The sequence below is a fragment of the Nuphar pumila genome, chromosome 14, assembly GCF_984573655.1.
Source record: "Nuphar pumila chromosome 14, dmNupPumi1.hap1.1, whole genome shotgun sequence".
Classification (NCBI taxonomy): Eukaryota; Viridiplantae; Streptophyta; class Magnoliopsida; order Nymphaeales; family Nymphaeaceae; genus Nuphar; species Nuphar pumila.
In genome coordinates, this window is record NC_143262.1 from 13,778,772 (window position 1) to 13,850,860 (window position 72,089).

The following is a 72,089-nucleotide window of genomic DNA, read 5'->3' on the forward strand; positions in this document are numbered from 1 at the left end:
AGAGATTTGGAAAATAAAATGAGAAGGAATCCAAGGCATGAGGTGGAGGGCCACACAAGATTGCAAGGCAAGTTGGCAAGAACTCTTCAAATGCTAATAAAAGAAAAAGGCAAGATGACAATGATCCATCGTAGAGCTTGGCAAGATCCTCATAACGTATACCCTGACAAGGGTCTTCCTCCATGTATAAATAAGGTAGATGGTATGTAGCTGGTTCATTAAGGAAAAGTAGTGTTCCAACTTGGATGTAAGCTGAGCTTAGCCGAAACCATGTTAAGCCTTAGTGATATTAGCTAACTAAGAATTAAGACTACACAAATATCTAAATTTGTGTTTAGTGTTCTATAATCTAAATGAATTACAGTGCGCTTCTGCATAACCAACCAGCAGCCAACCATCTTTACAACAATTTGGTTTCAATTCTTAGAATTTTCACCAAGAAAACACACCAAGCACCGGCGTGAAACCGAATGTGAAAGTTCCTCCTGATTTTTAACATTTGAAAATGCCTGAGGACTTCAGCTTGCAGTAGAACTCTGTGGCCTGTATAGAGAAAATAAACACTTTTAATCATCAGCGGCAATTCATCAGTTGAACCCTCAAAAATGGCTCTGTCACAGTCAGCTAGCAGTAAAACCCATGACAGTAGTTTTCATCCAATCTCTTGCAACAATTTCTCAAGAGCTTCAGTTGGAAGCGTAATACACAAGCAATCCACGCCATCAGAATTTTTTTTGCTTCTGACCAACTCATGATCTTTGAATTCTGTCAAATGAGAATTCAGTGTGACTTGACTGCTAACTAGAAATTTCTCCCGAGATTTGGCATACAGAAGATTGAGAGGTAATCCTGAAAACAATGTAAATGCATTTAAAAAAAATTAAATAAAAACATGAAGAAAATAATTTTCAATGTCAATAAAGCATAAGGTACTTTTACCTTCTTCTGGATGAGCCAGTTGATGTTCTACAAGGATCCTGAAAACACTTTGAGCATTTGGTGTCAAGCTCTGGAGGACTATTGCAGCTGTCCTCATATTTTGAACACTGCCACTATTTGCAAGAATCATGGGCATAAAGGTACTCTCCGCCTTGTAAGGTGCAAAAGTAGGGACATGGTACCAACACCAGTTGAATTGTGTGCCAACCATCTTCTTGTCCCACACTAATAAATGAAACAGTATGTTAGCACATGGCAGCAGACAACCAAGCATCCAAGAAGTTCTGTTCCACGGATTTCAAAGCCATTCTTAATGCACATCAAGGATGCAAAAATTGAAGAAGAACAATGTTTAGTGTGAAGAGAAAAAATTTGACAATGGCTATGTGAAAAAGGTGTTTTAGGTGTTCGGGTCCAAACCTGACCCACAGCCATCTCTTGTATGTAAGTTTTGTTACTTTTGTTTCGGGTCTGGATATTATAATAGATCCAGACCCATGCTGTACATCCAAATATAAATATAAAGTTAGGTCACGATTTCTTTAACACAGAAATCGTGACAGCCGCAGACCCCTCTTGCATTCTCTTCTTCGTTTCTCTCTCTCTCCTTTCTCAATACAGGTACAGGTGAAAATTCTAACATGGTATCGGAGCGGAGATCCATCTAAAGGCCGAAGAGGATTCCGACAGGTGCGACGATCAGAAATTTGAGTTTTTTCGTTCCTTCCCTTTCTACTCTTCTATTCTTCTTCATTTCCTTTCTTCCTCTCCCATTCTTCCCCTCTTTCTGAAATTTCCTGTGTACCCACATCTCGCGTGGGTTTTATATTCTAGTGGATCTGAGATTCACGTGAATCCTATTCACGTGAACCCAGACCGTGAAAAAGGGGTGACAATATTTCACGTGAATCGCTGAAATCGATTCACGTGAAACACCAAACCAATCACGATTGTTAATTCAAATCTGTTTTCGTTTAATATTATCTGCTTGATCTCCTTTGTTGGTACTATTTGTTTGATCTTCCTTTTGCCGAATCTCCTCCACGAATCTACCTTTGCATATTCGAATATTACAGCTTTTCTGGTGATTCTTTATTGTTTTGCTGTGCAATTTACTTCTTGATTATCCATTTCTATACTTGTCTGAAAATATATCTAACATGTGAAAGTATTCTTCATCACGTCAATCTCAGTTTTTGGAGTGTATAGAAAAAGGTTCAGTCTCTCTATTCTCTGAATCTGACAGCCTGCAATCCTCTGTTCATCGAAAAAAGGGGGGGGGGGGCTGAGCATTTCGTGAACACTCTTGTTGATTTTCATTCTCAATGGATCCTTATTCCTCTCAATCAAATCTTTCTTCAAGTTTTCTCAACCAACTTGTTTCTGAAAAGTTGAATACCTCAAACTTCTTGATTTGGAATAGACAAATTATTCCTTTTATAAGGAGCCAAGGTCTCTTAGGTCACCTGGATGGAACCACTCCAGTCCCACCAGAATTTGTGCCGAGAGAAGAGAGAGATGATAAAGGGGCGAGTTCGATCGTGTATGTCAAAAATGTAGAATTTATCAACTGGGAAAAGAAAGATCAATGAGTTGTTGCATACATCACTTCAACCCTGTCTCAAGAGGTTCTTGTTGCCATCCCTAACAATTGTACAACACTACAACTCTGGGAGCAACTGGTTCAGACGCATTCGCAGGTTTCACAAGCGATGATGGTTTTTCTCAAAAGAAAATTTCAGTTGCTAAGAAAAGATTTCATGACCATCATGGAATATTTGAACAAGATAAAGATTATCACAAATCAACTTGCAGTTATAGGATGTGCAGTAAGTGACAGTGACATGGTGCAACAAACACTGAGTGGATTGAAATCTGACTACAATATGAGTCACTTCTGTGAAATTGTCTATGACAAGACAATACGCATACGAGCACAAATACTTTAGAAAAGGTGTGCCCGAAGGCACTCTCACAACACTTGAACAAAGTACGCAAAAAGCGTAAAAATAGCAAACATGCAATAATGCATGTATTTCATAAAAAGAACAAATGCTTGAGACTCTCAAGCTTATCAAATACAAGGAGGGAACACCCCTATTTATACAAATGCAAGAGAGTGCAAAGGGGGGGCTCCCAAAGGAGTCGTTGGGAGCCCCCAACTGTCACATTTGTGACCGTTGAGGGCCCCCAACGACTCTATTGGGGGACCCCCAATGCACATTAAAAAATGTCAAAAATAAAAAGAAAAAAAAAGAATTACAAAAAATAAAAAAGAAAGTTACAACATATTCCAAAAGAGAATATGCGCGAAACAGGAAATGACAAAAATACCCTTTCGGGTAAATATATATAAATATATATATTTATATATATAGAGATATATGTACATATAATATATTATATGTAAATATATCTCTATGTATATAAATATATATATTTATATTTACAATAATGATTTTTAGGAGATACATTTTAACAACTTCACTATTGTGCCTCCCTGTCCTTCCTACCTTTGATGAGCTACGAGCTCAATTGATTCAGTATGAAATGATTCTGAAGGGTTTCTCTGAAGAAACTCACATTCATATAAATTCCCAAGAAGTTTTTGCTACAGGAGTGACTTATGGTAGAGGACAATGACTAGGAGGACAAGGGCGAAGTGGACACGGAGGACGTGGTCTGCTTCCCACTCCCAATATGTTAGCTCATGCGCAGGGACAAAGATACAACCTCACTTGCTTCCTTTGTAACAAAAGGGGGCATATCAAGGTGAATTGTTGGCATAATCCAGAGAATAAAGGAAAGGGTCCACAGACAGAAACCAAAAGAAAGTTCACAAATATCAGAGACAATGGAGAAATTAAAGATTTGCTGATATCTGCCTTGTCAGAGTTCAAATTGAAGCAGAGTGATGAAGGCACTTGGTTTGTCAACTCAGGGGCAGCGACTCATGTGACAGGCGATGCAGGTAAACTTTCTAACCCTATTCCTTATTTTGGAAAAAGTAAAATTGTCACTAGAGATGAATCCCACCATCCTGTTTCCCATGTTGGAAAAACTGTCATTCCCATGTCATATTCCACTCTTACACTTTCTGATATTCTTCGTGCTCCCGACATCAAGAAAAATATTGTCTTTGTTTCCAAACTTATTGATTATAATAATGCTTCAGTTGAATTCACTCTCTTCTCTGTGCAGGTCAAGGACCTACGCACGAGAGAAACATTCGCTGAAAGAAAGAGATGAGGCAATATGTATGTCTTTGAAGAAGCTCCATGTTATTTTGTCGGCCCTGTTCATCTGGATTCGAAGTCTTCATTAGAGTCGTATTCATCCTCTTATGCTAATGTTTTTAGTATTTCTGAATGTAATAAGTCATTCTTATGGTATAGTCGATTAGAACATTGTGGGAGTCATTTTATTGAGAAACTTGTCTCTAATAATCTCATTCCAAAAGAAAGTCTCAATGGGGATGAGAGAAGTCAGAAGTGTCACAGTTGTCTTTCATGCAGAAGTCATGTATTGCCTTTTCATTCCATTAATAAGAGAGCTTCAAAACCTTTTGAGATAATTTGTTCCGATGTATGGGGACCTGCCACAATTGTTTCTGGATCCAGGAGCAAATACTATCTGATCTTTGTTGATAACTATTCTCGATACACTTGGATATATTTCATAAAAAATAAGTCGGAAGTCTTTCCTTTGTTTCAAAATTTTCTTTCTTTGGATAAAAATCAATTTTCTGAGTTCATTCAATTTTTCCAATATGATTGAGGTGGGGAGTTCTCATCTCGTGATTTTATTTATTTTCTTCAAAATAACGGAATAGGAAGAAGGGTGTCCTGTCAACACACCCCACAACAAAATTGGATTGTTGAGCGAAAACATAGGCATATCGTTGAAAGTGCCATGAGTATGCTTCATGACAGTAACTTCCCATCACCTATGGACAAAAGCTTTTCATTCTGCCGTTCATGTGATAAATAGATTGCATATGGTTGTTCTGGAAAATAAGTCTCCTTATTATTGTCTTTTTGGAGCTCACCCTAGTTATCACGATCTGCGTGTCTTTGGATGTGTTTGTTATGTGCATATTGATCAGTCCCTGAGAAACAAGTTTCAGGACAAGGCTCAGAAGTGTAGGTTTGTGGGATACGCAGATGACTACAAAGGATATAGGTGTTATAATCTAACCAACAGGTGCATCAGAATCTCAAGAAATGTTGTCTTTGATGAGAAAAATTTTGATCATGGTACCAACACAATGGATATGTCCCCTAACACAACTGAAGTTTACTATCCTTGGCTGAGTTCAGAACTTTTTGCTAGTTCCAATGAAGCTTGTTCTCTAGATTGTGTACAACGAGAAGAAGAGATGATTGAGAACACTGGGACATCGAGATCGCAGAATGAGAATGAAGCACCATCATTCGTATCGGGCAGATACAAAGGCATTTCCTATTCTAGACAGAAACCGAAAGCATCAAATCATCCAGATCATGTCTCAGTCACCGATCCTACTCCCTCTCATACTCTTGAGGTCAGAAAATCAAATCGCATACGACATCCTATTGACAGGTGGGTCAGCTATAACAACTTCACCTTGGATTTTCAACTTTTTTTAACTACACTCAATAAGAAAGAGCCCACTATGTACTATCAGGCAGTCACTTCTACCAAATGGGTAGAAGCCATGAATGATGAAATGCAGGCATTGCATGAATGTAAAACCTGGGAAGTTGTTCCCAGACCACCTGACAAAAATGTTGTCGGATGCAAATGGGTCTACAAAATAAAGTATAAGTCAGATGGGACCATTGAACGATACAAGGCAAGACTTGTGGCAAAAGGGTTCACTCAAGAAGATGGGCAAGACTATGATGAGACCTTCAGTCCGATGATGAGAATGGAAACAATTTGAATTATTCTTTCCCTAGTTGTTGAACATGGATGGAAGTTGAGTTAGCTTGATGTGAAAAATGCATTCTTGCACGGGGATTTGAAGGAGGAAGTCTATATGGAACAACCCCCTGGATATCAAGAACACAATTGCAAAACACATGTGTGCATGCTAAAGAGAGCTATTTATGGGCTAAAACAAGCATCTCGCTCTTGGTTTGATAGTTTCTCGCTTGAGATTCAAAAACATGGATTTGCTTGTTCTGTGTTGGACCACTCACTATTTATTTTTAGAAGTCAGAATGTGACTACTCTACTATTAATTTATGTTGATGATATCGTCATCACAGGGAACTCTGAAGCACACATCCAAGAAGTAAAAAACTTACTAGGTCAGAGGTTCAAGATGAAAGACCTTGGTGTCCTGCGCTATTTTCTTGGTGTAGAAGTTGATAACCAAGCTCATGGCTTGACGCTCACTCAACACAAGTATACCGTGAATGTTCTCAGCCAGGCAAGCATGAAAGACTACAAACCTCTAGGAACTCCAAGTGTGCTTCAACAAAAACTCAATGCTCATGATGGAGATCTGTGTGACGATCCCACCAGGTATCGCAGTCTAATAGGAATGTTGCAGTTGAAAAAGGTGCAAAAGGATCTAACCCGGGATCCGACCCGATCCATGTAAAAATAAATGTGTACAATATACGTTATTTTTTAATCGGGTCTGGATACACCAGACCCGGATCCAAACCTCTGTAAAAAATTAAGTTATAAATGAATAGTTTAGGTCACGATTTCACACTGAAATCGTGACAGCCACTCACCTCTTGCTTTCATCTCTTTGTTTCTCTCTCTCTCTCTTTCTCAACGCAGGTACGAGTGGATTTCTAACATGGTATCAGAGCGAAGATCTGTCTAAGAGCAAAAAAAAAGGGAAGGAGGTTTCCGGCAGGTGCGACCATCGGAGTTTTGAGGTTTTTCCCTTTTTTCTACTCTTCTTCGTTTCCTTCTTCTCTCGTTCTTTCCTCCTCGTTCTTTTCCCTTTTCTGAAATTTTTTTGTGTACCCACATCGCACGTGGGCTTGCTTCTCTCTTGGATCTGAGATTCAGTTTTTTTCCCCTTTTCCTACTTGTTTCCTTCTTCTCTTGTTCTTTCCTCCTCGTTCTTTTCCCTTTTCTGTTTTTTTTTTTTGTACCCACATCACACGTGGGCTTGCTTCTCTCTTGGATCTGAGATTTACGTGAATCCTGTTCACGTGAACCCAGATCGTAAAACAAACAAAAACAAAAATGAGTGGCTGAAACCCAGACCTATCGAGTGCCCCATTTCATTTTTTGTTGGATATTGCCTGCGTGACTCCTTTTATTGCTATCGTTTGTCCAATCCCCTCCACGCATATATTTCTACATATTCAAATATATTTGTTGTGAAGTTCCCTTTCCTGTTTCTCTTTGCTACTTGTTTGAAAATATATTTAACGTGGGAAAGTTTCAATATCAATTTTCTCGAGTGCAAACAAAGGGGTTCAGTCTCTCTATTCTCTGAATCTAACAACCTCTCTATTCTCTGAATCTGACAGCCGTAAAAAAAAAGGTGGAGAATTTCGTGAGCACTCTTGCTGAATTTCATTCTCTATGGATCCTTATTCCTCCCAATCACATATTTCTTCAAGTTTTCTCAATCAACTCGTTTCTGAAAAGTTGAATACCTCAAACTTCTTGATTTGGAAGAGGCAAATCATTCATTTTATAAGGAGCCAAGGTCTCTTAGGTCACCTGAATAGAACCACCCCAATCCCACCAGAATTTGCTCCGAGAGAAGAGAAAGGTGATCAAGGGGAGAGTTCGATCGTGTATGTCGAAATTTTAGAATTTCTCAATTGGGAAAAGAAAGATCAATCAGTTGTTGCATACATCACCTCAACCCTGTCTCAAGAGGTCCTTGTTGCCATTCTCGACAATTGTACAACACTACAACTCTGGGAACGACTGGTTCAAACGTATTCGCAGGTTTCTCAAGCAAGGATGGTTTTTCTGAAAAAAGAATTTCAGCTGTTAAGAAAAGACTCCATGACCATCATGGAATATTTGAACAAGCTAAAGATCATTACAGATCAGCTTGCAGTTATAGGATGTGTTGTTAGTGACAATGACATGGTGCAACAAACTCTGAGTGGATTGGGATCTGACTACAATATGAGTCACTTCACTATTGTGCCTTCCTGTTTTTCCTAACTTTGACAAGCTACTAGCCAAATTGATCCAGTATGAAATGACTCTGAAGGGATTCTCTGAAGAAACACACATTCACCCAAATTCTCAAGAAGTTTTTGCCACAGGCGTGATTTATGGTAAAGGACGGGGACGAGGAAGACAAGGGCGAAGTGGATACGGAGGGCGTGGTCTGCTTTCCACTCCAAACATGTTCGCTCATGCGCAAGGACCAAGATCCATCCCTACTTGCTTCCTTTGTAACAAAAAGGGGCATATCAAGGCGAACTGCTGGCATAATCTAGAAAATAAAGAAAAGGCTCCACGGACAGAAACCAAAAGAAGATTCGCAAATACCAGAGACAGTGGAGAGATTATAGATCTGTTGATATCTGCCTTGTCAGAGTTGAAATTGAAGCAGAATGACGAAGGCACTTGGTTTATCGACTCAGGGGTAGCGACTCATGTGACAGGCGATGCAGGTAAAATTTCTAACCCTATTCCTTATTTTGGAAAAAGTAAGATTGTCACTGGAGATGGATCCCACCATCATGTTTCTCATGTTGGAAAAATTGTCATTCCCATGTCATATTCTACTCTTACTCTTTCTGACGTTCTTCATGCTCCTGATATCAAGAAAAATATTGTCGTTGTTTCCAAACTTATTGATGATAATAATGCTTCAGTTAAATTTACCCCCTCTTTTGTGCAGGTCAAAGACCTACGCACGAGGGAAACATTCGTTGAAGGAAAGAGACGAGGCAATATATATGTCTTTGAAGAAGCTCCATCTCATGTTGTCCGCCCTGTTCATCTGAATTTAAAGCCTTCATTAGAGTCATGTTCACCCTTTTATGCTAATGTTTTTAGTATTTCTGAATGTAATAAGCCATTCTTATGGCATAGTCGATTAGGACATTGTAGGGGTCATTTTATTGAAAAACTTATCTCTAATAATCTCATTCCAAAAGAAAGTCTCAATGGGGATGAGAGCAGTCATAAGTGTTCCAGTTGTCTTTCATGCAAGAGTCATGTATTGCCTTTTCATTCAATTAATAAGAGAGCTTCAAAACCTTTTGAGATTATTTGTTTTGATGTATGGGGACCCGCCCCAATTGTCTCTGGATCTGGAAGCAGATACTACCTAATCTTTGTTGATAGTTATTCTCGATACACTTGGATATATTTCATAAAAAATAAGTCAGAAGTCTTCTCTTTGTTTCAAAAGTTTCTTTCCTTGGTCAAAAATCAATTCTCTGAGTCCATTCAATTTTTCCAATGTAATGGAGGTGGGGAATTCTCATCCTGTGATTTTATTTCTTTTCTTCGAAATAACGGAATAGGAAGAAGGGTGTCATGCCCTCACACTCCTCAACAAAATGGAATTGTTGAACGAAAACATAGACATATCGTTGAAAGTGTCATGAGTATGCTTCATGACAGTAATCTTTTCATCAACCTCTGGACAGAAGCTTTTCATTCTGCCGTGCATGTGATAAATAGACGGCCCATGGTTGTTCTGGAAAATAAGTCTTCTTATCACAGTCTTTTTGGAGCTCATCCTAGTTATCATGATCTGCGTGTTTTTGGATGTGTTTGCTATGTGCATATTGATCAGTCTCTGAGAAACAAGTTTCATGATAAGGCCTAGAAGTGTAGGTTTGTGGGATATGCAGATGACTACAAAGGATATAGGTGTTATGATCTCACCTACAAACGTATCAGAATCTCAAGAAATGTTGTCTTTGATGAACAAAACTTTGATGACAGAGCTGACGCAACGAACATGCCAACTGAAGTTTACTATCCTTGGCTGAGTTCAGAACTTTTTGCTGGCTCAAATGAAGCATGTTCCTCAGATTGCGTGCAACAAGAAGAAGAGATGTTTGAGAACATTGGGACGTCGGGATCACAGAATGCAGAGGAAGTACCGGGCAGATACATAGGTATTGTCTATTCTAGACAGAGACCGACAGCATCAAGTCATTCAGATCATGTCTCAGTCGCCAATCCAACTTCTCATACTCTTGAGGTCAGAAAATCAAACCGCATACGACATCCCATTGACAGGTGGGTTAGCTATAACAACTTCTCCTTAGATCTTCAACTCTTTTTAACTGCACTCAATAAGGAAGATGAACCCATTATGTACTATCAGGCAACCACTTCTACCAAATGGGTAGAAGCCATGAATGATGAAATGCAAGCCTTACATGAATGTGGAACCTGGGAAGTTGTTCCCAGACCACCTGACAAAAATGTTGTCGGATGTAAATGGGTCTACAAAATAAAGTACAAGCCAGATGGAACCATTGAACGATATAAGGCCAGGCTTGTGGCAAAAGGATTCACTCAAGAAGCAGGGCAAGACTATGATGAGACCTTTAGTCCAGATTCAGAAACATGAATTTTCACGTTCCATGTTGGACCACTCATTATTTATTTTTAAAAGTCAGACTGTGACCACTCTATTATTAATTTATGTCGATGATATTATCATCACAGGAAACTCTACCGCTCACAATCCAAAAGTAAAAGGCTTGCTAGGTCAAAGGTTCAAAATGAAAGATCTTGGAGTTCTACGTTATTTTCTTGGTGTAGAAGTTGATAACCAAACTCATGGTTTGACACTCACTCAGCATAAGTACATCGTAGACGTTCTCAGCAAGGCAGGTATGAAAGACTGCAAACCTCTAGTAACTCTGAGTGTGCTTCATCAAAAACTTAGCGTTGATGATGAAGATCTGTGTGATAACCCCACCAGGTATCGAAGCATAATAGGAATGTTACAATACCTCACATTCACCAGACCTGACATCGTTTATTCAGTCAATCAAGTATCTCAATTTATGCATGCGCCACGTACTGGACATATGGAAGCGGTCAAGAGAATCCTTAGATATCTGAAAGGGACTATTGGGGATGGATTGATATATTCACCACACTCATATGGCAAAGATGAGCACGAACTTACTGTATATTGTGATGCAGACTGGGCAGGAGATCCTGACGAACGAAGATCTACATCAGGATATTGTGTCTACATTGGAAGAAATTTAGTCTCTTAGAGCAGTAGAAAACAAAAGGGTATCGCTAGATCAAGCACTGAGGCTAAGTATAGATCCATGGTTGCTGCTACTGCCGAAGTCACATGGATCAGGCATCTACTAACTGAAGTAGGAGAAAAGATCTCTCACACTACCTTGCTATGTGACAACCAAAGTGCTATCAACATGTCATTTAATCCAGTACATCACATTCGTGCTAAGCACATTGAGATTGACCAACACTTTGTGAGACAAAAGGTTGAAGAAAAAGAGATTGAACCTGAATTCATCAGTACTGAAAGACAAGTTGAAGACATATTTACCAAAGGGTTAACAAAGGATCGTTTTTGGATGCTTAAAGGCAAGTTGTTCATGGTCCAAAACCATGATCAACTTGAGGGGGGTGAAAAAGGTGCAAAAGGATCCAACCCGGAATCCGACTCGATCCATGTAAAAATAAATGTGTACAATATACGTTATTTTTTAATCGGGTCTGGATACACCAGACCCGGATCCAAACCTCTGTAAAAAATTAAGTTATAAATGAATAGTTTAGGTCACGATTTCACACTGAAATCGTGACAGCCGCTCACCTCTTGCTTTCATCTCTTCGTCTCTCTCTCTTTCTCAACGCAGGTACGGGTGGATTTCCAACAACAGTATCTCACATTCACTCGACCTGATATTGTTTATTCAGTCAATCAAGTGTCTCAGTTTATGCATGCACCACGTACTGGACATATGGAAGCGGTTAAGAGGATACTTAGATATCTGAAAGGGACCGTTGAGGACGGATTGATATATTCACCGCAGTGGTTGGGCAAGAATAAGCGCGAACTTACTGTATATTGTGATGCAGACTGGGCAGGGGATCCCGATGAACGAATATCTACATCGGGATATTATATCTTTATTGGAAAGAATTTGGTCTCTTAGAGCAACAGAAAACAAAAGGTTGTTGCTAGATCAAGCACTGAGGCAAAGTATAGATCTATGATTGCAGTTACTGCCGAAGCCACGTGGGTCAGACATCTCCTAACTGAAGTAGGAGAAACGATTGCTCGCTCCATCTTGCTGTGTGATAATCAAAGTGCTCTCAACATGTCATTCAATCCAGTTCACCACAGTCGTGCTAAGCATATTGAGATTGACCAACATTTTGTAAGACAAAAAGTTGAAGAAAAAGAGATTGAGCCTGAGTTTGTCAACATTGAAAGACAAGTTGCAGACATATTTACAAAGGGCTTGACAAAAGATCATTTTTGGATGCTTAAAGACAAGTTGTTCATGATTCAAAACCATGATCAACTTGAGGGGGGTGAAAAAGGTGTTTTAGGTGTTCGGGTCCAAACCCGACCCACATCTATCCAAACCCGACCCACAACTATCTCTTGTATGTATGTTTTGTTACTTTTGTTTCGGGTCTGGATATCCCGTGTTGTACATCCAAATATAAATATAAAGTTAGGTCACAATTTCTTTAACACAGAAATCATGACAGCCGCAGACCCCTCTTGCATTCTCTTCTTCGTTTCTCTCTCTCTCCTTTCTCAATACAGGTACATGTGGAAATTCTAACACTATGTGCATTTGATAAGTTCGATCATACTTCGCAACAAGTACTGCAGCCAGCACATGTAACTCATAGGCTACTTGAATTGTAATATCCCAAAATTTTAAGTGAAATATGATAAAATTTTGAGGCCTATTTTATGATTTTCGAACACGTGGTTGCGTTTGTATCGATATTTCGAGAAGAATGATTTATTTTGCTAAAAACGGAGTTGAAACAGGTTCAGAGCGCGCCCGACAAGTTTTGGGGGTAAAATGATTATTTCGGAAAAGTTATGAGGACAAGTATGACCTGAGGGTCACAGTTGTCCAAAACTGTGTTGATAGACTCAAAGACATGCATGTCATTAACTTTTGACTTAATGGCACATAGGTAAAATTTCTTTTTAGGGATTTATGTGGAAATTCCATAATTATAAGAGGGTATTTTGGACCTAGTCACTTTAACTAGATGAGAATCTAGTCAGTGAAATTAAAACCCCAACCAAACTGAAATCTAGTTGGACCTAGATTGGATCCAATTAGGATCCAAAACCCAAAACACAAACCCCATACACGTATTAGCATTCTCCCTCCACGTTTTGCTTTTTTTTCTCACCACTTGTCACTCACTTCTCACCATATGTCACTCCCCACGCCTTACTCCCTACCAATAAATACCCATGTACGAGCCCTTCTTTTCCCATTTCTCAATCTCTCTCTCTCTCTCTCTCTCTCTCTCTCTCTCTCTCTCTCTCTCTCTCTCTCTCTCTCTCTCTCTCTTCACCACCAGTCACTCCCTTACACTTCCCCTTTGCACCTCCACCATCTTTGCCACCACCCTTCTCCTTTGACACCACTGCAGCCACCACCTTGCTGACACCATCACCGTTGCACCTTCACACCACCGTTAGCCACCATTTTTGCCAAATTTTTGGAGCAGCCACCACTTTCACCAACCGTGCACCATCGTAGGAAAATACAACTTTTCGAGGTAGCTAATTCTTACGCATATTGCTTGGGATTATGTGAGATTAAAATATAGATATATATGTTTGTAATACATACCTTTATCATGTGTAATTATTTTGACGAAAATTGGTAAAAACCCTCGGTTTTGAAGAAGAAAATCATGTTGTGAAGCACAGGAGTCAACTCCTGCAGGCCAGGGTCGACCTCTCCTTGTTTCACAGAGTGGTTAGACAACCCAAGGGTCGACCCTTACGTTTGAAGAGTCGACTCTCGGGATGGCCTTATTAATCTGAATTAGCAAAGGTCGACCCTTGCATCTGAAGAGTCGACCCCTGCTGAGAGTGTCAACTCTTTTTCTGAAAAGAGTCGACCCTTCTGAAGAAAGACTCGACCCTTGTATTTTGTGAAATCAACTCTTATGCATATGAATCGACCCCTGGGTTAATTATTGCTGAATATTGCTGGATATTGACCCTTGAGTTGTTGGGTGTCAACTCTTTTGAAAAAGAGTCTACAACTATATGCTTGTGAGTCCACTCTTTTTAAAAAGAGTCAACCTTTTTGAAAAAGTGTCGATCCCTTATGCCTGTGAGTCAACTCTTTTGAAAAGGAGTGAACCCTTTTGAAAAAGAGTTGACCCATGTATGCCCATGAGTCAACTATTTTGAAAAAAAGTCGACCTTTCCGAAGAAAGAGTCGACCCCTGTACCTTGAACTGACCATTGACTCTTTGTGAGTCGACTCCTCTAAGGAGAGTTGACCCTTGTATCTTGTAAATCAACTCTTTTGAAGAAGAGTCAACCCCAAAACTTTGTGGGTTGACTCCTATGTTGAAATTATCCCTCTGACCCTGGTTGCGGGTTTAAGATGATTTGAACCCAGAAACAAGTTGTTTAACCGGATAGGGGTATGATGAATCATGATATCTTGTTGGTTTTCAAACACTAATGTATTGACTATTGGAACATCTGAACTAGTATGCATAATGAAATGAGAGGTTACCTTTGACAATATACATAAACTATTGTGGCTCATGTAGGAGCTTGAGGTTTGGGGAAACCAACTGATATTTGAGGTATGGCATGCACTTATTTTCATAATGTAAGGCATGAAAGGCATGTGTGTACGAGTGTTAGCTTTGTAACAGGCTTGGAGGTATGAAGGACCCTATGAGTGCAAAGGATGTACACTATAAATGATTAACATGCACACCTAAATAAATGTTGTCCCATCGTCACTTGCGAGATGCTCGAATGATTCAAGGCACCAGAGCAATCAGATGAGTTATGAGATAGACAAACCTCATAACCCATTACAACCATTAGCTACCTTTGAAAGGGTAGACAACATCCTAGTTGATCTCTAGTCCCTCGTAAGTTAGGAGACCGGGGATATCGATGTGTCATAGGTCCCCAACTACTGCAGTTAATACATGATGCATCCTAATTCTTGTTTGCGTCAAGCGGGAGCTATCTCCTGGCCATAGGCCGTCCGCTTGAGCTCCCGAGCAGATAAACCTTCGGGCAATAAAATATAATAGCATAATAAACACTCAAAGTGTTCTGTTCTGTTATGATGTCTAAAAGTTCCCGACGTACCCAAGGGAGCTATCAATTCAAGAGAAACAAAGACCTTGTTAATCACACAATTTTGTATTGAAAACATGCCTAAATATATTAGATAGATAAGTATACATGTTGCATGGTTTTTCATTTTATATCTTCCAAGCTGATAATTCCCATGAATACTTGAAATGTGATATATGTTTTAATGTTATATAGTTCCTTGCAATTGTGGTGTATATACCTGTTAGACTTTCACGAGTCGAACCCCTTAAAGAGAATGCAGGTGAGGAATGACTTGTTGAGCAACACGGGCCGGAATGCGAGACAAGGATGATGGACGAGGACTTCTATGCACTAATTTTGATAAGCTTGTTTTGTATAAACCTTTTACCCCTTTTATTTTGGAATGACATCAGTTTTTGCTCGAATTGTCCCTGTTTTATTTACGAGCACTTAAAATTACTCTGATTTGTTTGGAAAGATTCAGAATAGAATTCTCATTATTAAATCAGGTTTCAAGCCCTACGGGAGAAGTTGGATCCTGACCTACGCGGTTTACACCACACCTGTAACCTGCTTGAGGTTTTCTAACTTAGGCCAATCAAACAATTCCCGTTGTGCTCTAAACCTCGTTTTAAACCGACAAAGAAAAAAATTCAAATTTTCCTTAAATTTTTCAAGTTAGAAATTTGAGGGAGTTACATGAACTCCACTAGCTCAGTTGTCCAATAATGCAATTCTAGATGCACTTCTAGACTAATGCAGTAAGCTGATAAAATTCAAAGTTTAGCAAGCACTAGGTAACCACAATATTTTAGTATCTTGACATCATAGGTGATGAGGAGTGTTAACTATAATATAAACGCTAATAGGATCTGGGTCTAGTAATCCTAATCCTGTGTGGGGACAGATTTACAAGTCTTGTTTCTCATCATGCACATCTAGATAAAACTTGTGACCCACAATCATTGTTGTACTTCATCACAGTCCCCCTGAAGGTCATTATAATTCGCCTCTTCTCCTGGTTAAACAAAAATCATGCTATCTCATATGAAGTTTTATTCCTTCATCTATCTTGTGTAGTGTGAAATATTATTTTTTAATGCATATTTTCCTCTTTCATGTGAGACCAATATTTTTTTTTCTAATTTTGATAGACAAGCTGGGGGATAACCCCTGAGGAAATTGAACCCGTTATGATAGCTCAATCTAACCATCCTGCTATCTAATGATAATCTGCCACTTTTACTTGATGCTTTTGGTGATTTAACAATTTCATTGAAAAGGAAGAACACAAGGTGATAGTCAATCTAGAGCTAGCACTAAACAATGATCCCTGACCAAGATAATAGCTGAGGTGGTTTGGTCCTGACTTTTAACTGTTTGGAGTCTACTTCTTTGCCCTTGCTCTTTTTTTCTGTAGCACTGTAACTTATAACAAGTAGAATACTAACATAGGATGGTGACTGAAGAATAATGAGGTGGATTTTCATTATAGCAATGTTTAGAGCAGGTACAGTTACTTTGCATACATACTCTTGCATCAACTATTAACTGCTACATGAAGACCAAGATAACAAGATTTCAGATGCTCAGATAGATAATCTTCAATGTTTTCTCCTGTGATGTTTAGGATCTGAAGGAGAATGCTATTATGCTAGTGCATAAGTCATTTCCTGCTTGGTCATTGCACTTTGTATCTACCAATAGGGGCCTTCAGACATTTCCAGATGCATTTTATGCACATTAGAGCAACAAACTAATACTGATCAATGAAACAACTTGTTATACAACTTTCTGTACTGCACATAGCTGTTAAGCATGAGTTGGAGTAACAGCTCTTCTTTTCAACTATGCAATCCAATTTATTGTGCCTTTCACAATTTGGCAAGGTCATGATGGCATGAGAGGAATGATAAAAGGTGCAGCTCTTCTGATTAGTACATTTTTTCCCTCTTCTGGTTCAGGGAAAATGAAGGTAATATGAATACAAGTAAAACAATAAAATGGTGGCAACTTGATTTAAGCGATTATGTTCTGCATTTTCATATGATGACATTATTTATTTTTAAGAATACGAAAAAAACACTATCTAAACAAGTGCATAATCACAATAAAGCCATACTCAAGTGGGTGGATGGGTAAAACAAATCCATGTAGTTGGTGATATATAAGGCCCAAAAGACAGACATTTTGGTAAAGATCTAAGTAGTCAAAAGCACTAGTCAGCACCTAGGCACAAACACTCTAAAACAATTGAAACAAACACATAATTGATGAATAAAGCTAAACAATTAAAGCATAATTACATTCCTAACATTCAAACCCATCTAAACAAATATTTGTTCAGTTGTGTTTGCCTGGAGACCACAAAATAATATAATTATCAGTAATAAAAATAGAAAATTTCTAAAGCATTGCGAAACTTGCATGTTTCTAAATATACAGCCAATTCATGATTATAATGTTTTAGACATTATTAAAAAAAACATAAAATATCAACCATGGTGTCTCCCTCACCTAGGTATTTGCCTAGGCACCTAGGGGCTCCTAGGCAGTAGGCTTGCGCCTAGGTAACCTAGGCTGGATTTTAACTACATAGGTAAAGATTATTGTAACTATTTTGAAAGCTTAAGTTGAATTTTATGTATAATATTTTCTTACATGAAGGGAAATAGCAGATAAATATAAACCAAAACAATATTTATTAGAAAAAGCAGCATGAGGTCCAGTGATACTAACATGTAACTAATTAAGCTTGATCAGGAAGTTAATCTGAGAAAGAATCATCCAGAAATAACACTCGAGGTAGATATGATACTCACAAAGAAGTGCATTAACATGGTCAATAGATGCTATGAGACAAACTTGAGAGCAGCAAGCCAAGCGGGCAAGGTACTGCTGTGATTCACAATCCCGCAAGCCAGGCCCATCTATATTGTGAATGACTAAATAAACAATGCAATCATTGTCTTTTGATTGTGACCCATCCAAGAACTGAAGAAGCTCCTCCATGGACAGTGACCCAAAGGGCTGAGTAACTTTTGACTTGTTCCCTGAGGAAATCCTCTTTTTGCTTTTCATCTCATCCCATAAAACCTCAGCCATAGATGCTACAGCCTACATGTAGACAACTAAGTCTCAATACGTGGAAAAGAAAAAAGAAAACCGCAAATTGTTTCCACCTACTTGGTAATTAAAGAGTGATAACGTGAAAATTAAAAGAGAAGTTAAAGACTGTTCCTATTTATTTATAGTCATGAGAAATTTGCACATTTGCATCAGCAAGGAGTTTTTGTTTATCTAAGCACACGCTAAACCACTTGTTTGTGTATATTCTCACAGACAATTTGTGACCACCTATGCATTCTATATACCTTCTTAATTTTAATGTATTCGACTATCCTTTTTCCAGGAAAAATGAGACCAAAAGTTCAAATATTTTGATGCATGTTTGCATATTTGTAAAACCTGTAAATTTTGATGTTATGAATAAGAAATCAATTTCATCTACAAGTTAGAAGCGTGTTTTTATCTTTTAAATGTCAATTACGGATATTTTACATGTTCAATTACTCTTTTCTGATCAATAAGGATAAAATCGTCATTTCAAGTATTATTTCAAACAAAATATTGATTAAAACATTTAAATTATTATTAAAATTTATTATTTTAGTGAGCCACAACTCATCTAGGTGTTTTCGAGGTGTTTTGAACTTAACAAGACACATTTTAATGGTTTTCGGAAAAAAATCTTAAAAGGAGTATTTTGGTCATAAAATAATTTATGAGAAATACTCTAATCAATAAATTACTATTTTAGAAAATACCAAAACCCTTCAACTATTTAAAATTAGATGAGTATTTAATTCGAATAAAATGTGAGAAACTAAATTGGAAAAAAAAGTTGAGAATTTTATAAGGGACCCGAACTCTATACGGGTTGGACCCAAATGGATCGACCTAAACATAAAATTTTAAAGATTTTACACAATAAAATGAGTACTGTATACTATTTTTTATCATGGCTTTGTTTTAAAACAAATTTTTGTCTAAAAATAACTATTATTAGTTAATTAAGTTTGAGTTTTAATTGTGTTTTAGAAATAAGTGTAGTTGGATCCAAACTGGATCCAAATAGGACCTGGTTCGCTCTATGCGCCTATGAGGGGATGCGTGGAACCCACTAGGGCACCCGACCCCCCTTCTCTTCATTTTCTTTTTCTCACCTAGCTGAAACCCCATCTAGCAACTGCACGACACCCTCTTCCCATTTCTCCATTGTCGGAGGTACAGCGGGGGTTGTCTCCTCTTCTTCATCTTCTTCTTCGTTGGACGGCCACTCTCCCCTGGTTTCCCTCTTTCAGCCGAATACCAGGGCCACAGCCGGACCCTGCGCCACTTCACTTGGAGTGGCGGGTTCAACTTCCAAAACCCTTCTTCAGTGAGTCCCTTCTCAGTCCCTCTTTATTTTTTCCCTTTGTTTCCCTTTTATATTTGTTTTAATTGTGTTTTTTTCGATGGATAACTGGTAGAATGATGTTCCTTTGGAGAAGGCTCAGGCGATCATGTTTTTGGCTAGAAATGGGACTTCTACGCCTGGGAATCCTCAGAATCCTAAGGTCCAAGTGTCGTCTGTGGCTAATGCCATTCACGATGGGTTTCGTGGAAACACAGTGGCATCAACTTGTTTCGGGTTTCCTAGCCCTGTTTCGGGAACTTTGCAGTTACAACCATCAGGTGCTCAATCTGCTAGTGAATCTACAAGTGTTGATGAATTGGTGGGAGTTAAAACCATGAGACCTTTAGCTCACAACACCCAATAGGAGCCTTCAAATATAACTTGTCGGGCAACTGCTGCAACTTTGGTTTCAAGAGAAAACAGGCTTCATTCAAATGAGGTGACTTCACAGATCAGGTTGTAATGGAATCTCATGTTCTTAAGAAGCAAGTTTTCTGACTTTAGAACCTGGGACCTGAGCAGAATGCACTGGAGAACTTGTTATGTTGTTGCCTGTTCGCCGAGTTAATCTATGTTTTGCAGTAACCAAATTTGGTGAGGTGGAGATATTGGTGTATGCAGCATTTTCTTCTCGGTACAACAACTACGCCTTCATCCCGAAACAATTGGGGTCGGCGATATGAACCAAAAAAGAAAATCATTATGGGTCTTCCAGATGAATCCTTCTCCTCCAATCATTTCTATCCAATGCCATGTCCTCGGTGAGGTTCAAAGCATTCATATCCTTTCCTATCATCTCCATCCAAGTCTTCTTAGGCTTACCCCGACCTCTTTTAACTAATATATTTTCCCATTTCTCCATCCTTCTAACTGGAGCATCATTAGGCCTTCGCCGAATATGTTCAAACCACCGTAAACGATTCTCTCTCATCTTATTTTCAATGGATGCAACACCTACCTTCTTACGTATCTCCTCGTTTCGAATCTTATCTTTTATTGTATTTCCACACATCCATCTAAGCATACGCATTTCAGCTACACTCATTTTTTGAATATGATGTCTCTTGGCAGCCCAATATTCTGTACCATATAGTAAAGCAGGCCTAATTGTCGTCCTATAAAACTTTTCCTTCAACCGCAATGGCATTCTACGATCGCACAACACTCGTGTTGCACTTTTCCATTTCATCCACCCAACCTTTATCATATGATTTACATCTCCATCAATTTCTCCATACTTTTGAATGATAGATCCCAAATATTTGAAACAGTCATCCACCGGTATTTCTTGTTCACCAAGCTTCACTACACTCCCATCACTACTTCGTTGCTTACTAAACTGACATTCCATATATTCTGTCTTACTCTTACTCAACTTAAAACCTCTTGCTTCCAATGTTTGTCTCCATAATTCTAACTTAGCATTAACCCGAACTCTAGACTCATCAATCAAAACAATATCATCAGCAAACAACATACACCACGGCACATTTTCTTGAATTGATCTCGTAAGTTCATTCATCACTATAGCAAATAGGAAAGGGATTAATGCAGATCCTTGATGTAACCCAACCGTTATAGGAAAATTGGTTGTCACCCCTCCACAAGTGCGGACATTGGTTATTACTCCTTTGTACATATCTTTAATTATACTAATGTACTTGAGAGAAACACCTTTCTTCATCATTGTCCACCAGAGAACATCCCTAGGTACTCTATCACATGCCTTCTCCAAATCAATAAAAAACATATGCAAATCTTTGTTTCTCTCTCTATATCTCTCAATAAGTTGTCTAAGAAGATGTATAGCTTCTATAGTTAATCTTCCAGGCATAAAACCAAATTGATTCTCCGATATCATGACAACCTTCCTCAACCTATACTCAATCACCCTCTCCCAAAGTTTTATAGTATGACTCATGAGTTTTATACCACGATAGTTTGTGCAATCTTGTATATCACCCTTATTGCAGATCCTTGATGTAACCCAACCGTTATAGGAAAATTGGTTGTCACCCCTCCACAAGTGCGGACATTGGTTATTACTCCTTTGTACATATCTTTAATTATACTAATGTACTTGAGAGAAACACCTTTCTTCATCATTGTCCACCAGAGAACATCCCTAGGTACTCTATCACATGCCTTCTCCAAATCAATAAAAAACATATGCAAATCTTTGTTTCTCTCTCTATATCTCTCAATAAGTTGTCTAAGAAGATGTATAGCTTCTATAGTTAATCTTCCAGGCATAAAACCAAATTGATTCTCCGATATCATGACAACCTTCCTCAACCTATACTCAATCACCCTCTCCCAAAGTTTTATAGTATGACTCATGAGTTTTATACCACGATAGTTTGTGCAATCTTGTATATCACCCTTATTCTTATATAGAGGCACCAAAGTACTCTTCCTCCACTCATTAGGCATCTTATTTGTCTTAAGATCATATCATAGGACAAACCAAAATCTAAAATCCTTTCTCCACTTTTGTTTCTTTCTCCTATACCATAGCCTCCATGGATACTCTCAAATCCATCCCTACTAATGCCTACATGTCCATTAAGGTCACCGCTGATGAAAAGTTTTTCTCTATAAGATATCCCTTGTACTACTCCATCTAAATCTTCCCAAAATTGACGCTTAATGGAATCATCTAAACCTACTTGAGGTGCATAAACACTAATAATATTAATAATATCCATACCTAATACTAATTTAATAAGTAAAATCCTATCACCCTTCCTACGGACCTCAACTACATTATCTATAAACTCACGACTAATAACAATCTCTACTCCATTCCTATTCCTATTTATTCTTGTATACCAAATCTTATATCCGCAAGGTTTTTATCACTTTTGCTTTCTCACCTACCCATTTGGTCTCTTGTAGACATAAAATATCAATCTTTCTCTTACACATAACATCTACTAACTCTACCAACTTACCAGTTAAAGACCCTATGTTCCAAGTGGCTAACCTAATTTTATGGTCTTAAATTATCTTCTTTACCCTCACCTGTCCAACAAAGTGAGGGAACCCTTGCCTATTTGACACCACACCCAGGCGCCAGTGTGACGCCTCGCTTCTGGGTGACGACCTAGCAACCCTTGCCCATTTATCACTGCCTCTGAGCCTATAAAGTACAGCGCGTCGTTCAGTAGGGAACGCCCCAACGAAATTCTCATATTGGTTCATATTCATAAGGTGTGACTAAGTTTTTATGTTGGTTGTCACTGGCCTACCGCAACCCTCCTCCTTTATCCGGGCTTGGGACCGGCAGTGTACACAGGTGTGACTAAGTTTTTCTTCTCAGTAGTTAATATTTATTGGTGGTTTACCCTATCTTTCTGAATTTTTTAGAATTTCATATTTTTAGAGCTTTTGGCATTTTCAACCGCGCACCAAGTATTCAGTGCATCGTTGCTTGAGCGGTATTTGCGGATTTCGAAACCCCTCGGTCTTTTGGGTTTCGATTTATTGTTTTTCACATTATTAAAGTAAGATACCTTAATTGAACTTGTAGAGAGCATGTTTATGCATTTATCTTGTAAGCATGATGTGTGACTTTAAATTCTTTACTAAATTGCAAATATAAATTATGCGCACACACCGCACGTAGTTGTGAATATCTAGGGATGCTATGGTTGCTTATATATTTAACTGATTTGAGTGCAGGATATACCAAAAATGTGATACTTATGCTAAGTATCAAAATGGCTATAAGCCAGTAGGCATTTAACGCAATGCAATGCGAAATACAAATCGGGTAAATGCCCGTGGTAAGTAGATGTTGCAAATGCATCCTACAATAATTTATTTTATTGTACGCAACACCTTCATGCTCACACACTTCACTTAGTTGTGGATATCTAGGACTATGTGATTGTAATTCAGAGATCATGTTCATCATGATTGTAGTTAGTTGAATATAGAGTGTGATTGCCGCAGATATACCTGTGTATGAGTTTGAATGTTCGTACACTTATGAATGTGTAATATGTAATGCAATGTGTGCCATCATACATTGGTTTGCGCATATTACGTTGTTTTGTGTGTTTTCATGAATCTGACACATGGGGCACATACAACTTCTATGGATGCATGTAAGTCGTGTTCGATGCATACTGTGAATGTTATATATATTGTCTGGTCATATAATGAACTCATTTATTCTTATAGGAGAATGCATGCGAATGTTATAAATTGTTTTGGACTCGTATGTCTTGTTTGCTTGAGAAACATGTGTGTATGATGTACACTGAGATGGTCAATAAGATTTTGACGTACCCTTTCTTATGCAATTATATCTAAGGTGATATATTAATTCATATGGTGAAATAATGTATATATAATTTTCATCCTGTGTGCATAACTCGAATTATGTAAGAGTTTAGTGTTGAGGTTTAGTTGATTCGTATTATGAATTGTGCATGTTCACGTATGCATGCATAGAAAATGTTTTGTTTATGCATGCTTCGATGTTCAATTTACGAAATATAATGTTCTTTGTGGCGATGATATGATATGTAAGATAATATTCTTCCATATGATATGACTTAAATGTCACGTGAAGTGAATTTATGAATGCATGCGATAAATATTTAAGTTCAATAGGGAATTATGCTTCATGGAACCATGTTTAATTAAATGTATGATTTTATGACTTTAATGCCATACAAAGTGATGTATGATGTGATGCATATTGATTGTATACATGCTTATGCTCGTGTTGGTGGCTATAGACCCTGAGAGAGGTCAATTGTATTGATGCATGTATGTCAATAATTTTCATTGGATATGATACCTGTTGAGGAATCGTTCCCCAAAGGATTCTCTCTGAGTGTATGCATGACTAGATCAGGTAATCCAGTTAGAGCGGTAAATCTCTGTGAAGAAGTGCAGTATCAAAGAACGGGTAGCCCACGAAGACGGTATATTTTTGTGAGGAAGTGCATTGTCCAAGACTAGACAGACCATCCATCTAGGACGGTAACTCCTTGTGAGGTTGTACATTTCCTAGACCAGATGATCTGGCATGGATCTTGTAAATCTTTATTATGATTAAATGAAATATTATGATGAAATGTGATGATCTTCTAAGTTGATTGAGATAGCTAATTATAAATTTATAGATTAAGATTTTATGTTATAGTATGATTCTATGCCGAACTCAGACGTGAGAATCAGATCATTATTGATTTTAGATCTTGACATGAAGTTACAATTGTGATGCTCATGACATCGTATAGGTGAATGACACATCACACCTACAAATGACTAGGTTGACTACTTAGGTGAATGACACATCACACCTACATAGTTTTGTGGCAAATGATTGTATTCTGATTGTCTGATTTGAATATATCCCACCTATATATCATGATTGATGTGTAACATGAATATCTAACTGATTTACTTAGAAAGCATGTGTGCATGTTTCACGTTGGGCATGGTCAAATAGGATTTGACCCATTGTCTATAAGAATTATGAATGCATATAAAAATGATGCAATGACCTGAATGCCTTAGATGCATGTATATATTCAAGCGATGACTTGTATGTCTTGAATGCATATGAATTATGCTTTATGATGTGGCTTCATGTTTAATGATATATTAAGTGATAAAATGTTTTTAAATGCCTTATGTTTAAATGCTTGAATGAATGACTTAAGGGATGTTGTTCTCTTGTCTATTACTTAATGATTAATGAATAATCTATCATGTTTTCACCTTTAAATGCTTCATATGTTTTCTTTAAGTTTGAGTTTGGGTTGCTCTATCAGACTTTAGCGAGTCTGACCCCGTTTTATGGGGGACAGGTAATGCAGGTAAAATATGATGGGTAGTTGAAACAAATGAATGATCAAGCTGCATCCTCGAGAATCCACTCTTACCTTACGATCTTGGTAGACATGATTTTTTTGTTTTAAGTACTTGATCATGTAAGGACTAAATTATTGTTTTTATACTCTGATTTGAAATAGAATTAAAACTCTTCATATTTCAGTCTTGTATTGTATATGATTTAAAATTTGTATATCCTGTACATTTTGATTCGATTGTTATCTTAAGTGTAACCTCACCCAAAGTCTTAATCGCTTTTTAAAATCGTTTTCGCATTATAAGATTTGATTTACTTATAAAAAAAATGGTCTCAAAATTTTAATATTTAAACAATAATTAAGGTTAAAATTTTGGGGGCATTACAATAATAAATAAAAATGTCAGAAAATTCCAAGTAGAATATGCATAGTTTTTCTGTTGTTTAGATCTATCTTTGTACCTGATGCAGGTTGCAGTGTATCGAAGTATTGAGATGGGTCAGAAAAGATGAAGCAAAGACAATGTCATCTATGGATATGTAAGTTTTCCTCTTAAAGTGAAAAAATACATCCAAACAGTGCACAATAAGCAGGACATGGAACGCTCAACTTAAATATAAAATCAATCAGCCAATAAAACATACATGCTTGATGTTGATGGATTGAAGATAGCCATTGATGACAATAACTCCATGATCAGCCAAGGTCGTTGAAGCAAAATCTTCAAGTAAGGCCTTTTTAGAACCAAAACCATGCATTAGAAGTCCAAAGCCACACCTGCTAAACAAAAACAAAGTTAAAGACTATAATCAACATGTTTTGGAGTGTAACTGACCATGACAGCTGAATCTTTGCTTTTAGCTCGCACTATGTTCACCCAGCACAAAACAATCCAAGAAAACTCACCATAAATAAGTAGGTGGTCGCATGAGAATGAATGAAAACTACAACTTTATCATCATTAAACAAGACTAAGGCTCTGTTTGGGAGCCTTGCGTTGAGATGGAAGCACCATTTCCATGTGTTGCCAAAATATGGTTTTGCCAAAATGTGGTGTCAATACCAACGGGGGCTCCCGCTTGTCTTGTAGGAGCAGCTAGTGCACGTCACCTAGTGTTGGGAAGTTGCAGGTTCAAAACCCAATGGTATAGTTGTATAATTGGTAGGGATCTGCCTAACCTCAGCTTGCCTTTGAAAAAAAATGTGGTGTCAACAATGGAGTTGCCAAAAACATCCTCCTGTGAATGGTGTTGAAATGTGATGTTGGGGCTGCCAACTCCATTCCCAATGCAGTGTTTTGGCAACACCACTGCTCCCAAACAGTAGACAGCATGAGAGCACTGGGGGAAGCTGCAACAGACCTCCTAGTCAAGGCTCCCAAACAGAGCCTAAGTCACATTATTGAAGGCTATTAGAAATTGCGACCAAAGGTTGGATCATTGCATAGATAATGAAGTAAGAAACTCGAGTGACTTTCTCTAAAACTGTCTACAGTTATAAGTTCTGTAAACAGCAGAACAATAACCGCATCCAGAATTAATCTTGCATTTGATACAAACTAAGTACACCATATCCAAAATGTTGAAAAGCTAACAGGTGGTTAGGCAACTAAGAAGCCAAACTTTAACAGAATCGAGATGCCGATTGCCAAGGACATAATGTGCGCAAACCTGAGCTCAAAACTCCATCTTGGATATAAGCTTCTATAGCTTCTCACCAGAGATGCTGTCTCTTTTTCATGTTTGGGTACTAGACCAGATGCTGCCTGTCTCAACTCCTGATACCATGGAAGATAAAAATTCGAAGCGGATTAAACTCTATCCAGAAAAAAAGAAAGGAAAAAAGAAAAAAGCCAGAACTCCATGGATTTTGACTTCCCCCGCTGAATGAGAGCAACTTTATTTGCATGAATGAGATTTAGCATGCAAGACATTGCAATCACTGTTGGCTGAACAATGAAATTTATGGTCAGAATTTTGCGTTCTCAATAATAAATCACTTCTGTCAATAAGTAAGCAACTGGGCAGGGGCAACACAGAGCACCCCAATAGTATAGCTGCTATCGTTTAGCATACAAACGACTAGAACCAAATACTTGCCTTGCAATGATCATATCAATCCTAAATCAATCATCTCCCCACAATCACTTAGCACCGTTGAAAAAGCTTAAATGGTTCCCGAGAGAGAGAGAGAGAGAGAGAGAGGACCTGTTCGTCGATAGGGTCGATGTCGGAGAGCTTCTTGCGGAGTTTCTTGCCTTTGGGTGACCCCAATTCCTTCGCCAGGAAATAGTTGCGGCAGAAACCGAACTCCTCCAGCTCCTCCTCCGCTCCGTCCTCCACCTCCATTGTGTGTGTGTGTGAGAGAGAGAGAGAGATGGGATGGTGGGTGGCTCTACGCGTGGCGCTGGGACATGACTGTATGTTGCGACTTTGGGAGAAGATTAGGGATTTTGCTTGGCGGGAGAGAGACGAATCGGTTTTGATTTCCTCGTTTTTTCACTATTTTCTCATGGGCGAGGGGGAAAAGATTTGTCGGTCAGGATCTACGGATATCTCTCTCTCAATGTTGTCAGTATCGGTATCGGTCCTGTGTCGTTTGGCCAACGATTCAGGTGAATGACCTATACCGATTTTCTGAATCGATCAAAAATTATTAAAAAATATTACGTGTCAAATACAATGTGACACATATTAAAGCCATTAAAATAATACTAAAAAATAATTTCAAGTATTTTTTATTTATTAAAAAATAGCCGATTCAAGAGTGAAGATTATTGATTTTCTATCGATACGTTCCATATGCACATGACAACATTGTTATCTCTCTCTATATATATAATCACTAAAATAAGAGAACCGACGTGTGAATGGTTATTTTCATGGTCTTTTATTCTTTTCTCTTAAATCTAATCACATAAATATAATATGCATGAATGTTTTATAAAAACTTGCCCTTGAATAGTCTAATTTTGATGCATAATTGGGATTTTTTTAAGGCTTTAAAATCAATGACTCATAATCTTCATAAATATTCAAGCATTCAAAAATCACATTTTTTTCATAAAAAATACAAGATCCAATGGTTGATTCTTAGCAAATTCACCAAGCACATCCACATGGTTGGATTTGCAAAAAAGGTGTTAGAAAAGTCTATATTTCTAATTCTTATATTCTAGTGACTATATATATAACTGAAATATGTAAACCAACCAAATATCTAAACTAGTACACATCGAGATTTTCATAGACTTTTTAAATTTTTTTCTAAAATTTTATTGTACAGATGCATTCTAGATGCTTGGTTTTATAGCAACAAACTCTTAAATGATCCAATTATGATGCATAAGAAGAATTTTTTAAGGCTTGAAAATCAATGACTCAAAATTATTATAAATATTCAAGCATACAAAACGATTACGATGATTAAATAGTTAATTCCATGCAAATTGACCACACCCAATGCATTTGCAAGGTTAGATTTAGAAAAAATCTTACAAAAATCTCAGTTTATATTAGTTTACATATTTTGCTAGTTTAAATATTTCAGTTTTCATATATATATATATATATATATATATATATATATGTGAAACTAGAAATATGGGCATTTTTAATACTTTTTTTGCAAATCTAACCATGTGGATGTGCTTGGCATGGCGAATTTACTAGAAATCAACCATTGGATTATGTATTTTTTATGAAAATGCAATTTTTGAATGCTTGAATATTTATGAAGATTATGTGCCATTGATTTTAAAGTCTTAAAAAACCCCTGTTTATGCATCAAAATTGAACTATTCAAGAGCAGATTCTTATAAAACCAAGCATGCAGATCACATCTTTACGGTTAGATTCAAGACAAAAGAACAAAATATCCATGAAAATCGTGATTCACACATTAGCTCTCATATTTTCAGTTCTCATATTCTAGTGATTATATATATATATATATAAAATGGCCAACCAAAAGAAACTCCAAAATCTACAACCAACAACGATCAGACAACTCTTATTTTTTAATGCTAGAGCATCTCAGGGTCCAAGAGAACCCATACAATTAATCAAGTACTTATAGATAGGATTGGCGAGCAAACTAAATAGAGGGTGTTCTAGCTGAGCTCATTTTTGTGGTGAGTTTAGCCAAGCTCAATCTCATGGTGGGCTCAAGTTAAATGAGTCGAGCTTGATACTTTTATGGAATACATTGGCGCTATCAAATGTTATTTATTTGGCACTTGTTCACATGATAGATTCTTTTTTTTTTCTTTATTCTTTAAATTGATTTTTTTTGGGATTTATAATTCGAAGAAACTGCACCTTGCATGAACACTTGGTCGCACTGGCTCAGCTTGCCATACCTATGGTCGTTGTGCCAACATTGTAAAACTCTGAAGCTAGAAGTACTAACAAATCTTGTGATTATTAGTTTTTCATTGAATGCTATTTAGTGACTTTTGTTGTTACTTCCAACCATAGTTACCAGAAAATGGGATGGATACGAAAAGTGATGTGTGAAGCGAAGGCTGGGAAGTGAGTGTTGAAAAAGTAGTATGAAGTAGGAAGCGAGATATAGTTATGAAACAATTATGTAAGTGCATAAAAAATGAAAAGAAAACACCTAGAAAACAATATGAAGTGTATGTGACATGAATGTTGGAACTTAACCACCAAGAATTTTGGAAAATAGAGATACCAATCCTAGAGGCACGTTCTTTAGATCGTTATCTTTAGAACTTCAATCACTAGAAGATGTGAAATGGGTTTGTGCACAACTGAGCCCCCAAGATACAACTAGGCTTAGGCCTCAATAGTGTAGTGCTTTGCAAGACCAAATGACCTCTCTCACACCTGAACTTGCAAGCCAAAAGTATAGAAAGTAAGAAAGTTTGAGAATTAGAAAATCTGACAATAAAAAAGTAAAAAATGTAGGCTGACAACATTTTAGGTGATAACTTAGGAAGGCTAACAACGTTTTGGGTGATAAATGAGATTGAATAGCCATAAATTGAACGTTTAAAAAAATAGACAAAAATAACCCTGAAGTGTCACTCTCTTTTGACCTACCGTTAAAAACCTCCAAAATCACCCAACAGTTACAAAGGCTCATAAACACCTTTGAATACTCTTAAACATGCCAAATCACTTTGAGAAACTGAAAGTCAAAGTTGGTTTGTTCAAAAAGTTAAGGTGGGCTTGGTTCAGTTAAAATTGACCTAAGTGCCTCTAAATGTGCCTCGCACCGTTGCATGCGTGCAAGGTGCACCATCAAAGGCTTAAGCATCCAAAACGCACACACACATGTGCACGCAACAACATCCACAAGCCACCTTAAGACAAGGATTTTCAAAGTATTAAAAATAGAGCAAAGACTATTTAAACCAACAATTTTTTTTCTTCCTCTTAGATATAAGACTAAACACTTTCAAAGGTATTTTGATGGGAAACAATAAATAAACCAAACCTTTATAAAGAGCAAGTGATATGTACATTTTCATCATAGGAAATAGTTTATTTTGAAACGTTTTTCAGCAATGAACACAAATATAAAACTATATAAACCAATACGCAAGCTTGTTATATAAAATTATAATTTTTTAATATGAAAAACATAGTAAGTGGGGGGGAAAACGATTAAGTGACAAGAAGCGAGAGAAAACCGTTAAGAAAAAAGAATCAATTTGGAAAACAAAGAAGAAACAAACATCCCACTAAAAGAATCGAGCTTCCATATTTCAGAAGCAGTTTTTCCAATATGTCATCGACTCTCGAGGAAGCAAGGAGTCTCCCGTTTCTTCCCCATGTAGCAAAAAGCTTCTGGTAACTATGCTTCCTAAGTATACGTGAGAATTGTTCCAACTTTTTTTTTTCATACGCCAGCTGGGGTTAGGCAGACCCCTACCAGAGTTACAACAGAAAGAAAAGATTACACACGAGATTCTAAGGGGAGAGGAGACCAGTCCGGAGGCTTGTCTTTCCAACTTTAGGTTATACCAAGTAGAGCAAGTCCTACAAGATTCCAAGCCACATAATTACTTACCTTTGGAACCCAAATGCATTGTATGGATCTAAAGCTGTGGAGCTTACATAAGCAAAGGCTGAAGGAGTGGAATAGTGATTCTATTCTACCTTAGATAGCATTTGAAAGTACCTTGGCAACGTCTATTCTAGAAGATTCAATTATAACATGAGACTCTGCAGGAATATCCTGCATAATATCGAGCCACAAATCCCATTCATGATGCATATTCTGCTTTGGTAAGATGAGATCTCGCACCTAACTCATTTAGCACATCCACAAGGAGCATGTATTTAACCCTGCAAGCATTCTGAAAGCAGGCCTTGTTCCTTATTTCCAAAATTTACCACCCAACAATTTGAAAAGAAACTAACCAAATTAAATAGATCTAGGGATGGTCAAAAACTATGTTACCCCACATCTGTAAAGCTTGAGAAATGTGAACGCTAGGTGTGAAGGTTTTGGAAAAGAGAGTGCATACCTAACCCCACACTGCAACCGCCCAACTACATTGAAGAAAGAGATGGCTACTACATTATTTATGCCTGAGACATAAGAAGCAACGGTTGGGCAAGGAGAAATAGAGTCTTTTCAGTCTGTCCAAGGTTAGAAGCCTGCCCCTCGAGGTGAGTTGGACTTGCACCATATAAGCTTGTGGAGAGGAAAGTAATTAGACTAATGTCCCAAGCTGATTTAGAAGGGAATGAATGAGACTGAGTCCACGCAAGCTGGTCTTGTTTAAAGGGGTCTCTTGCGATAACACTGTTGGAGGAGTATGGAGCCTCACCTGATTTCTACTTTGATATAAATATCTAATTTTTGTAGATCTAACTTGGAAGGTAGTTTTATAATTTTATCTTAATTAGGTTGCCCTAGACTCTATATTTAAAGAGGCAATTCATTTTTTGTAAAAGTGTGTATCTCAATCTAATAGTGGATCTCAGTAAGGCCGTAGACGTAAGCAACTCTTGCCGAACTATATAAAACCATTGTTCTTTGTGTGGTTGATATCATTCTCTTCTTTTCATTTTTGTTTCTTCGATCTATAGATAGATAGATCTATCGATAGTGAGTTGTTCCCCAACATATCACTAAGTAATTCCTTCAATTGAGAAATAATTGGAATTGGGGTGTTCTTAATGATGCATAGATGAGAGCACGAGTCATCCAGCAGTTCTGCTAATTTAAAATTGTTCCAACTTGCTAAAACAAAACCCAGCTAAAGATTTCATCCTCACAGTGCTCAAAGTTTCATTTTTAAGCAACACACAAACTTCAACTAGAAATTTAAGACAGAGGAGAGAAAAGAATAATTCTGATCATGTTGGTCTCTCAATTCACTATTAAAAACAAATGAAATAAAATAGCAAGCGGACGAGATCACTACAGAATTTTTGCACGGAAGTTTTTTTTTTTTTTGAAAGGCAAGCTGGGTTAATCAGACCCTTACTAGTTATTTTTTTCATACTTCACTTGAAAGATCGCTGTCCTGTGCACCTTTGTGTAATGAATATTTTATGGGCAATCACTTATAGTTTGTGAGTTCTTTCTCGTGCATATGGCAATCAATCCATTATTGTCAACGTGCCATGATAGGCAAGATCAAAACCACAAAATTTATAGAGGGGCCGACCATATGTAGGACAGTTCAGACAGTCCTGATTTTCAATGTTGCAAGACATGTTTTTCCAAATCAGACCTCACACATGCTCAACATGGTCCATGTGCTAGGCGTCAACTCTAGAATCATGTTTTTAGTGAATCTAAACCAGGTTAGCTCATTTATGCTAAATTACTTGTGGCTCCTTCCCTAAGCCTAGAACACAAGGCTTAGCAAACTTGATTTGAGCCTAAACAAAGACTTCGGTTTATTTACCAGCCATAAAGATATCACATGAAGTATGTCGGTATTATTCTACACAATAGGAATGGTATTGGAAGAAAGAAACTTGCATATATGATGCAAGAAAGCACAGATTATAGCACCATTAAGAAAAGGTAATTTACAAAAACTCACCTTGTCAATTACTATAAAAATGGAGAATTTACATATCAGTGACTAAACAGAGGTCTACTGAACGACTTTAACACCAAGATTGTCTTTGAAACGTAAATGAAAAAAAAAATAATAGATACCTGAATGTAGTAACCAACAAGTTGGTGTTTTTTCGCAAATATCTAATAAGAAAGGCAGATTTCTGCAAATTACTTAATGAAATTTATGGACTGAATGAAAGTAGCTCCCTGTTTGGCTTAAGATGTTCACAAATGGCACCATGATGCAGATCTTTGTAGAGGGATTTGATTAGGCTGATAGGTACATGCTCAGGTTGATCCAAATCTGCCACAATATCAAATGGTCACCAGGATCCAAATAAATTTTCTTCAAGGTCAGATTTGGATCCAATCCCCATCATTCACACTCGTGTAACATGCTCAATAAAGAGCAAAAAAATCATGTCTCGGTATTTTTTTAGGAGGGGCACATATGCCATATGGTTTTTAATCACTTTTTTGTTTTCTCAAATTTTAATTGGTTTTAGTTTTTTTAATATTAAAATAAAATTATTTTTAATCAGTTAATAATAAAAAAAAATATCTTGATCGAAAAAATTGGCAAACTCTTTTCACGGTTTGTGTGGGTGCCTGTGACAGTTTGGTTGGCTATTTACTGGACCAACAAAGCAGGAAACTTTCACCTGACAAATGAATTGGAAGTATTCGAAACCACTGCGACTGTCAGGGTTGTGTTCACTCAAACCCAAATTATAGATATATTTTATAATGTATTTTCAAACTTTAAAACCAACTTCTAAATCAAAACTCAATAAATATATATGTTTAAGCATTATTTTGAAGTTATTACAACTTTAAATGTTCATATCTTCACTAAAATTTTTTCGATCACCTACGCTGTCACGAGCATACCCTATTCCGAAGGCTCGGTCCAGGACATACGCAATGCAACTGATTAAACTCCACTACTATGCAAATAAGGCCCTGTTTGGAAACTAGGATCTGGGATTGGAGTCAATGCATTTGGCAAAAACTTGGTCAAACTACCTTGTGCTGGTCGTTTGGAAACTGGTAGCTGGGATGGGTGTTTATGCATTTAGGATGGGAAGTGAGGTCCACTCACCTTTGTATTTACACTAAAGAATTGAAATCCATAGCCACCAAGAGGTGGTAGCTGCCAACAAATCCAGGATTTGGCAGTTCCCACTTCCTCAAATGACACTTTCTATCTCAACTACTAGTTTCCAAACAGGGCCTAAGTTTCGCTCTGGACCTCATGGAACCTTAACTCCGGCTTCAAAGGGGGCTTTGTGGCATTTACTTTGATAGACAGCTTGAAGCAGGTTTAGATGAATTAAGGCTGTTTTGCTGTTATCTTTTTTTGATAAAATTTAGCTTTCCTTTTCCTCAAAAAAAAAAGATTGTCTTGTTGGCTCTAATTGTCTTAAGTCTTTTTTTTTTTCGATAACAGGGAGAAACGTCCCATGATAGGTCGAGAGGTGCCACGTTGACTGCGACCCTGTTTCAATTCCCACAGCATAAAACTCCATGAGTACTCCCCCTATGCTCACCTAAGATCGATATTTTTCCATTTGCTTCAACCTTTTTTTTTTTTAAAGGCAAGCTGGGGTTAGGCGGACCCTTACCAGAACAACAACCGCCGCAGGTGGCAAGGGGATTCGATTTTGGGTCTTCAACTTGACACAGGACCCCGCTTACCACATGGGATACCACCTCGGTCCATTTGCTTCAACCTTGCAACAAAGGATTTCCATCACGATATTGAACTCATACATCCTTCAACTTGAATGCCTTAAGTTGACAATCTAACCAGGTTTGCAGAGCCTTCATAGGCTTAATTGTCCTAGTTAAAGGTGTTTGGCTATACCATTGTGTTGTTAGCTTGCATGTGGTTTTCCTTCTTCATAGCCTAGCTGGGGAACAGCAGACCCCTAGGTTAATTTTGTGTGAATAACATTCAGCCACACCGGGGGTTTACCTCGCAGAGGGGCAGGCCCATTAAGTATCCCGGTTTTCGGCGAGGGTTTCTTGTCATCAAAAAAATAATTCAGCCACTAGGTGCAAACTCGTCTCAACTAGAGTGTGAATCATCCCTTCCACATGAAATCGCTACACATAAAAGGGTCATACCGCCCCAAAGGGGTTTGGCATAGTGGGATGGGACCTAGGGCACTAGGCAGGTGGTCAAGTTTCAAATCTCATGGGTGTCACTCCTTGTGCAAGCCGAAGCGCGGCAACTCCCTAGGGCCAAGGGGTAAAGACCACAGAGTTTTACACTGCCAGGACAGCGGTCATAAGTACAGTAGGCAAAGCCAGCTTGGTCGGGTCTTTGATCCTGGGGGTGGTTTCTCCATGTAAATATATAAAAAAAAAGGGCCATACCTAGTGCTATCCCATATTCTGAGGCACCAGGCAGGGACAGACTGGAGAGGGTTAACTCTAACCTGTTGCCTACCACGCTCTGGACTTGAACTCATGATCTCTCACAGGCAGCCTGAGCAATCTACTATTGCACTAAGCAAAGTGAATTCTTTCTGCCTCTTGGACTAGAATCGACTTTCTTCGCTTCAATCAATGTTGATTATTCAGAAAAAGAAAAAGGCTCATTTAGCAACTAGACTTTGATCTTAAAGCAACAATTGATCCGTATGCAATGGCATTGTGCATAATGGGTTTGATTCAGATAGCTTGAAACATGAAAGCTTTGAATATGTCCCACTTTTCAAAATAAAGCATCTTGAAAGAAATCTGATAGGACTAGATGTTGGCCACTCAATGTTAGGTGCTGCAGCAAACTTTGAAGCGTTGTGAGACATGCATAAAGCTTTAGCTCTTTTTGCGACTTAATGCTTTATGGCATATGAAGTTTCATGAAGGGTCCATAAGTCTTAAAAAAAAAGTTTTCTTCCTCACATGAAGAATGCAGAATGCCTCAAGCAATAATGAATTCATCCTGCATTATATATATATATATATATATATATATATATATATATATATATATATATATATATATATATATATATATATATATATATATATATATATATATATATATATATATATATAAACAGAGAGAGAGTCGTTCTCTCTCTGATTTCCTCGAGAGGAGCGAGAGGTCGCCCCTCTCTCTAAGCGCAGTGGCGGAGCCAGGAATCTAAACTAGGGTGGGTACAAATACACAGTGAAAAAGAAAAAACACAAAAAACCTAAAACTTGATTAAATATTCATGGTATAAAAATATTAAATAAAAAACCTATATTCTAACTCTTAAATTCTAACAATCATTCTTCATATATATATATATATATATAATAATTAAAAAAACCCTAAAATTCTAAGTTTATAACTAAAATCATACATCTGAAATCAAGTTTAATGTTGACTGAAAAGAAAAAATATATAACTAAATGTCAATTGAAAGAAAACAAAAAAAAAACCTAAAACCTAATGAAATATCATGGTTCATGATATTTAAAAAATAAAAACTGAATGAAAAACCTAAATCCTAAACAAACATCATTCACATATATATGATAACTGGAAAAAAAAACTTAAAAAATACAAGGAGTGTCATCCGCCCCATGCCCACTTAATGTCAGACTTCGACGACATGATTGGGACTTGGGAGGCACTCGTCGAACGTCCGGGGAGTCGGAGACACAGGGAGAGAGAGGCACTTTCGTGACCCTAGCATGATTGGGGCCCGAATGGTGCCCACCCTGACCCGGGCCACTCTTTAGAGTTCCTGATCAGGGTGGGCACTACCCACCCTAAACCAATACCCCCATAAGGGGTTTTTTCTTAGGTCAAAGTGGGCACGTGCCCACCATGCTCCCCATGTGGCTCCGCCACTGGCCAAGAGATGCACCAAAACAAAAAAATCTTATCTGATTAGGGTTTTTTCGGGATGACTTATATAATGTTATACATGACTGAGTTTCCTTCCCAAATGCATAAATTCCTCAAACCTGAATAACTGAAATAAAATCATGACAACAGAAAGAAAAACATGCTTTAAAAAAAACTAGTTAATTACTTTTCTATCTAACCTCTAGCTAACCGGATTTTTGAAGTTTTTTTCTATATTTTTCTTAAATCTGACCACACAGATGTGTTTGATATGCTCAATTCACTAGGGAAAGATAATTGGATCATGTTTCTTCGATCAAAACATGATTTTTTAAGCTTTGAATATTTATAAAATTACAGATCATTGATTTTTAAAACCTATAAAAAACTACCTGCACATTCAAATTGGATGGTCCAAGGGTCGATTCCTATAAAATCAAGCATTTAGAACACATTTGCATAGTCAAATTTAAGGAAAACATGGAAAAACCCCGATTAGCTAGCGGTTAGCAGCTATTGCCTTTTATCTCTTTCAATATATATATATATATATATATATATATATATATATATATATATATATATATATATATATATATATATATATAGGGAATGAGGACCGTTCAACCAAAAGAAAGTCCAAAATCTACAACCAATGACAATTGGATGGATCGCCTTCTCTAATGTTTGAGTGTTTCATGATCGAACCTTATATATTTGTTCTTTATAATCTATTTAGTAAGAAATATGCTTTATACAAAAACTTTCCGACATTTAAACATGTTTTTCAAAATATGAAAAACTGGCTGCTAACAATGCATTTAATACTTTACAATACAAAGTACTATGGGTCGTTATTTTTTGCCATTTTAAAAAATGCATCTAAATATAAAAAATTCATAATGTAAAACATGTCTCTTACTAAATGAATGATAAAAATCCAATATGTAAAGTGTAATCGATGAAGAACTTGATCGTTAGAGAAGAAACGACATCAATCATCGATTAGTTGTAGATTTTGGGCCTTCCTTTGGTTGGACGGTCCCCCTTATATATATATATATATATATATATATATATATATATATATGTGTGTGTGTGTGTGTGTTATTTTCACATGCTTTTCATCCACATTTTTTTGAAATTGATTTTTAATTCTAGGGAGGAAACGTGTTAAGGCTAAGAAGATTGGAGAATCTGCATTTGAGTTCCCATCTTGCTACTGATAAGGTATCTTGTCCAATCACATGTTTACACTCATATAAAATCACACGATAACATTCATGCAAGATCCTACACAAACAACCATACAGAGCGGATAATGTGGTTTGACTAGATAACAACCTACATCCACGACAAATATTTCTCTCATCTCTCTTATCTCTTAACACGAGAGGAGGCTTTATATATATATTTCACTTAATTACATTGAATGATAATATTATCTTCAATTGACCTCATATATTTATGATGAGTAGGATCTTGATAACAGATAAAGTACTTGATAGGTTTATCGAGTTTGGTCTCCTTATTTTTATGAGCTTGATCTTCATTAGGTTTAACTCTATTTGGATGCCCTCTGGATCCTTCTTCTCTGTGTGATAAACTTGAAATAGATGTGGTGTTTGAATATTTTGGATCGGGTCCTCCTTTAACACGCCCCCTCAAGCTAATCTTCTTGAGATTGATCTTGTCTCTTAGGAAGTTAAATTGTAGGTCTGCAAGTAGTTTCATCAATATCTGCCAACTGATTTTGTGAAGCAATGAACTTTATTTCAATTTCCTATCTCAACACTTTTTCCTGAACAAAGTGAAAATCAATTTTCACTTGCTTTGTTCTAGCATGAAACTTGGGATTTGCTGCCAAGTAGGTTGCTCCTAGGTTGTCGCACCATAGAGTAGGAAGAATAGGAGAGTTGTTGCCAAGTTCCTTAATAAGATATTTCAATCATAGAAGTTCTGAAGCTCCTTCGGCCAAAGCTTTATATTTGGCTTATGTGCTTGATTTTGCAACATATTGTTGCTTGGTTGAACTCCAAGATATGATATTGGACCCCATGAATGTAATATATCCGCTAGTAGATCTTTTGTCATCCAGGCACCCTGCCCAATCTGCATCCATATAAGCTGCAAGCATGAAAGACTTTGAATAAATCATATGAAGTCTCATGTTTATGGTGCCATTGAGGTACCTCAAAACTCAGTTGACATGAGCCCAGTGCATTTCTATAGGTTGATGTAATATGAATTAGCATGCTTTATTAAGAGCAATATTAGGCCTTCAGAAGGTTACATATTGTAATGCACCTACAATGATTCAACATCATGATGGGTCATCAAGAGGTCTTCCTTCGAACCTTAAGAGTTGAACGCTTGTTGTAGTTGGAGTGATAAGAAGCTTTGTGTTCTCCATTTTGGTTTTAACCAAAAGATCATAGTTGAAATTTCTCTGTACTAGAATAATTTCACTGACATTAGGTATGACTTCTATACCCAAGAAATAATTTCATCACCCTAGATCTTTGATTGAGAACTCATTTTCAAAGCCATTATAAGTTGATGAACCTTTTTCTTGAATTCCTAATCAAAATTGTCGTCTATATAGACCAACACATATAATGTTATTTTTTTTTTATGATTTTGATAAATAAAAAAGTGTTAGCATTAGAACCAACAAAGCCCAATTGAAGTAAGTATTTGTCTCAATCTATTGAACGAGGCCCTTGGAGCTTGTTTTAGGCCATAGAGTGCACGATCAAGTTTGCACACATAGTGAAAAAATTTCTTGTCTTCAAACCCGGTAGACTGTGAGACGTCCTAGAATTCCCGACTTGTAAAATAAAAATCCTTTGGATTTTTGGATAAACTTTTTTTTTAAAAACAATTGCGCAAGTGCGGAAGTACCAAAACAAGGAGAAAACAAGCGGAAAACTCTGGGCGGGTCGCAGGAATGAAACAACAGGGTTTTGAAACAGCTTTTATTATCATTTTACAAATGGTACAAATCATTCCCTTTTTACAAAACAACAACTGCCAAGATCCTTGATGGTTCAGAAGTGTGGGTTCATGTCCGTTGCCGCACATCGAGCTCCATCGCACACCTAAGCAAACACTTGTATCCCCATAAAACAGGGTCAGTACTCTTTCGAGCTGGTGAGACAAACCAAAACACAATATACCAATGTGTGAAAATCGAGAGCACAATTTATCATGAAACACATAGCATGCTTATTTATAATAATTGAACAGTTAAAACAGGAGCAAGTATACAAGAGTGACAATTCTACATATGGAGCAATAAATGACAATTACTAGCAATAACATGGTAAGCATCAAGGAACATAATTAACCAATGTGTTATGCAGAACAGATAAGTTATCATGGACTGTGCAAAAATATAAGTGAACAAACATGTACATCATGCTACAAGTACGTGTATCTAGCCGTGTGACAATACAAAACATCGAGCATTTCGATGAGACAATTAGAAACATTTTTCCACGGTAAGGCATTACTAGAAACGAATCAAAAGACGAGCAAAAGCATAAAAATCATGTATCACTAATGTAAGTGAGCTCGTCTCGCGAGGTGGGGCCATCACCCGCACCAAAACTCGCCAAGGAGTTCCAATGATCACACAAGTCTCAAAAGACTAATAATCTCCATACGTGTGCCTCAAACTCCTTTCGTACTTAGGGAAATACATTAAATTGCCAACGTGATTTGTACATTCAAGTATCACGAATAAGAGCATGTGAGTACATTCATTTCGTGCGCTAGCTTACGTGCCAAAGTGTGTGGCCGTGCACATGTCGTTCAAACACCATCGAAATGCCACGCCACAACCATATGTTAATAAAATAAGTATATAATTTATACTATGCCTTGTAAGGCGAGGGAAGTGCCATTTTCATTTATTTCTTTTGACATACGCCGTAGATTTCTCAATTTCGCCAAAACCTTGTTTTATAAAAAGACATTTAACGAGGTATCATTTGCAAACATTTGCGTTCTTATTGCGAAAATGGACATCCGCACAAAAGATGGATTCACACTACTATATTGATGGCTTCATCATTCATCATGCATATACAACCATCTTTACGTAAGTTTGCATTGGACAACGCCCCTCGTCGTACAATTCATAACGAGTCAAAATTAATTATGAAGTTATTGGGATATTTGAAACCAGTGTCATAAGCACCCATGCAGTCCCATAGGCTGCAGCTCGGAGGGTCGCTTACAATGCTTAAAGCGCGGCAAAAAATGGAAAAATACATATATTCCAGCTGTTGTGACCACCGGCCACTCGATGCCATGGGGCACCAAGCGCACACAATAGGTCCGACTTGGGCAGCGCTGCTGAACCGAGGAGGAGACAACTAGCTATGATGTCACAAAATCACAGGGGTCGATCCTAAGATGAGACAGCAGGCTGTGCTGTCACGCAACCCGCAAGAGCCGAACACCCTGGACCGAATGGGTCCGGTCCAAGGAGAGGCCACGGGCAGGAGCCTCGGCCAACGAAAGACAACCCCAGGTTTGGACTGCTTAGTCCAGGCCCGCGCTAGGCTAGCCCACACAGCAGGGAGGTCTGGACTGGGCGTCGCGACCGGGTGTGGCTCAGCCACCAAAAGCCAGTCCAGGTCTGGACCGACTGGTCCAGACCATGGAGGGCATGCTCTCGTATGAGCACGGTCTGGACCGTGCGTCCAGACTCAGGCTGGGCTCAGCCAGCACCGCAGGGAAAGGGGTGCAGTCAACAGCTGCATGGCTGCAGCAAAAAAATCGAACCCAGATAGAAAAGCAAGTGCAGTGCTTAACGCTCGAATCAGAAAAACATGAAGGGCATGACGCCCAACCGAACAAGCATGGGACGGCCTTTGACAGGTCTGGACCATTTCCGATCCAGACCATGTCAGGCCTAAAAGGAGGTGACCGAACCCCACGAACCCACCATGGGTTCGGCTATAGGTCGTTCCAGACCACGAAAAGAGAAAGAAATCGCCCATGCTGGGGGTCAGTCTAGGGTCACCTGCTGTTGGACGCGTCCAGCAGCCGGGACCAGCTAAAACAACTAAAACAGTGGCCCATGGCATCAATGGCCAACGAAAAGAAAAATGAATCACTGAAATAGAAAAGACCGAGGTGCATTCTATCATGGCTCGACCCGACTAGCCCAGGCTAGCAACACCCAAACCCAAAGGGGTTGGCCCGACTGGGTAGGCTGTGTGGCGTGGGGCTGGTCCACGACTTCCTTGCCAACCGAAACCCTGTAGAAAAAAAAAAACAGTTTCGTTGCACAGCTAGGCAGAACCATGGCTGCCACGATTCAAGCCATCAAGAGGACCAAAGTCGTAAAAGCAAGCCATAATGAACAAGGTGCGTTGAAACAAAAGAAAACGCAGGAAATGTGAGACGGCTTCCAACCATTTTTCAGCTAGATTGCAAAAATGAGAAAGAGCAAATGCATGAAATGGAAGACAAGAGCAATGGAAATCTGAACTCATGGCATCCTACCACTATTTTGCTCAATGAAATGCATGCAATGAAAAACAAGGGCAATGGGAAAACCCAAAACGATTTCATGGCACCCTTCTACTACATTACACAACAAAGATGCATTGCAAGCATGCTAAATCGAAAACCACATTCATGGATTTGCGTAGGAGTGTCTCACCTTCGAGGCTTTCAACAATGGAAGAGGTACTATGGTTGGAGCTGCAACTAGGCACCCACACACAATCTCTAACTCTCTCACGGTTTTTTTGGAGAAGAAGGGAAGGGGAGAGAGAAGCTCCACCAAAATCACCCAAGAGAATCCTCTCTTTCTCTCTCTTAATGCCTTAAATGTGTAGGGTTTAACAAAAGGGATGGCTAATATTGAATGAGGGTAGATGGAGGGCTGGGGTGCTCCACGCCCCCCCATAGCCGCCCAAGCTACCAATGCATGTCTTGCTTTTGAATTTTTTAGAAAAGTTTTCAAAAATGCCATTAATAGTTTGCGATTTTACAAGGGTGTGCCCTTGGCTGCCTCCCAAACCAGCCACTCGATTTCCACCATTTGAAAAGCTTTAAATTTATTACAAAAAGACCATGGGGCGCCAGCCCCATGCTCCCCTTTATGAAAAGTCGCCCCTCATGATGAGCTCTAAGCCTCATCATGAGGTCTTGAATCAAGTTTGTGGCCAATAGTGGCCCACCCTTTTCAAGCCATGCAAACATTTTTCAGCAACGCCACCCAGCTGGTCAACTACTGACCAGCTGGTCCACCATGACCAAAATCGTCCTCCTAGAGGGGCGCCACTTAGGTTTGGGCCACCTCTAGTCGATCCGGATCCGGATCCAAATCCAAAATCGTCAAATGCACTATATTTCAAAACAATGCTTATTTTATGCTTTTAAATATTAAATTAACTTCAATAAATCATTTAGTTATTTTCAAACCCTCAATTTACATGGAATGTTCAATGCTACTCTGAGAAGTTCCCCTTTGTTTGCAAGAATTAAGCTTGTTACGACTCGCGTATAACCTTTAAGCAAATCTCGTAATTCACATGCACTGACGATGTTTTTTCATCGTATGGGTCCCAAATTTAGGGACAAGCTATACAAATATATTACAAACTTACCCTTAAATTTTCAGAGGTCAATTTGTCCGGAATTAGGCTCTTCTTACTCATGCACTGAACTTACACGATTTTCGGGTCGCGCACACAAAGCCGAAATACAAAGCATAGTCAATTTATACTTAATTATGTGCTATAGCCTCATAAACACACAAAAGCATACATTTCAACTCAAAGCAAACAATAAATTCCTCAGAAAATTTTGTGGGTCTTACAGGTTGACCCATATATACCTATTCCTTAAGAAAACCATGCATAAATGCATTGTTGACATCAAGTTGATGCATCACCCAACTTTGACTCAAAGTAGTCAACACCCTCTTGTTGACCGTAGCCTTTGGCTACAAGTCAAGCCTTGTACCTAGCTATGAACCCATTAGCATGACATTTTATACCGTAGATCCACTTGCACCCGACAATGTTTTAGGCATTGTTAGGAGGAACTAATGTTCAAGTGTCATTTTCGATTAATACATCATACTCACATTTCATAGCTTCTTGCCACTTTGTGTGACCAACAGCTTGTTCAAATGGGTTAGGTTCCCTCTCCTAAACGAGTTCACTTAGAAGACTAATTTCAAGAGCATATCTCAAGGCCATAAAAGTTCTCATTTTTAGAGTCCCATCCTGCGCCCTTGTCACCATGTGATGAGTGCGATTAAGTTAGGAAGGTGGCCCTATTAATCTAACTTCTTTATTTCTAGTAGTCGAACTTGACTCTTCTGACTCCTTTGGTTGAGATGATTCGGTTTGGTGAACTTCAGGAACAAACATTTGAGTTGACTCAGTTTGGTGACTCATGGAAGACTCAGGGTTACCCATTTGGTTTTGATTAGTTTAAATAGGTAACAATTGATATATCTGGTTGGTGAATGTATTTACAAGTTCATTGGGCTAGCTACATGTGGGCGAGTCTTTGAGGCCAGATTGGACGTTTGGTTGACTGCATGATGATAAATTTTTATGGTTAGATCGAGAGGATGGTTTGCTACCTGGTTCACTTGTATTCTTTAACCATCTTGACACTTCATCTCTAGTGACATGGTCTCTCATGCCAGCATACAAAAACTCATTTTCATTAAATACTACATGCTTGAAAACATAAACTATTTTAGTAAGGGGATCAAAACATAGAAAACCTTTGTAATGATAGCCATGTCCAACAAAAACACACACCTTAGACTTGGCAGACAAATTTAAGTTTGAATAAGGGACCAACAACAGTTATCACATGCCCCCAAAAGTTTTCAAGTGATCATAAGTTGGTTGTTTTCTCATCAGGAACTCATAGGGAGTTTTACCATTTAATATGGTATTTGGAAAATGATTTATGAGATGCATGGCATGTATGGAAGAATCCACCCAAAAGTTCAAATTCAATGAAGCATAAATAAGCATACTTAAACCACACTCAGTAACATGTCTATGCTTACGTTCCATAATGTCATTTTGTCTTTGTGTATATAGGCATGTTAGTCATCTTTTGACCTCATGTTGATCAAGAAAGGTATTGAATGCATTATTGACAAATTCTCTCCCTTCATCACTGCAAAATAGTTTAATATTGTGGCCTATTTCCTTTTCAACAATAACCTTAAAATTTTGAAAACATGCAAGAATATTTGATTTTTTTCTCAAGGAAAACCAAGAAAATCTTGAAAAATCATCAATGAGAAGTAGATAATAATTATATCTTTCTCTGAATGTGGTAAGTGCTGACCCCCAAAGGACAATGTAATTCTAATGGGGTACCAACAATAGACTTAGACAACTGAAATGAAAGGTTATGCATTTTGCTAACCAAACAAGTAGAACATAAATGTAATGAATGTTTTTCACCAAGAAAATTCAATTAATTGTTTTGTCAAGAGATCAAGAGTATTTTGGCTAGGATATCCCAGCCTAAGATGCCATTGTTGCCATGAATGCCTTAGCTCCTTGTTCTGATTTATTCTTATCAACTGAAAGCACATAAAGTTCTCCTTTACTTGGCCCACTTTGCAAAATATTTCCTTTTTGACGATCCTTAACACAAAAAACATTTTTGAGAATAAGAGAATTCTCTTTTGAGTTTAGAGCCACATTACCAATATTTGAAATCAAAAGGTTTGCTTCATTACCAACCATGATGTCGTACATTCCTTGATAATCTAATTTGTGTCATGCTTGATTCATCAACAGTCATGCGGTGGGATGCCCCATTGTCTGGGTACCAATTGAGATCATTGATAGAGTTTAAGGCCATAGCAATTAAGGCCTTGGGAATGTCTTAACATTGGTGGGCAGCATAGTTTCTTCTCCAACGGTAATGACATATGACTTGGGACTCATTCTAATTATAAGAGACTTTATCATTCTGAGAATCTTCATTTTGAAAAGGCCCACGACCTGAATTGCAATTTCTACCACGTCCTCTATTTTTTTAAAAATGTCCATGCATCTTCTTCTTTAAGTGAAGAAGGTTGCATTAGTATTTTCAGTGGGTTGGCTGGATTTTGGTGCAATGATTTAGAGTAGCTTCTCTTGATTGAGAAGCATTTTATATATTTCAACAAATTTTGAGAGCTTTCAAAAAGTAGTGATCGTAGTCACAAAACTTTAGTATTCACTAGGCAGGCTATTGAGGGTATATTGGACTAGTGTTCAAAATCACAAAATTTGGGCATTAAAATGACTATTTTTACATTCGCAAGTGCAGACCTCCTGAGAATATGTGTATTCTCTTTATAACAGACTTTAATACTGATTTTTTACACAAAATTTGAAGGATGAGGAAGGTTGCATATATTTTATAAGGACTTTCTCATTCTCATAAAATATATGCGGATTTTCTCATCTTTGCTTATATTTTATGTGGATTTTGTGAGGTCTTCATCATAAAATATATGTAGACTTTTTCGTCCTCATAAAATATATGTGGACTTCTTCATCCTTGCCTATATTTTTTGTGGACTTCCTTTTCCTCATATAATATATGTGGACTTCCTCATCCTCACCTATATTTTATGTTGACTTCAACTTTCGCATAAAATATATGTGGACTTCTTCTTTCTCATAAAATATATGCAGACTTTCTCATAAAATATATGTAAATTTTATCTTCCTTCAATTTCTGAGTAAAAAAACAGTAGTAAAGTCTATCACAGACGAAGTTCGCATATCCTCAAGAGGTCCGCATATGCAAAGGTTAAAATGGTCATTTTAACACCCAACATTTGTGATTTTGGACATCAACTAATTTTGGCAAAATTCTAGATTTTTTTTAAAAACACATCATTTTCTTGTACATCATTTTCTGTTTTTTTTATAGGTAACAGTATATGTTAATTGATGTGTCTTAACCAGTGAAAGTCATAATTGCAAGTGTTCTTTGCTTAATTTGACCTTATAAATATAACTTGGGCAACTTATTCACTAGAAAACATGTACGGGTAAATGACTTTGTATGTTTAGTTGTATTTATAGAGGTATATCTTCAAATAAACTTCACCAATTACACTGATTTTTTTAATTAACAAATCAAGTTTTATATAAAAATAATTTCATCCAAAGCATGTTTTGTATAAACAAACCATGATAATTTTTTTCTTTTGAAAGGCAAGCTGGGGTTAGGCAGACCCCCACCAGTTATACAACTGTACCATTGGGTTTTGAACCTGCAACTTCCCAACACAACGTGACGTGCACTAGCTGATCCTACCAGACAAGCGGAGCCCCATGGCTTTCAGCTGCTCATATTTTGGTCTTCCTCGGCTGGTAATTCAGTATTTGGGTAGGTTTTACAGTGGCCAGGTTTAATCAATGTTCGGACCCTGAATTGATTTTCAAAACGATTCAAAGAATTGGCCGATTCTGTTTCTGAACTGAATTTAGCTGAATAGTTCAGATGACACATGCCACAGGAAAATATAAAAAAAAATAATTTAAATTTTTTTAAAATTATTAAAATACCCAATTCAGCTCATCCCGTATCAACTTTTTGCCGATAGGATATCAATTGTCTGATTCAGGCCTATTCACTACGATACTGACAACACTGGGTTTAATTAATGTGGAGTCAAGCTGGGGTTAGGCAGACCCTACCAGATATACAATTATACCATTGGGTTTTGAACCTGCAACGTCCCAACACAAGGTGACCTGCACTAGCTGCTCCTAACAGACAAGAGGAGTGCCCCGCCCCGCCATGTTTGGACCGGGGATGAAGGGTATGAAACGGGGATGGAGGCGAGGACGAAGGTTAAAATCCATCCCGTTCGGGGATGGACGTACCCTTTTCCCCGCCCGCCCCATCCCCGTTTGAACCGGGGATGGAGGACATGAAACGGGGATGAAGGCGGGGGTGGTGTTTAAAATCCATCCCCGCCTGAGATGGAGGTTCTAATCTTGAGGCGGGAAGGGGGTGGAGACCTTGTCCCCCACCCCGTCCAGCCCCACTGCCATCCCTTAGGATCAGAGACGTAGCCGTGCTGGCTCGGCCAGACGTATTCTTACGATCGCTGTCTTATCAGCATAAAACTCCGTGGGCTTATCCTTTGCCCCCAAGGAGTCACCACACTTCAGCTTGTTCAAGGAGCGACGCTCATGGAGATTTAAACCTAGACCACCTGCCTAACGGCCTACGCCCCCAATTCCACTACGCCAAACACCTTTGGGGCTATCCATATAGAGTTAAAATTGGAATATCATGCCAACGAAGGATCTAATTATTCTAAGCAACCTCAGCTGATTGGCCTGCAACAATTGCAAATAAGTTGGATATGGGCCGGGTCAGGCTTGACAAAATACTGGATCCATTTTGTATAAGGTTCTGCATTCAGATGGATTGGGTCTCACGCAATGAATTTCAAGATCTGGTTTGAGATTTGACATATGAATCTCTGTGATCCTAGATCTGTTAAATGTAGGTAAAGTCTGTTGATTTTCAGGTGAAAAAGATAAACGGGACAGATTAGACCAAATTCCAATCTGGATCTGACCATATTTGCCTCTCTGGTTCTGATCTGGATCCAAATAGATCCAACATATTGATTCCAGATTTAATCCATATTTGAATGTATAATATCTGGATCTGACAATCTGGGTCAGATCTGACTTGGACCCAGGTTCGAAACCATGACTATTTGCACCCGTAGCTCCAAAGGTCAATTATTGGATTGAAGATGTAATCATACAGGGTAGCACATTTGCTTCCTAATTTGTTGCAGACCCTGATGCAATTATCACGAAGCCATTGCCTGGACGACAGTCACAAATATCACCAAATATTTTGAATATCTCACTATTTTTATTAATACAGATATCAGAAGAATTCAAATTAATTTGATTTATATTATATATTTTTAATATTGTTGTGAAGTTCTTACTATTTTCCTTATATTTTTTAAGTATAGATCCTAGGTGCACCAAGATATTCTTGATATTTTCCAGAAAAATTTGATCTATTACAGAATTTTCCCTCCTGAAATAATCTTGAGAACAACAATTGTATGGCCCACAGCCCAGGATCGAATCCTGCTGGGGCACATAAGGCTGGGTGGTGGTGTCCACAACCCTGAGTTTTACATCACAGGGAGGTGGCCCCATTAAGTGACCCAGTTCTCGGTGAGGGTTCCTTCGTCATAAAAAAAGAATTGTGATCAGGATATGATTCAGGTTATATGTAAATAGTTGGATCCAGAACCAGGACTTGCCCTGTTGGATTAAAAAATCCAACAAATAAGAGCTGGATCCATCATAGTTGTAACTTTTTCTTTTTTATTCTTAAATTTTGTTAGTTTAGCTTTATATCTCTGAAAAAAGAAAAAGTTGGTTCCAGATTGGCTTTGGATATACTGCTCATGTCTGCTTGACATTGATCTGACCAAGATGGGATTTGAATCTCGTTCTTATATTCCAGTATGATTTATTATTATCTAATATCAAATATGGGTCTCGGTTCAAGTTGGAATGATGTCAGGATCCAATCCATTGGCAGCAGCACCTGATCATAGCGCGCTTCGGCTTTACGTTCAGCTCCATCCGGTGATCCAGCCCTTAAGCAACATGATGTTGCAACTAGAATCATACGAGGATTCGGGTGTGAATGTTAACCCAGCGACTCAGATGCAAAAAACATGGGATTGATCCATTTGGATCAAAATAGTTAATTTGTGTACAGGATAAAAGATGATAAACCCAGAATGCATATGATCAACCAAAATCTAGGTTAGTTTCAGCTCAGCTGGTGATACGGAAACAAGCAGTAACCACTCCCCCCCCCCCCCCCCCAAAAAAAAAAAAAAGGTTCTCATGAGAAAATGATCTGAATTTCAACCTTGTTACTGGATCTGGACCAACACCAGATCCAAATGTACAATCAGATTCTAATCCACCACCAGGACTGAGTCATGCTACCTTGTTTCATTGTGACCAAAGATATTGTCAGATCCGATCTGTTTGAAATGGGTCCACACTTGCTTTTGCCGAATAAACGGCGACAGTGGCCGATTACGACGTCACAAAGCTGCTATTTAGTTGGAATTTAGTTATTGTTACATAGCTATTATCCAAATGAAATGTCCAAATCATATCATAATCTGGGTGATTAGTGGGCAACCCTTTCCTTCTTTGGGTATATAGAGTCAGCTATATATTGAGGGCTTAGTGGAGTGGGTTACCAAATGACCCACATTCTAATAATACCATATAACAAATAAAGTTGGTGCTCCTCTTAAGTCCTCCAAAATAAGAAAAACCCAACTAATGAAACAAGAAAAGTAACAACAAATCCATAATCATTTATCATATGAAGATATAAAATAAACTTGTACTGGCACAATAATGCCATGACAACTTTCACAGAGATGATGCCTGCCCTTATTTGTATATATACATCTTTCAATCCCTTTCTTTTGTTTGGATATAAATTACATTTCTAATAGAAGAAACAAACTTCACCATCAGACAAAATCATATATACAACAGTTTTCCATTTCAGAGAATTGGAAACCAACAGCACAAGAGGAACTGTGGGCTCTCTGTCCATTAAATGTCAAAACATCATCTCTGTCATAGAACCAAACGGTTTCTTGAAAACAGCATTATATATGGTGATTCAGTTTTCAAGAAATTGGGTTGGTGAGTACCAACTTGAAATAGGAAAGGCCTGTGAAGAAGAGCCACCAGAGCCTCTTGAATATAACTACAAACATGTCAAATGCAACTTGATTTAAATATACCATGAACTTTCATGGGCTTTAAATTTAAAAAATACAATACCAATATTAAAAAGTTTATAGTTGTCACCTCTTGCACAAGCCAGAGCGGGGACGACTCCCTTGGGACAAGGGGTAAGCCCACGGAGTTTTATGCTTTCAGGACACTGATCATAAGTAGGGATGGCAGTGGACCGGGGGAAAGCGGGCCCCGCCTCGCCCCGTTTGGACCGGGGATGAAGGGTATGAAACGGGGATGGAGGCAGGGACGAAGGTTAAAATCCATCCCCGTCCGGGGGTGGAGGCGGGGATGGACGTGCACTTTTCCCCGCCCCGCCCCCGCCACGATCCCCGCCCCGACCACTTTTCCCCGCAATATCCCCGCCCCGCCCCGCCTCATCCCCGTTTGAACCAGGGATGGAGGACATGAAACGGGGATGAAGGCGGGGATGGAGGATAAAATCCATTCCCCGCCTGGGATGGAGGCGGGGGTGGAGGATAAAATCTTGAGGTGGGGCGGGGGTGGAGACCTTGTCCCCCGCCCCGCCCCACTGTCATCCCTAATCATAAGTACCAATGTTGTCTTTATCGGCCGATATGTATCGTATCAGAAGAAAATCGATATGATACTAACCTGAATTGGTTATTTTTCATTAAATATAAAAAATACTTAAAATTATTATTTTTAAATATTTTAATATTATTTTAATAGTTTTAACACGTGTCACATTCTGATTGACACAAAAAAATTTAATTATTTTTTAAACGGATTCAGAATGTTTCACTTGAGAATGCAGCATCGGCCGATTCACCTGACCGATACCGATACTTGACAACATTGGTGAGTACGGCTGGCAGAGTCAGCGTGGCTAGGTCTCTGATCCTGGGAGTGGTTTCTCCATGTAAATATATATAAAAAAAATATTAGAAAGCCAGATGTGCAGCGATCAAGTTTGGTAAGCCATAAAATGGGCTCACTCAACCAATTCAATTGGGTCAGTTAACAACCTGATCAGGTTTAGCCAAGTCCTGACACTGCTTCTGTTCTGGCCACCCGTATGGCAATTTTATATGTTGTACACATATAAAATGCTGGATCTATAACATGATGCTATGGTACGTATATAGATATTCAATCCGAGTCTGAAACATTAATCCTGGATTAGGATCCCTTATATAAGATCTGAATTTGGATTTGGTATGCTAACCTGGTTTTTTTTTCTTTTGGATTGGATTCAGATCAGTGCATTTAGGTTGGATCTAATCCACATCTATATATATATATATCATTTTTTACATGCAAAGAGGTTAATTTTTACTTTTTATTGTGTTTTACCCCATCCATATATTGCCATATGTGTTTCAGATCCGGATTCAACCCTATCATATTAGATCTTATTTGTATTTGGATCTACATTTTGTATTTTGGATTTATATTCGGATCTACCAAGATCTGACCCGTATCCAATCCGTTGGCAGCCCAATATAATGACCAATGTACAAGCTAAGCACTAGCTCTCGTTTTAGTATGACCTCAAAAGGGGGTCTCCAAATTCTGTAGGGATATAAAAATGCATTTTGAAGTATTAATGAGGGGTCTCCCTAAATACCCAGAAAAGGGAAAAAAAAGAAAAAAAAAAGTGGAACAAGGCTAGTGGTTTAGCTGGATTGGAAATATGCACACCTGCAATAATGGATGAAAATGATTTCATTGAAACAAGAAAAGATGCTCTACCTAGAACAGGCACTGTAATTTTTGGGAGGCATAAAATGGCAGAAACAAAAGAGTGGCAAAATATGATAATATATTGAAATTGGCACAAATTAGAGATGAAGAAAGAGAATATGGTAGGCATTAAGGACCATACATCTTCATGGTGGATAGCATTCACTAGGGATGTCAACTTGTCGGATATAGGCATTGCCAAATCCGAATTAATCGGATTCAGATTTGAAGTCAGATGGAAAAAGATAGAACTGCATCCGGATCTGACTAGTCCAAAACCTGATATTTGCATTTAATTGGATTTGGATCTTAGTTGGATTCAGGTTTTAATCGAATTCAGATTTTCATTTCAATGAAAAATTAGTACCAAATTTGATCCAATTTTTAATCAGATCCAGATTTGGCTACTGAATCCGGTTCAGGTTGAATATCGGATTACATCCGACCCAGTTGACATCCCTACCTAGCATTCACCACGAAAATATAGACATCACATAGATGAGGACACACATACAGATTCAATATAGTCACAAGACACTAATATATATATATATATATATATATATATATATATATATATATATATATATATATATGCAAATCTTTTGAAAACTAGGAAATGAGGGGACCAACTTTTTTAGTATTAAATTTTAGATAAAATAAATTGTGATATTTTAATATAGAAATTTATATTATTATTGAAAATATTATTAAAAACTAATAACAATTAAAAATAATGTCTAAGCATGTATATTTAAGATAAGATTTATTTACCATCTATTCATCTTTGCCATTAGACATAAGATGCTCAACACTTCTGTTCTCTGTCATTGTATGACCTTGTCTTATATGAAGCAAAAAATGTGGTACTACATAAGGGGGTAATGTTAGCTAAAAGATCTCTTTACTGAAAAAATGTAATATTTTTATTTTTTTCAGTGTTTTTGTACATCAAACCCTTCATATGTGATATACATATTAAATTTAGTAGAAACATACCTGTGGATTATATATGTTCTTCTGATGTATATATCAAATTTTGCAAGGGTAGAGAAATCAATGGCTTACACCAACTTTTCAAACCTCAAAAAAAAACATACTTTTAGGTTGAAAAACTATGATGCAAGAGTAGATTCCTACTATTTTAATCATGGAACACATCCATGAGATCAGATTTGGTGAAAATTACCTCTACCTGTTACTTCCAACTAAGGGGCTCCTTACCCATGAGGATAGCAAAAGTTATCCCCATAATAGTACACATAATAAACCACCACCTGTATTATGCACGGACAGTGCTCTCTCTCTCTCTCTCTCTCTCATGCCTGTGGGTGTGGAGAAGCAGTTCTTTGGTCTGGGTGTCATCTCAAGGGTAAGCGCCACTTGATTGGTTGGCGTTCGATAGTCTTGTCGCATTTTATGACCGGTTTAGGTGTTTCTGCGTCCAAACTCAAGAGTATTGCTATGATATCTAAGCAATGTTGGCTTGCTCATCAACCGGATAATCCTTGCACTACTTTTTTTTCTCTAAGTATGAGCCTCCTTCTTTCCTTTTGGTTTTTCTTCGCTCGTGGCATGGAGTGTTTTTCCATATGCGTAAGTCATGGTTGTCGGCTTTAGCTTTCTTCAGAGACAATTTTGATGATCTCGCCGATATTGGTAACTGGGTGCATTAGGCTATTGCTCCTATCGAAAATTTCCTGACTAGCAAAGTCTATAGATTGTTGCTTCCCCGGGGGTGGCCTGGTTGCCTGAATTTGCGCTCTGGGCGAAGGGCCCTTCACCCCATTCTCGGGTTCTGGCTTGGTTAATCTTGCACGATAAGGTCCAAACTCATTCTACCTTAAAGAGGTGGGGGCTTCCAGCTTCCGAGCTGGTGTGTGCTCTGTCATGCTGCTGAAGAATTCTTGTTCCACCTATTCTGGTTTTGTCCTACCTTTGTGGAGATCTTTCATAGGACTTGGAGGCACCCGAAGGTCTTGGTTATGGAGAAGTCATTTGGGCTAGACCTCATCTTAGGTTCGGTCTGCCTTCGGCACAGTAAGCAGTGACGGTTAATCTAGAGGTCGTGGTTGTTTACCACTTGGTAGTTTGTTTGGATGGCGTGCAACGATGCCTTTTTTCAAAAATCTTGGGTCGACATTAATCATCTTGTACAAAAAATCTTAGTGGACGTTTACGCGATTCTGCATATTCATCTTCTCGATCTAACATTTCCTCTTGTTGTCACTCCGCTTTCTTCGGACTTTATTGGCTTTGCGGCTCCTGCGTGAGCCGCTTGTTTTTTCATTTGTTTTGCTCTTGCTTGTTTCTGTTTGTTTTTATTTTTCTGTGTTTGTTCTCTTTGAGTTCAACTCTGTTGACGCTTTCTGTGGTTATGTTGAAATCCTCTCTCTCTCTCTCCTCCTATATAGTTACCACCTCCATTATACTATACATGGACAGTGCTCTCTCCCTCTCATGTACGAATAGATTCTCTCTCCATACATAGTGCACATAATAAACCACCACCTGTATATACATGGATAGTTCTCTCTCTCACTCTCGTGAACAAATAGATAGACTTGTGCTGGATCTGGAGCATGCACAATGTTACGAAAGATGTAGTTTATCTAAAATTTCAGAGGTATATCCCACGTTTGGTTATTTTCATTTATGGGCACCGAAATTAGTGGATGTTGGAACTACTCTTTCAAGGACAAATTTACTGTTACTCTTCTTCAATTGGCGATTGGGTACTGGGCAAGTACATGATGTGAGGTATGGACAACGCCTAGGAAAACTACCAAACTGGTGTTTGGATGGATTAGACCAAGAAAACTGCCAAACTTACCCAACTAGCTACACTCCCTTAATTTCCTGTGTAGTCCATAAGCTATTTATTATCATTTTATTACCATCGTTATCATTAAGCTCAATTGGGAGCCATAATTTATACAGAACCACCAAAGGGAAATGTAAGAAACTAAAATTCCTACTAAACAAACCATGTAGATGACATCGGCAACATTTAATCTATAAAAAAAATTGAAAAAAATTGGTTTCCAAACTCATTAGTTCCTTTCCTTTATTAGTAGCTAATATTTACCCTTTAAATATATCATGATTTTCATCCGTATTATGTACCATTATAACTTTTTCTCTTTTATATTACAGGGTTTTTTCTTTTTTTCACATATTTTTACACACATGTATGTGTGTGCATGTGCCGACATTTTCTTAATATTTTAATAAAGCAAAAGAAATTCCAATTTATCACCATATTTTTCTTACAAGAAAGAATATTAAGAACAAGACCCAAAGAGTTTGGCATAGTGGGATGGAGCCTAGACCGTTTGATGGGCAGTCTAGGTTCAAATCCCATGGACATTACCCCCATATGTAAACCGAAGTTTGGCGACTCCCTGTGGTCGATGGGTAGACCCTCAGAGTTTTAGGCTGACATGGACAGACCATAAGTACAGCAGACTGAGCCAGCGCGGCTAGGTCTCTGCGCCTTTGAGTGGTTCCAATCCCAAGAACAAGAACCACTAAAAGTTGTTAAAACAAACCCACACGGGCAAGCACACGCATCAACTTTCTCATCATTTCACACATTACAACACATCTTCTGCGAACCTACATGGCTCAACTCAAAGCACCCTTTGTAGACAAGACCCCCAACCCTACCAACTTATGGGGACCACACCCCCACATGGCCCCCACCACCACCATGTGTCTGCTAACCACCACCCCAGCCTAACCTCCCAAAAGAAAAAAAATTAAATTAAAAAGAAAAACAGCCAAAAGAAAAAAAACTAAAAATAAGAACAAAAAAAATAAGAAAGAGAACCGGGATTTGTATGACCTACATGATTTTTTTAGTCAAAACCATATCTTAGATTTTATTATACAAGTTTTTTTTTATACTTCAAAATCAAAAACACCACAATGCACTTGTAATTGAGAGAAGAAAAAAAACATATTCTTAAGTTGAAAGAAATGTACCCAATATTTTCCCGATTAATATAATAAATATAAATACAAAAAAAATGAAAAAGATTCTACTGCGACGAGCAAGGGATGAAACGGAATGGGAGGTGCTAATAATTAGGCACCCTTGAGGGACAACAGTCACATGGGGGAGGAGGAGACGTGGAGTTGGGAGCACTACGGACGGCCCCCTTTGAGTTGGACACTATCCGTTAGGCCAACCGCTCTACTGGCTGTACCCGGTCGTCACCGCTTCCCGGTAACCGGTTGCATTGCACCAGAGCGTCTCGAATCCGGGTCCGGGTCTGGACCCGGAAATGTAATCCACCACTAATTTCCCCACTCTTAAGTCTTAACGGCCCTCCCTCCGTTACTGTCAGAAACCCCATCCCTCCCCCCGTTCCGTCCCCACTCTCTCCCTCTCTTATGCCTCTCTCCGCCATTCCGAAGAAACCCTTCAATTTCCCACTCTCTCTCTGAGTCGTCATCGTCGTCCTTGCTTCGTTTCTGAACCAGAGTGGGTACAGAGAAGAAGAAGAAGAAGATGGGGAAGTACATGAGGAAGTGCAAAGAGATGGGCGAGGTTACGGTGATGGAGGTGTCACAGGTGGGCGGTGCACAGACTCGGGCGAGAACCCTAGAAGCGCTGCGGAGGAGGAGCGGCGTCGTCTCCGGGGAGCTGCAGATGTCCTACCTCGAGCTGAGGAGCCGGAAGCTCGTCAAAACCGGGCCGTCAAGGGAGAAACAAGGGGAATTCGGGTCGAGGCTGGCCAACCCGGAGACGCCGGCGGTGAATTCCGGCCGGGTCCCTGCCGGAGACGCGGACGCTAGGTTTTCACGGTGCTCGAGCAACGGATCGAGCGTGGAGGACGCCGCGGGGGCGCGGAGGAGCGGTGGTGACTCGGATCTGGAGGTGAGAATTCCGATTCGTTTTCCTGATCTCGGGGTTTCGGTTCGGAATTACGGTAGGGTTTTTTTTATCGTTAACGGGGTAAGGCTTGCTTTTATCTCAGGTTGAGGTGTCGCTAGGGGCGAACTCCGCGGACTACGATTGCATAGAGAGGTATTTATATGGTGAATTTTATCCTCTACTTCTTCTTCTTGCCTTCTCTATGGAATTTTATGGTTTCAGAATTTCATCATCATCCTTCTTCTTCTTCTTCTTAACTTCTCTCAAGAAATATCTCGTTTCCTTTCATTAATTGTTTTTTTTCTCCTTTAGCGTCAGAGAGACGACTCCGTTGAGCGATCTCCGAGCGGAATCAGAAGCTCTCGAGTCGACGACGAGCCCGGCTGTCAACGATTCCGGCTATTTCATCCGGAGACCGCTGCGACCAGCGTCGATGATCGCGCCTCCGGCATCAGAGATCGAAGAGTTCTTCGCCGTGTTCGAGAAGGAAGAGCAACGGCGATTCACGGAGAAGTAACTTTTCCACCTCCTCGATTTTTTTCAATTTTTCACATTTTCTTTTTCTCGAACCGTCTTGGAGAAGTGAAATCGTCAGTAAAATCAGTTTTACCACTGCCGTAATTCCCGTGTTAAATTCTTTCTTTTCTTATTTTTTTTTTCGTTTTCAGGTATAATTACGATGCGGTGAATGATATCCCCTTGGCCGGTAGGTACGAGTGGGTGAAAGTAACGCCGTGAGGGCACAAGATGAAGATGAAGATGAAGATACCTCCTTCTGTCTCTTAGTCCACCTTTTTATTCACAAGTACAGTAAGTTTCTCTTTTTACGCTTTTCTTCTTTTCCCAACTAGTCTTCTACTCTTCTTTTGTACATGAGAAGATCACCTCTCTCTCATCCTCCGCCTTGTTAATCTTCCCTCCTTCATAGTTTCTTAAGCAGAAATAAAAGAAATTTACCATAATCTCCTCCTCCTTCTCCTTGTTCATAGTTTTTGGGTACCACTGCTCTTTTTTTCTCCATTTTTTAATGATTTTCTTGCCAAATTTTCTTCTTCTTTTTCCTTTTTGATATATATATATATATATATATATAGAGAGAGAGAGAGAGAGAGAGAGATTGCTTTTTCTAGCGGCCAACTCTGTACGAAATGTAAAAAAATGGGAAAATTCTGTACGAAATGTAAAAAAAAGGGTCAGAATTTTTCTCATGCTATTTCAAACGGCAGGCAAATTTTTCACTTTCTTTTACGATTTTCTTTCGTACATATGAAAAGTTTCTCCAGCTAAAAGGTAGACATTTGGTGGTGAGAACTTTCGTAACCATGCGCCCATGCTTTTCATATAAAATGAATATTCATGTTTTCTAAAAAACAATTTACCACTTCTAGAGGTGGTGTTTGGAAATGAGGAAAAAAGAGACAACTACAAATATTAAAACTATATATATGTTTTTTGGATAATTCAAGAGAAACCCCCCTCCCCCATCACCACGGTTGGTTAAACCCTTGAGGTCCTTCTTTCTATCGTCAGAGCTGAATTCAACCTTGCAGCAAGGGACGTCACCCATGGGTTTCGAACTTGTGACGTCCTGTCAATTTAGTGGCATTTACAAGTTGGCTCCTACTAGATGAGCGGAGTCCTTGCGGGCAAAGCTATAATTATTTCTACATCTATACATCTAAAGAATTTCTTCATCTAGATAAGTGTCAGGAATTTTTCTCAGCCATACATTCCATGCTTTTTTCATAAAATAGGAAAATTTAATTTTTCCTATGAATTTTTTTACCGCTGTCAAACTTCCCTTATAATAACATCTCTTGAGCTAAGATACGGACATAAGCAAAGACAAATATACAGGTTGGAAGAATGCCAATTTTGTTGAATCTAGAATATAGCTCGTTAGGATGATTGATCTGTACCCACGAAGTTGAACTCATTTATTACTCACTTAAATTAAAAATTCGAATTACTAAAGTCCAGCAAAGAAAAAAAGACTTATCTAGTAGATTCCATTTGCAAGTATTCCCAAGAATACATTTCGAGGAATTTGATTGCCATCGATGTACGCACACGAGATATTAGGTGAAAGAGACTTGAGATCCTAATGGAACTAGTCTATGGAGGGTGATTCAATTGCTTTTTCTTAAGAAAGTAGGTGATTTTGTTTTCCCCTCTACCCAAACACAACCTAGCTGTTTCTTGATTCAGTCTAGAAAATAAAGAATGGTTAACGAGTCCCTAATTAACTTGGGTTGACTCATGAGAGAGATTGGTTGGGGGGCCTGTGTGCACGTGATGTAGGAGTGTAGGGTGGTTAAGTAACGTATGCATTGGGTCTGGTGCCCATCTCTCTTGAATCCCACGTCCTGGCCCTTCCCTATTTAGATTCTAGAATGTTGCTTGTGGAAGATTCGTTGATATTTCTTCTTTTTATTTTTTTTTAAAGGCAAGCTGGGTTAGGTGGACCCTTACCAGTAGGGGTGGCAAAATCTGACATGACCCGCCAACCCGACCCTCCAACCCGCTTCTTAGCCGGGTTCGGGTTTGGCTTAAATGGGTTCGTGTCGTAAATGGGTCGACCTGCCTAACCCGTTTTTTAAACGGGTTGGGTTCGTGTTAAGGGTATGCCAACCCGGCTGACCCATTTAATAAACGGGTTAAGTGGGCAGGTCAACCCGTTTACCCGAACCTGAACCGCTAACCCGCCCGCCAACCTGTTTACCCGACCCTGACCTGCTCGCCAACCCGTTTACTCGAACCCGACCTGCCAACCCGTTTACCCTACCCGACCCGTTTATTAAACGTGTTAACTGTGTCGTGTCGGGTTACCCGTTTAATAAATGAGTCGGGTTCGTGTTTGCCACAGCCGACCCGTTTAATAAATGAGTCGGGTTCGTGTTGAGGTATGCTGACCCGCCAACCCGACCCGATTGCCACCACAATTTACCAGTACAACAGCCAAAATGCAAATTTTGAGTGCTTGAATATTTATGAAGATTATGAGTCATTGGTTTTAAAGCCTTAAAAAAATCTTGTTTATGCATAAAAAATGGAATGATTCAAGAGTGGGATCTTATAAAACCAAACATATAGATCACATCCGTACAGTTAAATTCAAGAGAAAATAACAAAAAATCCATAAAAATCGTGGTCCACACATTAGTTCACATATTTTCAAATCTCATATTCTAGTAATTCACCTCATGATGGGTAAGGGACTCCTTAGTTGAAACTTGTACCGAGGGTTCTTTACCAACGAGGGGAGAAAATATTAGCCCTAATATTTAAAGGCAGATATAATGGCCCAAAAAACGTAATGTTAATATTGCATTTTATCACAGTTTTCTGATTCTTTATATTATTTATATTTTTATGCATATTTTACATATATACGTTATATATTTTATATTGACATTTTCCTGAGATGTTGCCCAAAAACCAAATTTTTTTAAAATTTCGTGATATTTCCTCAAGGATTTGTGACTGGTTTTCTTTATGCCAGGAAGCGTGGTTTGTCACAAGTGAAGCTTGAGTTGGTTTTCTTTTTACCTCCCTTGAGTTAAATTAAGTATAGATCTGTTACCTTCTTCCACTGTTTAAAATAAAAAGTAGGTGTTTTTATAGCTGGATGAACGTGCATTGCACGAGAGGGAGCTACTTAAAATATCAGGTTTTAGTTGTTTTTCTATGGGGTTTGTTGCTCTTACGAAATTAATAACATTTTCTTGAAGGGGTGTGTGAGGTCATGCATGTGTAGTGCAGTACTAGTTATATGTGATGAGGCACATGCATCCCTTGCTCTGCTTGTGTCAAAATTCTTTGAAATTGCAATCCCACCTTCATGAGAATAACTTTAATGAAATTACCTTCCAAAGTGGTCAATGGTAGTTAGGGATGTCAATGAATTGGATTTTATCTGATACCCAACCAAATTTAGTTGCATATGTTAAGCCAAAACCATATCTGGATATAAATCGATGCAGATGCGGTTTTGGTTTTTTGCTATTGAATCTGATGGATATTTGAATATGTTTACATGTAAAAAGCGAATTTGGTATGAGCTTTTCACCATCCAAATCCGAATCCCAATTTGAATCCGTTTAGGCAACATCCAAATTGTCGAATATGGTTTTGGCTACATACGATCCGAATCTGAACCGTTTACATCTCTAATGGTGATAGGAAGTTTTTTTGGATGATCCAAGCTGAGAAACCACGTCCCCACCATGCATGCATTAGCTGGCCTCTCGTGGTAAAACCCTTGGGGTCTCTCTTGCGGAAGCAGATCAGGTCATGCTGAACATGAGCGTTTTTGCTCATGCCGACTTCGTGGCCGTCTGTTTGCATTTTGGATGAATGCCACGTGGTTTTGTTGACTTTTGAGCTTTTTAAAATGCAAATTGGATGGCCACGATGTCGGCATGAGCAAAAACCCTCATGTTCAGTATGACCTAATCTGCTTCCCTCTCTTGCCCACAGGGGAGTAGACTTAATTTTAACCTTGGGGCAAGGGATGCCACCGGTGAGTTTCAAACTTGTGATGTCCTGTCAACTTGGTGATGTTCATAAGTCGCCCCTACCAGATGAGGGGAGCCCTTGTGGGTTTAAGTTGATGGAAGGAATTGGACATCCATTGGAGTTTAAAAAGAAAATTTGCTTGCTTATTTGTAAAGGCATGATTGGTATGAGTTTGACTCTCAGTTGGCTGAAGTAAAATCAAATTCACCAGCGTATGAATATTTAGATAAAGTCAATGAACTCAGCTTGTTGATTAAGCTATTGCCTGAGCATGGCTGCAATATCACTGACTGCACCTTGAAAACACCAAGATGTCTTGTGTTATACACTAGCATTTAATATGGAGACATGGCTTAGAAAATAGCGTTAAATAGCAATTGCTGGTAGTTTTTTTTATCAAGATAAGGGCTCATTGTCATGGTTCTTTCACTCTGCAAAAAGAAGTGCTTTTCAATTGAATGAAATAGCCTTCAGTAAGGTAGTTATGTTTGCCTGTATATCTGCATGGATAGGGCTGGGAAAACCCCTAAGCAGCTCGTGGCTCGGCTCGTAAAGAATTCGTTTAAACTTGTAAAATAGGTTCAGAAAGCCCAACATGAATTCGGCTTGGTTTGGCTCGGATCGGCTCGGCTCAGCTTGTATAAACTCAAGTATTTGTTTCAGGATAGCAAAGGAAAAATGGTTGCACTCTTGAGGCTCATTGGCATAAAACATCAGGTCTTTTTTTTTCTATAGAGAAAGCTAGGGCCCCTACCAGTTATACAACTATACCATTTGGATTCGAACTTTCAACGTCCCAACACAAGGTGACGTGCACTAACTGCTCCTGCCAGACAAGCAGAGACCTACCTATTCTGACCGGGGAGATTCTGAAATTGTGGAGGCTTGGTTCGATCAAGCTGCTGAGTATTGGAAACAAGCCATAGCGCTTACTCCAGGTAATTATATTGAAGCACAGAATTGGTTGAAGATTACAGGGTGATTGGAATAAGAAGACTTTTTTTTTTATTGAATTCACTCAAATTGTTTGTTTTGTTGGATTCATCCCAGTTGGTATAAAAAAAAAGATCAGGTCTTGCCCATGAAAGAGTACACTCAGCTTCTGTCATGCAGCAAGGGACTCTCATTCACAGGTTTCGAACTTATGACATCTCATCAATTTGGTGACATTCACAACTCACACCCCTGCCAAATGAGTGGTGCCCTCATGGGCAACTCGTTAAGTAGTAACAAATATATTTTAGATAAATTTTATATCATGTAATATAGTATAAAACAAGTAATTGAAGTATTTGATTTGCAAGCAATAGGTTTAAAGATAAATTATTATTGCTTCTAACTTAAAACAGTGTATCTTTTGTAATCCTATTTCTTACAGCTCCCTGAATTAATATTTTTTTTTCTGTCAACAAGTTAGCTCAAGCTTGGCTCGGCTCGGCACAAGAATCAGCTCAGTTCGGCTCATTTACCAGCCCTATGTATGGACCACTTTTTTCTACACATTAAAACTTCTTAAATGGATTGTGCTTTTTTTATCGTTTTTCAATTCCGATAAAAATGAGCAGTTAAGTAGTTAGTTGCTAAAAAAAATTTGAACACTCTTTCTTCAAATTTAAGAAGGCAAAATCTATAGGGATATGGGAAGGTGTGCAAAAGCAAAGATAACGTAATTAACGTGCAATAGAAGAAAATGCATGTCTTGCTGCAGCTACAAAGCCGGAGACGACATTAAAAGCCGAAAAGAACTCGCAGCAAGAGCGCTGAAATTTCAGAACACAGTGTGTTATTTATTGCACAAGCGAAGCAACTATCTTGTATAGGATCATTACTACACAGATAAGACCATTCATTCATTTCACGGTGGTCTAAAGTTTTATGTGCATTAAATGACGGATTTCAAACTTGATTTTGCCCCCCTCTCCCTCTCTCTCTCTCTCTCTCTCTATATATATATATATATATATATATATATATATATATAAAAGGTGCTCCTAATCCCACCTAATAGAAGCTTCAGGATGTCAAATTTCTTAAACTTTTTTTAGGTAATAATCTATAAGCATTACTAAAACAGGTTTTGAATCAGCATATATGTATATTTTTTTAAGACCTTTAAAAATCAATGGCTCACAATGATTCAAAATTTCATGACATAAAAAATTCCTACTTTTATATCAAAAAAACATGATCCAAAGCATGATTCCTATCAAATAAACTATGTTGAGTACATCCATAAGGTTTAATTGAGAAGATACAACTTAGAACCATGATTTCTAGTACTTGGGAGTAGGTACCCCTGAGCACCATGGCATTACTCTCTCTCTCTCTCTCTCTCTCTATATATATATATATATATATATATATACACTCAAAATTTTCATAAATATTCAAGCATAAAAAATCAATTTTTTATCCGATTACGATAATCCAATAGTCAATTCCAAGCAAATAGACCATGCCGAATGCATTTTCAGGGTTAGATATGCAAAAAACCTATGATTTTTGTTGTACAGACCAGTTTACATATTTCAGTTTCTCTCTATATATACATATATATAGGGAAAATGTAATATGTAAACCAACAAAATATGTAAACTAGTATGAACCAAGATTTTTATAGGGTTTTTTGCAAATCTAACCCTGCAGATGCATTCGGCATGGTTCATTTTGCTTGGAATCGACTATTGGATCATCGTAATTCGATCAAGAAATGTAATTTTGTATGCTTGAATATTTATAAAATTTATAAACCATTGATTTTTTAAGCCTTAAAAGATTCTTCTTAGACATTGTAATCGAATGATCCTCTTTATATAAAACCAAGCATCTATATCACATTGGTACAATGAAATTTCAAAGAAAAAAAACTATGAAAATCTCAGTGCATAACAATTTACATATTTTGTTGGTTTACAGATTTCAGTTGCCCTATACGTAGAGAGAGAGCCACTAGAATATAAGAATTAGAAATATGAGCATTTTCAACACTTTTTTTGCAAATCCAACCATGTGGATGTGCTTGGCCTGGTGAATTTGATATGAATCAACCATTGGATCGTGTATTTTTGATAAAAAAATAAGTTTTTTGAATTTTTGAATATTTATGAAGATTATGAGCCATTGATTTTATAGCCTTAAAAAGATCTCGTTTATGCATAAAACTCTTGATTCAAAAGTGGGTTCTTATAAAACCAAACATGTAGATCACATCTATATGGTTAGATTCAAGAGAAAAGAACAAAAAATCCATAAAAATTGTGAGTTGTAGTATTTGCAGTTCTCTCTCTCTCTCTCTCTCTATATATATATATATAAAGTGAGTGCATCATCAAACACCTTAACCATTGAACAGTGGTTGGAGGCACGGGCTTGTGATGCGTGTTCGCCCACTGTACCCTAAAAAAAACTTTACTGGAGCAGAAAAGCGCCTGTAAAGATCGGTGGTCTTTAGTTGGCGCAGCATTAATGATCTTTACTGGCACACGAAAAGCGCTGCTAAAACTTCCAAACTTTTACTGAAGCTTTTGTGCATATAGGTAAAAGTCTTTTCTGTTAACTAGCGTGCACCCTAGATCGTGCGGATGTCCGATGTAACGTCAAACTATTTACAGTTTGACATTACACCTCTCTCTCTCTCTCTCTATTATATATATATATATATATAAAAAAAAGAGGGTCACGTCGAAGTTCGAACCCCCTTTCGACGGACACGCAGTTGTGTACCGCATGTAAAAAAAACTACATTGAAGTCGAGACCACCGCTAAAATGTGTGATTTGCACAAAAAAAACAAAATGAGCACCGCTGTCAGCGGGCTCATTTGTTTGTCGGATGGTCGAACAAAATGGGTGTTGGACACTACATCTCTCTCTCTCTCTCTCTTTATATATATATATATATATATATATATATATATATATATATATATATATATATATATATATATATATATATATATATATATATATATTATGCACTGTAGTCTCCATGTGTGTGTGCCTAGCATTTGTATGTGTAAATTCGAATTCTAGAAGCTGTGGGTTATACTCGTGGCTGGTAAATAAACAGAACAGCTTGTGACTTGACTTGGTTTGGCTCCTCACGAACTGGTTCGTGACCGTCTCATGTAGCTGGCCATCTGAGTCATAAGAAGTTTAGCTTAGACGAGTGAAGCCCCAAAACAGGGTGTTCGGTTGGGCTCATATAAACGAAAAAATATATGCATTATGTTTGATATATATTTATAAAGAAAATGATAACACATGAAAAACATATATGTAAAATATGAATCAGTAAGTGTAATATATAAAACATATATTTATATTCTATATATAAATAACATAAAAAAAAATCACACGAGTCATCTCGTGTTGAGCTCATCTTACTCAGAGACAAAGCCAATTCATTGGTAAACAAGCTGAGCCCAAACATGCCTGTTTACAAGCTGTAGTCATAGCTAAAAGGCAAACAGAGAAGAATGTAAAAAGAAAATTGTTGTTCCTTGGAAGAGAGAAGAAATTAGAAAAAAACATCATATTTCAAGAGAGGAGATGTGCACATAACCAAACCACTGGTTACATTTCATCACCACCGTAGATCTCACTTCCTAGAGGTGTGTGTAAACCTCATTCTCACATATCTCAAGTGATGCACGATTCCCAAGTGGAGTGGACCGTGGCGTTTAAATATGAATAAATATCGATGTAACTGCTCTATAATGTATATATATAGGAAATTATTTGCATCATACGGCCCAAGGAAAGATGAAATCATAAAGCCATCCTTCAATTCTCACCGGCCAACATATTTAGGTGCAATTTAAATAAAGGTTAGAGAATGTGTAAGTCCCGTACAAATTTAAACTGCACAATTGACCCTCCCTCCATAAATGAATGAAATCAGGACAATTCTATGCATTTAATATGGGGTTAAGATTTGCTTACACTCGTACGTAGGGGTGTCAACGGTTCGTACCGGAACCCAACCCGTACCAAACCTTGGGTACGTTGATAAATAAGAAGACCCGATTAAGACCCGGGTCCAAACTCAAAGGTTGGATTAATACATGGATCCGGGTATAGTTTGTGAAATTTTATACTAGACCCGTGCCCAACCCGAGTTCCAATTAAGACTCACAATTTTTCAATGTAAAAATGATAAAAAATATTATGTTATCGAGTATGGCCTAAGTCTGGTTCATGTAGTTATTATCGGGTTCAGGTATGATTTCTCTTATGGTGAGCTCGATTAGAACTGAAACTACAAGAAAAATGTTAATTAGCGACAGAAATTTATGACGGAAATAATCCATCACAAATTTATGACCGATTACTTAGAGAAAACAAGCCGTCCCTAAAATTAGAATTACTTGTAGAATCACTACAAGAAAATTGTTAATTAGCGACGGAAATTAGCGACGGATTTTTCCCGTCGCTACTTAGCGACAGATTAGCTAGAGATAGAATCTGTCGCTAATTTGCGACGGATTAGCGAGGAAACGTTTTTTATCGCTAATCTGTCGCTACTTAGCGACGGATTAGCGACTGCATGTTTTTGTCGCTACTTTTGATTACAAGAACACCATTTTAGCGACGGATTTAGAGAGGGAACTCTGTCGTCGCTACTCCGTCGCTAATTAGCGACGGAGTAGCGACAAAATATTTTCCGTCGCTTTTTTGGTATTTGGGTTTCGCGACGGCTTCGCGACGGAATTTTGCCGTCGCTAAGCCGTCGCTAAATGTCGCGTAAATCCCTAATCCCATCCCTCTTTCTCTTTTCCCTGTTTCGCTGTATTGCTCCCTCCCGCCGCCCGTCGGCTCTCGCCACCGTCCGGCCACCGCCGCTCGCCAGCCGCCGCTCCCCGTCCACCGCTCGCCAGCTGCCGCTCCCCGTCAACCTCCCGCCACCGTCCGGCGAAGCGCAGGTAATATTCTTCTTCTTCTTCTTCTTCTTCTTCTTCTTCTTCTTCTTCTTCTTCTTCTTCTTCTTCTTCTTCTTCTTCTAAACGCAGGGGGTACGCCCCTTCCCTGCCGGAAACGGAGGGGGTTTAACCCCCTGCCGTGCTTTCCGGCAGGGGGGGTCGACCCCCTGCGTTTCCGGCAAGGGGGGTCGACCCCCTGCCGGAAACGCATGGGGGGTCGACCCCCTGCCGGAAACGCATGGGGGGTCGACCCCCCTGCCGTAAAGGCACGGCAGGGGGTCAACCCCCCATGCCGGAACTGCCTTTCCGGCAGGGGGTTTAACCCCCTTCCCTGTTTTGAAAAGAATTTTTGTCGGCTGGGCCGGCTGGGCCGGCTATGGCCCTGTCATAGGCTCGCCTAGCACCCAGCCGACTGGGTGCTGGGCCTGGCGCACCTGCCAGCATGCTGGCAGTCAGCCGAGTGCTACTCGGCTGGCTGCCAGCCAGCCAACAGCCACCAACGTGAATAAAAAGATTTTTTTTTTTTAAATAAAGGGATCATACCCAGCCGATCACTCGGCTGGGCCAACAACGAGGGTTCACGGCTTGACTTCGGCTGGTCTGTCAGCCGACACCCATACCACATCGATCGTGCCATGGATTTCTTTTTGAAAAAAAAAATGAAAAACAAGGAAAAATATCAATATAACATAGTGGATTCGTAGATCCACTGATTCGCCATGGATTTCCATCAAAACATGCATGGAAATCCTACCTCTACCCGATTTCTCAAACGTTTCACATAAGAAAATACCCGTACCTTGAGAGAAAAACGCGAAAAGGGGCTGTGGAAGGGAGCTTGGCTGAGCACAAGGCCTCCAACCTTCTTAGTCTATCTCTTTCTCTTCCACTCGGCTGGGTTTAACAAAAATTTGTTATGAGATACCTACGTTGCCTATGTGATCTGTTTTGAAAAGAATTTTTGTTATGGATACCTATGCTGCCCATGTGATCTCTTTTTAAAAAAAAAAAAAGTTATTATGTGATCCCTATGTTGTCCATGTGATTAGCTTGAAAAAAAAATTGTAATATGTGTATATAAGATGTCCATATGGTTTTAAGTGTAGTTTGCATATATGTTGTCCATATGGATTTTAAGTTGAAATTTTTTTTGTAATGTATATATACAAGTTGTCCATGTTGTTCAATTTGTTAGTTTGTTAATGTCTACTGGTAGTTAGTTTTACTTCAATTTGTTTTCTTGATTAGTTAGTTTGTTACTTAATTTGTTTTGTTTTTGTGCAGATTTTTCAACGGAACCAACTCGTGCTCGGCCACCTGTGGTAAGTAAATGACAAAAACAATGCAAATCAGGTAAATACCCGTGGTGAGTAAGTGATGCAAACGTATCACATGTTATTTAATTTATTGAATGCAACACTTTATTGTTCACACACTCACTTAGTTGTTGATATCTAGGACTGCTTTGTTGGAGTTCGGAGATCATGCTGAGCATGATTTTAATGTAGAAATATGGAAGTGTTCTTATTTTTGGAGTACGGAGTCCATGCTAAGCATGGTAGTAGTTAGTGAGATATTGAAGTGTGTTTGCTGCAGGTACATGTTTGCCATTTATTTGATATGAATGATTATGATGTATTGCAATGTTTGATGTAATTGTATCCATGCTTGCATGTAGTTACTTTCAATTTGATTTTGACTTCCATGTGAAATTTTATAATAAAAGCATGCTTCAAATGATTGTATCATGTCATTAATAGTTTGCACATAAAAATATTAAGTTATCAATGCATGCATCAAAATTCTTGTTATTGTTTGACATAGTATATTGCATGATAAATTTGATATTTTCTTCATCGTCGCATTCTGATTGTTTTTTTCTTAATTCGTTAGGATACTATTCGTAACATCATACGACAGAATGACTGCAAACCGTGAATGGATGTACCGTAGGATAGTGGACAATGAGTTATCGCATGAATATATGGATGGTGTCGATAGTTTTATTGAATTTGCAACGGCGAGTGTCAGTACGGTAGATCCCACAGGTCGGATTAGGTGTCCCTGCAAGATTTGTAAGAATAATCGATTTGTAGAACCTCATGGCGTTAGACATCACCTATACAGGAAGGGTTTTGTGAGTGATTATCAGAACTGGGCGTTTCATGGAGAAGAATTTAGAAACGATTTTGATGCACGGGTGAATGTGGTGCACGATAATCCATATACGAATTTGATATTTGATGCTGCAGGAACAGAACTGGGTTCTGCTATGAGTTCTAGTGATGTAAGAACTGTCGTAGATGAAGAATCACCAAACGATGCAGCTAGTAGATTTTATGATTTACTTAAAGATGCTGATGAGCCACTTTGAAACGGTTGTGAGAGTCACACTATCTTGTCTGCAGTTCTTCAACTAATGAATTTGAAGTCCGAGTATAATTTGAGTCAATCATGTTTTGACCGTTTGTGCATGATTGTGAAGAGTATGTTGCCTAAAGATGAGAAATTGCCACAAAATTTCTATCGTGCGAAAGTTATGGTCAACGCTCTAGGTATGGGTTACAAAAAGATTGATGCTTGTCCAAATCACTGCATGTTGTTTTTCAAGGAGCAGGAAAACGACATATCATGCCCGTCATGTGGGAATCCTCGGTTCAAGCCAAAGACAAGAGGCAATGGTAGCACGAGATCAAAGGAAGTTTCATACAAGTCGCTCCGCTACTTTCCTATCACTCCTAGATTGCAGCGATTGTATATGTCTTCAAAGACAGCTAAACACATGAGATGGCATGCAAATAAAGTTCGACACGATGAAAACAAGATCACGCATCCTGTTGACGCTGAAGCTTGGAAGCACTTTGATCGTACTCATCAGAACTTCGCAATGGAAGTGCGAAATGTTAGACTCGGTCTATGTACAGATGGATTTAATCCATTTGGGGGTAGATCAACTCCATACTCATGCTGGCCAGTATTTGTAACTCCATACAACCTTCCACCAAGCTTGTGTATGAAACGTCCAAATCTTTTCTTGTCTCTGTTGATCCCTGGTCCGACCTCACCTGGCCAAAATCTTGATGTATATCTAAGGCCATTGATTGATGAATTAAAAGTACTGTGGGATGACGGTGTTACCACGTATGATGCCCACAAAAAACAAAATTTCAACATGAAGGCCGCTGTTCTATGGACAATCAGTGACTTCCCTGCATATGGTATGTTATCTGGTTGGAGCACACATGGGAGGTTGGCTTGTCCGTACTGCATGGAGGATTTCAAAGCTTTTAGATTGAGGCATGGAAGGAAGCCTTGCTGGTTTGATTGCCATCGTCGATTTCTACCCAGCGATCATCCGTTCCGACGTCAAAAGAATGCATTTACAGCAGGCACAACTGAAATGGAAGGTCCATCCTCAAGATTGTCTGGCATAGAGATTTTAAGAAGATTGCGATACTTTCCAGATGTATTAACAGATGCCCGCAGTCCTACACCCTTCCGTGGATTTGGGAAGGAACACAATTGGACGAAAAAATCTATTTTTTGGGAACTACCGTATTGGCCGACGCTATTGATACGGCATAATTTGGATGTGATGCATGTAGAGAAAAATGTGTTTGATAATGTGTTCAATACAGTAATGAATATTAAAGGAAAAACGAAGGATAATCCGAAGGCCCGTATGGATTTAAAATTAATATGTAAAAGACCAGAATTGGAACTCAAAGAGTATAATGGCAAAGTACTGAAACCAAAGGCGAAGTACGTGCTCGGACCTGATCAAATAAAACATGTATGTCAATGGTTGAGACAACTGAGATTTCC

General features: G+C 38.4%; 2 protein-coding genes across 2 annotated transcripts; one reads left to right on the forward strand and one right to left on the reverse strand.

The window, feature by feature from the left end:
• Window positions 1–258: 258 nt before the first annotated feature.
• ORC2 (origin recognition complex second largest subunit 2) lies at window positions 259–28,003 on the reverse strand. The gene is made up of 6 exons (XM_089986819.1): window positions 27,694–28,003; window positions 27,157–27,263; window positions 26,131–26,263; window positions 18,016–18,310; window positions 940–1,164; window positions 259–849 (listed from the first exon to the last, which is right to left on the reverse strand). The coding sequence occupies exons 1-6, from the start codon at window positions 27,832–27,834 to the stop codon at window positions 653–655; spliced, it is 1,098 nt and encodes a 365-aa protein (XP_089842945.1). The 5' UTR covers window positions 27,835–28,003; the 3' UTR covers window positions 259–652.
• A 29,408-nt stretch (window positions 28,004–57,411) lies between these two features.
• LOC149816444 (cyclin-dependent kinase inhibitor 3-like) lies at window positions 57,412–58,786 on the forward strand. The gene is made up of 4 exons (XM_089987539.1): window positions 57,412–57,830; window positions 57,931–57,980; window positions 58,140–58,340; window positions 58,496–58,786. Exons 1-4 carry the CDS (start codon window positions 57,462–57,464, stop codon window positions 58,563–58,565), a joined length of 690 nt encoding a protein of 229 aa, XP_089843665.1. The 5' UTR covers window positions 57,412–57,461; the 3' UTR covers window positions 58,566–58,786.
• Window positions 58,787–72,089: the final 13,303 nt, after the last annotated feature.

Excerpts from the sequence above, each read along its gene's own strand:
- ORC2 (XM_089986819.1), bottom strand. The coding sequence starts at position 27,834 with ATGGAGGTGGAGGACGGAGCGGAGGAGGAGCTGGAGGAGTTCGGTTTC. Across the intron at positions 26,264-27,156 it reads AGATGGAGTTTTGAGCTCAG|GTGTGGCTTTGGACTTCTAA; the intron begins GTTTGCGCACAT and ends TTTGTTTAGCAG. Across the intron at positions 1,165-18,015 it reads CCATGTTAATGCACTTCTTT|TGTGGGACAAGAAGATGGTT; the intron begins GTGAGTATCATA and ends TTCATTTATTAG.
- LOC149816444 (XM_089987539.1), top strand. The coding sequence starts at position 57,462 with ATGGGGAAGTACATGAGGAAGTGCAAAGAGATGGGCGAGGTTACGGTG. Across the intron at positions 57,831-57,930 it reads GTGGTGACTCGGATCTGGAG|GTTGAGGTGTCGCTAGGGGC; the intron begins GTGAGAATTCCG and ends CTTTTATCTCAG. Across the intron at positions 58,341-58,495 it reads CAACGGCGATTCACGGAGAA|GTATAATTACGATGCGGTGA; the intron begins GTAACTTTTCCA and ends TTTCGTTTTCAG.